The sequence below is a fragment of the Rhododendron vialii genome, chromosome 1a, assembly GCF_030253575.1.
Source record: "Rhododendron vialii isolate Sample 1 chromosome 1a, ASM3025357v1".
Taxonomy (NCBI): Eukaryota; Viridiplantae; Streptophyta; class Magnoliopsida; order Ericales; family Ericaceae; genus Rhododendron; species Rhododendron vialii.
The window spans coordinates 10567375-10639463 of record NC_080557.1 but is presented as its reverse complement, the minus strand read 5'-3'; the positions used below and the strand labels follow the sequence as shown (position 1 = coordinate 10639463).

Here is a 72089-nt window from a genome sequence, read left to right as displayed (position 1 = left end):
CGAAACGCTCGGGAAGGTCTTCCCCCTCGGCCAACCCACGAGTACCAATTGAAAAAGCTGACAGAATCACCCTTCTCGGCAAAGATCCAAGCCACCTTGCCGAAGCTAGGTCTACATCTTCCAAAATTCCAGAAGTTCGATCCCAGCACGACCGAGGCATACACCCATCTCATCAGCTACAGAAGCACCATCTCATGCGTCACCGACGATGATGCCATCATGTGCAAAGCATTCCCCTCAAGTCTTGGGCGCCTCGGCTTGCTTTGGTTCAACCAATTGGAGGCTGGATCGATCCATAGTTTCAAAGAGCTTGAAAGAGCTTTTAACTATCGGTTCATCACTAGCAACAAGCAAGCTAAGGAAGAAGATGCCTTAGCCCAGATGAGAAAGAGGCCCGGTTCATCACTAGCAACAAGCAAGCTAAGGAAGAAGATGCCTTAGCCCAGATGAGAAAGAGGCCCGGCGAGACGCTTCGGAAGTATGCCGAACGTTACTGGCAGCTATTTAACGAGATACCCGGTGTTGATCAATACTGGGCGGCAAGGAATTTTAAGAATGGTTTGGAAACTGGAAGCAAGATCTTGGATGAGCTGGCAATAAGGGCGCCTCATGGAATGAATGAGCTAATGAGGACGGTAGAGCAGTTCTGTTCCTACGAAGAGTTCCTTGCCGAGCGAGAACTTCAAGGAGGACAAAACTCAATTATACCTCAAAGCCTTCATGTCCCCACGCCCCAAATCGCACCACCGAAGCCTGTGGTCGCTGTCCAGCCGAAGAAGCAGGTCAACACAGTCAATGTGGCAGACAAAAAGGGGCCGAAAGCTCATGACTATGTGGCTGAAACCACAGTTTTCAAAGAGCCAATTTATTTCCTCCTCCGTACGATAGAGAGGGAACCGTTCTTTGTCTGGCCGAACCCTCCCAAATTGAACACCGAAGAAGGAAACAATAACAATCGGAAGAGATGCTCGTACCATAATGAGCTCGGGCATTACACCACTGCTTGCGCTCCCTATAAGGCACTTTTGGAAAATCTGGCGGCACAAGGACTTCTTGATGATCATATCGATTGGACAAAGACGCCGAGAAGACAGCCGAACGCTGTCGGACAAAACCTTATTCCGCGTCCAGTCGGAGTAATCAATGTTATTCATGGGTCAACAACAAAGGAGGCAGCAAGACAGCTTCGGCAAGAGCTTGTCAAAGCTGAGAAAGTTACCCAAATTTTTTCCATCAATCGTGCTCCAAAAAGAGTCAAAATGCTTGAGCGTCCTTGGTCAATCACCTTCACCGAGCAAGATTTACAACGTGTCCAAACACCCCATAGCGACGCTCTGGTGGTCACAATCCAAATCTCAACTCACTCTGTCAAAAGGGTGTTGATTGATCAAGGAAGCTCGGCAGAAGTAATGTACCTGTCTCTCTTTAAGGAACTCAAAATTCCTGAATCGTGCCTTCTCCCCGCTGAAGTCCCTCTGATCGGATTCAGTGACACTCCCGTTTGGCCTCTTGGACGGATTATCCTCCCTGTTGTTACAGGCTCGGTTGCTTCTAATTTGGAGTTTGTCGTTGTGGACGCCCCGAGCCCATACAACGCGATCCTCGGCCGAAATTGGCTTCATTCAATAAAAGCCGTCGCCTCAACCTACCACCAGCTGGTCAGGTACATCGGCGCCAACGGCAGACAAGAAGACCTATTTGGAGATCAGTTACAAGCCAGACAGTGTTACGTCTCGGCCATTGGAAAGTCATCATGCTCCAGAAGAGTACATTGGGTTGAAGTCCCTGACAAACCAGTTCTTGAAGACGTCGGATCTCTTCCTGAAGAGAAATCAGTTGAGGATCTTATCAAATTCCCTTTTAACGAAGATGCATCACGTTATTTCATGCTCGGCGCTGGTCTATCCCAAGCCGAGAGTGAAGAAACCTTGCAGTTCCTAAAAAGTAACATCGAAGTTTTTGCATGGACACCGTACGAAATGCCAGGCATTGACCCAAAGCTTATCCAGCACTCCCTCAAAGTTTCAAAATCAGCAAAGCCTGTAATTCAGAAGCCTCGGCGGTCAGCCAGCATTCACGCCGACGCAGTTAATGAGGAAGTCGGCAAACTCCTCGAGGCTGGCGCCATCAAAGAAGTACAATACCCCACTTGGCTCGCAAACCCTGTGGTGGTGAAAAAGAAGAATGGAAAATGGAGAGTTTGCGTGGACTACACCAACTTGAATGATGCTTGTCCGAAAGACTGCCTTCCCCTTCCAAAAATTGATCAACTGGTAGATGCAACGGCGGGTCATGCTCGGCTGAGTTTCTTGGATGCTTACCGAGGCTACCACCAGATAGCCATGGATCCCGACGACATGGAAAAGACGGCATTCATCACACCCAGGGGCCTCTTCTGCTACCTAGTTATGCCGTTCGGCCTTAAGAATGCTGGTGCCACATTCCAAAGAATGGTATACTTGTTGTTCGGAATTCTCATCGGAGAAATCATGGAAGCTTATATCGACGATATGGTGGTGAAAAGTCTCAAGGCTGAGAATCACCTCTCTCATCTTGCCGAAGTCTTTGCAATCTTGAAAAAGCACAAGCTACGGCTTAACGCCGACAAATGCGCCTTCGGAGTTAGCTCAGGGAAGTTCCTCGGCTACTTGGTTACTCGGCGCGGTATCGAGGCAGATCCGAACCAGATCTTAGCTATTCAGCAATTAAAACCACCATCCACTCCTCGGGAAATTCAGAAGCTCACTGGGATGGCAGCGGCTCTCAACAGGTTTATCAGCCGCTCGTCGGATAAATGCCATGTCTTCTTTCAAACGCTTAAGAAGCAAAGCCGACGAAGTTTCAAGTGGACGGAAGATTGTGATGCAGCCCTTGCCGAGCTGAAATCTTATCTCAGTTCGGCCCCTCTTCTTGTCAAACCAGTAGCCTTCGAAACTCTTCATCTCTATCTAGCTGTCTCTCCACACGCTGTGAGCTCGGCACTTGTTCGAAGGGAAGGCCTTGAGGACCAACCAATCTACTTTTCTAGCCGAACCTTGCTCCCGGCACAGACTAGATATCTGCCACTGGAGAAGCTTCTTCTAGCATTGGTCACAGCAGCTCGGAAATTGCTCCCTTATTTTCAAGAGCACCCCATCATAGTTCTCACGGAGTTTCCACTTAAGAACCTCTTGAGGAAGGCTGATCTATCTAGCAGAGTATCTCAATGGGCGGTCGAATTAGCAAATTTTGATATCCACTTTGAGCCTCGAACTGCAATCAAGGCACAAGTATTGGCAGACTTTATTGCTGAATTCACCCCTGGAAGCCCGGACGAGGAAACACTGGTAAAGCCTCATTACGGGATGCTGGAACAACAAGAGGCTCGGAAAGTTTGGAACTTATTTAGCGGAGACGTTTGGAAGTTGCACGTCGACGGGGCATCAAACAGCAACGGCTCGGGCGCAGGGGTCGTTCTTGTAAACCCTTGTGGCGTCCTTCATGAAAGTGCTATCACAATCAACTTCCAAGCCACAAACAACGAAGCCGAATATGAAGCTCTGCTTGCTGGTCTCCGAGCCGCGGCAAGTTTACAAGTTGAAAATCTACAAGTGTTCTGCGACTCTCAGCTAATCGTCAACCAAATAACAGGTGATTATGAAGCTCGGGACCCAAGGATGATTAAGTATCAAGCTACCGCTCTAGAGCTTGTTGTGAGAGAAAGAAAGGAAAGGTGTATAGGGTGTTAACTAACCCTAACACATGTGAGCTTTATTTATATTATGTGGTGACTAGTTACATAACATAAGCAACCAATGTGGGACTAAGTCCAACTCTATTCTAACACTCCCCCTCAAGCTGGAGAATAAATATCACAAAATCCCAGCTTGTTACGTAACAACTCTAAACGTGGTTTAACTAGAGACTTGGTGAAGATATCTGCCAACTGAGCTCCTGTAGACACGAAAGGGGTAGCCAACAGGCCACTATCTATCTTCTCCCGAACAATATGACAATCTACCTCGATGTGTTTGGTTCTCTCATGAAATACCGGATTCGAAGCGATATGTATTGCTGCCTGATTATCACAATACATAGGAATAGGTAACTGTACACCAAGCCCCAACTCCTCGAGCAAAGCTCTCAACCATACAATCTCGCATGTAGTATGAGCCATGGCACGATACTCTGCTTCAGCACTGGAACGAGCAACCACAGTTTGTTTCTTGCTCTTCCAGGTAACTAAATTTCCACCAACAAAAGTACAGTACCCAGTTGTGGACCGTCTATCAGATGGTGATCCTGCCCAATCAGCGTCGGTAAAGGCTTCGACACGCAAATGACCATTTGAACGATAAAACAAGCCACGTCCAGGATGAGCCTTGAGATACTTCACAATACGAAGACAAGCTTCCCAATGTGGAAAACGAGGAGCTGACATGAACTGACTTACCATACTGACAGCAAATGAGATATCAGGCCGTGTATTGGTGAGATAATTCAGCTTGCCTACCAAGCGACGATAACGGTCTGGATGAGGAAATATCTCCCCCTGATCAACACACAATTTGACGTTTGGATCCATAGGAGTCTCCGCAGGCTTTGCTCCTAATAAACCAGTCTCCTCTAGAATATCTAGCGTATACTTTCTTTGAGATAAACTGATCCCTTCCTTGGATCTTGCTACCTTAATACCCAAGAAATATCGTAGCTTACCCAAATCTTTGGTGTGAAACTGACGCTGTAAGAACTGTTTCAGCTCATCAATACCTTTCTGATCATCCCCAGTAATAATGATATCATCCACATACACAATCAACACTACTCTTCCCCGATCTGACTGAATAGAGAAGACAGAATGATCAGAATGAGAGCGACGCATACCAAACTGCAACACAGCATCACTAAACCTGCCAAACCAAGCTCGAGGGGACTGCTTAAGACCATAGAGGGCTTTGCGAAGGCGACACACCTGAGAACGCTCCCCCTGAGCAACAAACCCAGGAGGTTGCTCCATATAAACCTCCTCGAGCAGGTCACCATGTAGAAATGCATTCTTAACGTCCAACTGAAACAAGGGCCAACCAAGATTGGCAGCCATAGAAATAAGAATGCGAACAGAGTTAATCTTGGCCACCGGAGAGAAAGTCTCAGCATAATCAACGCCATACGTCTGGGTATAGCCTTTGGCCACAAGACGGGCCTTGTACCGTTCTACTGTGCCATCTGGATTATACTTGACGGTAAATACCCATCGACATCCAACAGTAGACTTTCCTGGTGGAAGAGAAACCAACTCCCAAGTGCCATTGTCATGAAGAGCAGACATCTCAGCCTCCATAGCTGTCCGCCACTCAGAAACAGATAAGGCCTCCTGAACAGTGTTAGGAACAAAAATGGACGAAATAGAAGTAGTAAAAGCACGAAGGGACGGAGACAGATGATCATAGGAAACAAACTGAACAATAGGATGAGATGTGCAAGACCGAATACCTTTGCGAAGAGCTATAGGAAGACTAGGTGATGGCGGAGGTGGAGGTGGAGGTGGAGGTGAGGGTGGAGGTGGAGGTGAAGGTGCAACCGGATCTTGGGACGGAGGAGGCGTGGTGGCTGGTACTTGTGGGGCTGTTAATACTTGTTGCCGACGAACATACACCTGCAAGGGAGGACCAGATGGTACACAAATAGGAAACACAGACTCAGACTCAGGAAGGTCAACTGGAGTACTGTGACCCGAGTAAAAGGGCAATGACTCATTAAATGTGACATCAGCACAAACAAAATGACGACGAAGAGATGGTGAGTAACATTTATACCCTTTCTGAGTGCGTGAGTACCCCAGAAAAATACACCGAATTGACCGTGGATCAAGTTTGTCCCGGTCAGGATCCAGAGCATGAACATAACAGGTGCACCCAAACACTCGTAAGGGTAATGAGTGGAGAGGGCGACCAGGAAATAAAACGGTATGGGGTATCTGACCACCTAGAACGCTAGATGGCATACGATTGATCAAGTAACATGCTGTAAGAATAGCATAACTCCAGTAAGACTTAGGAACTTGCATTTGAAATAATAGAGCACGCATAACCTCTGATAAATGCCTAATCTTGCGTTCGGCAACTCCATTTTGTTGTGGAGTTCGAGCGCAAGAAGATTGGTGAATTATACCATGGTCATCAAAAAACTTAGAAAGAGAATTATGAAAATATTCACCTGCATTGTCAGAACGAAATATACGAATGCAAGTATCAAATTGAGTTTTGATTTCCATATAAAATGACTTAAAGATAGAAGACAACTCTGACCGCTCTTTCATGAGATAAAGATACGTAACACGAGAATAATCATCGACAAAAATAGCATAATACTGAAAGCCAAAAACATTAGGAACACGCATTGGACCCCAAATATCAGAATGAACTAAGTGAAAAGGACGGGTTACGCGACTCTCAACCCTAGGATAAAAAGACACTCTATGATGTTTACTAAACTCACAGACTTCACAAGGCAAAGCATCAACACGGCTACATGAAGGTACCAGCCGTTTAAGATTCTGAAGAGATGGATGACCAAGTCGACAATGATGTTGATAGGGTGACACAGAAGACTGAAAGGCAACAGAACTAGGGTGAACATTGTCAGTAAAGTAATATAAACCACCACGCTCAGTACCACCACCAATTTTTCGCCCCGTCTTGAGATCCTGAAACACACAACCATGAGGAAGAAATGTGACAGAGCAATTTAAAGATTTAGTAAGTTTACTAACAGACATAAGATTTAATGGAAAACGAGGAACGTGCAATACTGAATCCAAAGTCAAAGAAGAAGTAACAGAAACCGAACCCAAACCAGTAATATCAGTGGTAGAACCATCTGCTAAGGTAACACGAGATGGTTTATCAATAGACTGATGGCCAGAAAGAATAGTAGAATTACCAGTCATATGATCAGATGCACCAGAATCAATAACCCAAGGAACAGAAAAATGAGAAGTTGCAATACAAGCACTAGAAGAACCTGTCTGAGATAGCGTAGCAATGGAGGAACTTGTCTGAAGTGACACAAGGCGTTGGTACTCCTCCATAGAAATAGTCACCATAGCAGTGGAGCGTGCAGCTTGCCTAATATCCTTGGGAGAAGTAACCCGATGAGCCTGAGAAAAACCATGTAGGTCATAGCAGTGGTCCACCGTATGATTAGTTCCCCCACAATAAGTACAAAGTCTATAACCATGGCCTCGACTATGGCCACCTCTCCTTGACATGTGACCTGTACGACTAAATCCACAACGACCAAAACCATGACCACCAGAAACGCGGTCAAAACGACCACTGTACCCATAATCACGGCTAAATGAAGAACCAAAATCACCAGAATCAGCGGAAGTAAAATCAGAACCAGATTTCATTGCAAACATATCACCGTACAATGAGAGGCAACTAGTCAACTACCGATAGATCAACCAACCAAATACTCCACTAACAAACGGCCAATAAACAAGAAATAAGGAACTGATTGACCGGCTAACGACCAAGGGCACGACACCGCATGCATCCAACAAAACCAAAGTAGCCACCGAACAACATAATCCCAATATCAAGCAACAACCAAGAGCTCATATGCCAACATAGACCAAATAACTCAACACAATCTAACAATTGAAATCAGACTTCAACATACCCAAACTACCATCTATTGGAGAGGATAAACTGTAGATTGACCAAAAAATCCAAAATTACCAGAACAATCAGTGCATAAGAGTAACGGAATAATACCCAACAATGATGAACAGTGCGCGATGAACAGTACGACGGTGAACAGTAATCGGTGAACAGTGCCGACGATGAACAGTATCGGTGAACAGTGCCGACGATGAACAGTAATCGGTGAACAGTCCTGTGAACTAATGATTAGGGTTAAGGCAGAGGCTAAGATTAGGATTGTGATTTTATGTACAGAGACTAGGGTTTAGGCTAGGATTGTAGGGATTATGTACAAAGGCTACGGTGGTTTAGGATTGTAGTGGTGGTTTAGGATAAGATCCCGCTCTGATACCATGTTGTGAGAGAAAGAAAGGAAAGGTGTATAGGGTGTTAACTAACCCTAACACATGTGAGCTTTATTTATATTATGTGGTGACTAGTTACATAACATAAGCAACCAATGTGGGACTAAGTCCAACTCTATTCTAACAGAGCTAATCCGAGGGTTCAAAGGATTCCAAATCGAACAGATCAACAGAGAGAACAACGCTCATGCCGATGCTCTTGCAAGTTTAGCCTCAGCAAGCAAAGCATCTGAATACCGACATATCAGCCTCGGTGAGATCCACGAACCGAGCTTTGAAGTATCGGAAGAAGTATACAACATTTCCCTCGGCCCAAGTTGGATGGATGAAATCATCTCATTTCTCAAAGATGATACTCTTCCCTCTGACAAAAAGGAGGCCCACCGTGTACGCAGCAAAGCAGCCTACTACTGGATCTCTGAGCTCGGCCAACTTTACAGAAAAAGCTTCACTGGGCCATATCTTCGGGTTGTTCACCCAACCGAGGTCCCGATTATTTTAACCGAGCTCCACTCTGGCAGCTGCGGTTGTCACTCTTGCGGCCGTTCCCTATGTCAAAGAGCTCTCAGTCAGGGATACTTTTGGAAAGGAATGAAAAAGGATTGTGAAGAAGTGGTCAGAAAGTGTAAGCCTTGCCAACTTTTCTCCCCCATACCAAGGCAACCCGCTCAGTCTCTCAAACCTATCACTAGTCCGTGGCCCTTTGCTCAGTGGGGCTTGGATATAGTAGGCAAACTTCCAACTGCCCCTGGGGGCTTCAAGTTCTTGATCACTGCAACGGATTACTTCTCAAAATGGGTGGAAGCCGAACCGTTAGTCACAACAACTGAAACTGACGTTCGGCGATTCGTTTGGAGGAACATCGTCACAAGGTTCGGCGTGCCTTATGCTATTGTATCGGATAACGGCTCACAATTCGTCGGTAAGGAATTAACTGGACTCTGTGCTGAGTTCGGAATTAGATTCTTCAATTCAACCCCATCCTACCCCCAGGGCAACGGCCAGGCCGAAGCCACTAACAAGACTGTTTGCGCTGGCATCAAACGTCGGCTGGACTCTAAACGAGGAAAATGGGCCGAAGAACTTCCCAGGGTCCTTTGGGCCTACCGCTCCACTCCCAGACGATCTACCGGCCAAACTCCCTTTGCAATGGCCTTCGGCATGGAGGCTGTCATACCACTGGAATCAAAGTTCCCGACCCTGCGCACCGAAACTTTTGATCTAGAATCTAACAATGATGCAGTGGCAACCGAGCTAATCTTAGCCGAAGAAAAGCGAGACGATGCTCAGCTCAAGTTAGCCAACTATCAGCAAGAAGTAGCTCGGGGCTACAATCGAAGCGTAAGGCTTAAGAGGTTCAGAACCGATGACTGGGTCTGGAGGAAGGTTGTCCGAGCCAATCAAAAGACAAAATTCAAACCAAATTGGGAAGGACCCTACAGGGTGATTAAAGAGGTCGGCAATGGCTCGTACAAGTTAGAAGACAAAGAAGGAAGGGAAATTGAAAATCCCTGGAATGCTCTGAATCTCAGGAAGGCCTACCTTTGAACTCTCGTTGATCGCACTCTATCACACCACCTATCAAGTCTATTACTTTTCCCTTACCAAAGTGCTGTACTTGTCTTGGCAATCTTTTTAATGAAAAGTATCTCCTACTTCTCAAGCATCAGTGTTCTTCATATTTGATTACAATGATTCAAAATTTCAATCAGTATAAGCTCGGTATTCTAAACAGTTACAGCTACGTTCGGATTTCTTTACTACAAACACGATTATGGCTCGGACAATTTGATTTCCAGCCACAACTCGATTAAACAAATTGGTTCGGCAATGTCCACCCCTAGAACATTTACTTAACATATTGCCTTGGTACAAGGCTGGCATTTTGAGCCGAGCCTTATACCAGCATTGGGGCTGTTTCGAGTAAATCATAAACAACTCGGACAACTTAACGTCCAAACAGAAAGCAATAGATGAACTTGAAAGTTTATCCTCAGTACGGCTATGTTCATAATTTGACTTGAACTAAATGGCCACATCAAACAATTACTCTACCTATTACCTTGGCATAAGACTGGCATTTTAAGCCGAGCCTTAAACCAAAGTAGGGGCTATCATATGAGTAACTATCAAAACTTTCAAAACAAACCAAGGTTGTTTAACCCTCGGCAGCCAAAACCAGAAAATATTTCTAAGGCATGAAGAAATATTCAGTGCAATAACAAAGTTGGAATTTTTTCTAAGTCATTCAAACACAAACTTGAACTTGAAATTCAGAATCTCCTGCCAAGAGGGCTCGGCTTGGTAAAACGTTCGATGCTGACCCCCTTTTAAACTATTACATCTGGCATGGCAAAATCCCAAAATGTTCGGTGCCATCCAGTCCAAAAGCAAAGTTCAAAAATATTCAGAAACAAAACAAAATGAAACTTAAAGTGAATCCTAAACTTGGGCATCTTCCGCAACTTTATCTTGAGCCTCGGGACAGCTTTCGGCATCGGCAACCTTCTCCTGTTGATCGATGCCAGGCACATCGGTCATCTCTTCATCATCATCTTCAGGAGGAAGAGGCTGACACTCCTCCTCCGTGTACGGAAGGTCAAGGTCTGGCAATGCCGGCTCGGGAAGTTGCTTCAGAAAACCCGACTCAGGTTGAATCGCCATAACACCGGCCATGGCGTCGGCACCGGCAGAATACCCCAGCTTGAAGAAGTCAGGTAAACGAGCTTCGAGCTCGTCGTTTACCATCTTGTGAGCAATCTGGGTATACTCCAGCGCGGCTCGGTTAATTCCAGCCTCATAGCCTTTGGCGTCAGCAGCCTTGAGCTTCTCCTTCTCTTCCCTTCTCATCTTTTCGGCATCAGCCTCGGCAGAGGCCTTAACGTCGGCCAGCTCCTTCTTCAGCCGCTCCAGCTCTGCTTCCGCATCTTTTGCCTGCTGATCTGAGATCCTCCATTTGGTTCGGTAGGAATCTCGGTCAGACCTGTATCGTTCACGCTCGGCAGTAACTTTGGTGGCCTTGTCATATGCTTTCAGGGCAGCCTGTCCAGCCTGTCAGAACATGGGAGTAAAAGATTACCACAAAGCAAGTGCAAAGCAAAAATCACAAATACAAAAAAAAAGTAAGTAAGCACAAGTAATACCTGCACAAGATGCGAGCACATTTCCCCGAGCCCTGGGATCAGGTCGGTTGGCACTTGATCGTAGTCTCTCGGGAGAGCTAGACCCCTGAGGAGCGTCACTGCAAGATTTGGTTCTTCCTTAACGGAATCACTCAACTGCAAGACCCTTCCGTCAGACATTGTGTAGGAAGGGCTGAATTGCCGTCGGATTGCAGCCTCGGTTGCAGGATCGGTAAGATCGATGTGAGGCTCGGGAAGATTCCTTTACTCCTTGGGAGGAGAGGCTCGGGCAACGCTCGAGGGAGCTGACTGAGAAGGGTTCGACAGAAGAACATCCTCAGATGTCTTCTGTCTCTTCTCTTTCTGTTGGGGCTGCTGGTCCGAAGAGCCTCGGCTCCGAGCCGGGTTTGCCGACTTTGTCGGTATCACTGGCCTTGGAATGTTTCTTCTCGACATGTCTTCGGCAGCAGCGTCAGTTAAATCGTCGGATCTAAAGGGAGTAAGCCACTCCTCGGCGGTATATCCGATCTTCGGCAACCGAACACCTTGCTGTCGCTTCTCCCGAACGTTTTCAATGTAAGAAGCTCCCCCCTTTTTCGATGCTCCGGTTGTCTTCGAGGCACCCGCTTTCTTCTTCTTTGGTTCGGGTTCGGCTTCTTTACTCTTCTCCTTCCGTCTTAGCACGCCCTTGTATGAAGGCTTGTAGTCGAGAAGGGTTGGAGCGTGTCGGCAAGCTTGGGCGAGAAGCGTGTCGCAAGCTTTCTCTCGGGAATTTGTATTCAGTCCCTTCGATATAGGACCGAGCTCTGCAAAAACAAACAGCAATTCAAGAAATACTCTCATAAGAAGAGAAGGCAAAACTAAAGCGTAATTAACGACTTAAGCACGATTCGGTCTGATTACCTCTTGTATCAGCAACTTTCGGAACGGCGTACCGACGAAGACCGTCGCCGAACTCAAAGTTTCCATGCACTTCGAGGTAAAAATCGGCCCATTTATCCGTGTCGGATAGACCTTCGATCAAGGGGATCTTTTTAGGTCGGGTTGAAAGATACCGACGACCAGATTTGCCATGACGATACATGGTGTAGGTAAAGAAAAGGTCCGTCGGCTTGAAGTCCAGATTTTGGCTCTCCATCAGGGCAATTACCGACATGATGATTCGGTAACTGTTGATTGCCAATTGATGGGGAGCCAAGCTAAACTTCCATAGTATCTCCCTAAAGAATGGGTGAAGGGGGAACCGTAGCCCGGCCTCGCAGATGGCCATTAGGGGCACGGTTATGTGCTCGGGACGGTGATCCCTGTGGTCCTTTATATCGGTGCTTTTGACTCTGTGAATCAGAACGTCGTCGGGAATGTCGAACTTCCTACGGAATGCTGCATACTCTCCCGGATCGCCACTAAAGTAGTGGGCATAAGGGCATAACAGTCCCTTGTCAAAGAGGTCAGCATCGCTTGGCGCCGACGTTGAAGCCTCGGTTCCTGACATGAGCCTAGATTTGGCCTCTTGTCCCACGAGTGGCTCGGTCTCAGATTGGGTGTCTGAAGAGAAACTAATCTCCGGCTCTGTAATAAATCCATCTGCAGCATACTCGTAGTTGCGCTCAGCGTTAGAGTCGTCTGTCACTGGAGAAGTTGCCGACATCCTTGTTGAAGAAGATACAACCGCTCGGCTATTCCTCAACCTACGCCACTCGATAAGTTCGCTGAGGAACTGACGATCGGATTCGGTTTCCGAGCAATCCGAGTCTGATGACACGTCGATGACCTCGTGAGCCAGACCTAGGAAAAGAACAAAGGGGTATTAAGCTAGAGAAATCTGCGTCGGCAAAGAAGATCGTGTGGAAGTACGGTTCATCTTATCGGCTCACGAGTCATATTCTAACATATAGTGGGCTCGGTACTCCTACAAAGACCCTCCTACGTTCGGCAAAATAAGAGGGTTGGGGAACGTTCGGTAATTTATCCCCAATAAATAAATCGTTCGGCTGAGCCCCAGATGTCCTATGGGGGCTCGGAAGAACAGGATGAGTTCAGGGATGAACATCATCGTTCTCCCCAGAAATCCACTATTCATACAGTACAAAAAACTCAAAAATCATCCCAAAAACCCAGAAAATAAGCATAAAAAGCGAGAGCAAGACTGAAACGACAAGAATCAATGGCGTACCTGAAGATTTCAGTTGATTTGGGGCTTGAAGTTGAGGATTTGGATTCAAGCTGAGCTCTGGAACGGAAATGAAGAGAGAGAAGGTCCAAGCGCTAGAGAGAGAAAGTGCAGAAGAACTTTCTCTCTCCTCCTTCACCGGTATTTATAAGCAGAGCAGGCCTTTTCGAATTTCCCGCCCATCATTTCACCGCCGAACCCCTCGCCAACCTCTACGTGACACGTGGCAACTGAAGCCCTTGCCCATGCCAGCCGTCCCCTCGTCTGCCCAGATGTCCTTTCAACTGACGCACCCGTTCGAATACTCGACAGCTGTTACCCAATCTGGGGCTCGGATTTTTATGCCGAAGGTTCAAGCTCGGCCAAGTTTTTGAATCAACCCATACCGAGTGAAAAGATTCGGCATGGGTTGAGGGGCTATTGTAGCAGACCGAGCAGAATGGCTCGTTCCATTCCGAGCGTGATCTAGTAACCGTGGCCGAGGGTTCCTTTTGCCGAGGGTTCCTCTAATTACATCTTCTTTAATACTCCATTCCCTACACCTGCTCGGGAAGGAGGATACGATCGTTTCGATAGCCGCCGAAGGTCCCACAACATGCTCGGTGCCGAGCATGGCTTGGCCGACGGACCAGCTCATCCGCGTCAGAACAGCATTCATGGCTATGATGATGGTCGTGATGTCATCCGAACGGTTATGAGAACAATGATGGTGGCACGTGAAGGTGCCAGCTCATCATGAAAACGGTTGCAAAACCCTAAACGTGATGCAACAGTGGCATCAGCCGACGCGTGTCGAGCGTTGGTGCAATCTTGGAGACCAAGCGAAGGGTTTCCTATAAATATCCCATTATGCCTTCTTGGAAGAGGTACGTGAAAACAAAACCCTAGCTCCCAATCTCTAAATTCTTCCTTGCAAGAAAACTGACTCTCGCACCGGAGGGCCATCCCGGAGAGCCTCCGGTGTGGTCTCTTAGTCGTGCTTCGTTTTGCAGGACTGGGCAAAAGAGATAAAAGCTATCCCCAAACCACCATTCAGAGAGGACGGACCACCCAAAATGGAGCCCCACAAAGTCCCATCTACTCTCTCAAATCTCAAGCAACTCACTATGTTAGATCTTTCCGACAACAACTTCCAAGGTACAATTCCCGTTCTTGCTGAGCTCACAAACCTGGAGGTTTTATCTCTAGATGCTAACAATTTCACTGGTGGGTTTCCACTCTGGGTTGCAAACTTGAAACTACTTATTTCTCTAGAAATATCACATAATCAACTCGCAGGGCCCATCCCCTTCAATTTAAGTGGTCTTCAAAACCTACAATATTTCTACTTATGGAGTAACTCTCTCAGTGGGGTAATACCTCCATCATTGTTTTCTCTTCCGTCATTGATGTATTTAGACTTGAGTTTCAATAAATTAACTAGTCAGATTCCTGAATTCCAGCATCATTTACCATTTTACAGCATTGAATTGAGTGATAATAAACTTCATGGTCCCATTCCACATTCAATTTCAACTCTTGTAAATTTGGACACACTCTATCTTGCGTCAAATGATCTGAGTGGTGTTGTGGATCTGCAAGTACTCAACAATCTTGAGGATCTTTCTGTTTCCAACACTAATATTTCGGTGGTCGTTGGAAGCAATGTCAACAATACCCTTCCCAACCTTAGGTATTTCTATATGTCCTCTTGCAACATCGAGGTGTTCCCTTATTTCTTAAGAGCCTTAGAGAATCTTGAAGAGCTAGATCTTTCTCAAAACAAAATTCATGGACAAATTCCAAATTGGGTTGGGTTCGTCGGAAAGGCTTCATTGGGGAATTTGAATCTTTCACACAATTTTCTAACATGCATAAAGCAACTTCCTTGGGAGAAACTAGATACTCTTGATCTGCGTTCCAATTTGCTTCAAGGACCACTTCCCATTCCACCCCCACTCGTACGATACTTTTTCATCTCAAACAACAGTCTTAGTGGAGAGATTCCTTCATTGATTGCAATGCGAGTTCCCTTGAGATTCTTGATTTGTCTCACAACAAATTGAGCGGTCCGGTTCCACAATGCTTGGGAAATTTTAGTAGTGTTCTCTCGGTTTTGAATCTGCGCTCCAACGGATTTACGGGAAACCTTCCCTTGGCATTTGCGAAGCCCAACCAATTACAAAGTCTTGATTTGAGTGGAAACAAATTTGAAGGACCACTGCCAAGATCTTTGGCATATTGTACAAGTTTGGAAGTTCTAAACGTTGGAAACAACAAGATTAACGACACATTTCCATATTGGTTAGAGACTCTTACTGAGTTGCAGGTTCTTGTCATTCGATCCAACCGATTTCATGGTCCCATAAACACTGTGACAAGTAAATTTTCCTTTCCTAGGCTTCGAATTATTGACCTCTCCTACAATGGGTTCACCGGCTATTTGCCTAGGAGGTATTTCGAATATTTCCAAGCAATGAAGAGCAGTACCATGCCTAACATACAATACATGAGTGATAGGGGTGGTTATTATCACGATTCTGTGATAGTGACAATGAAGGGGAATGAGATTGAATTGGTGCGAATATTGACTATCTTCACAACAATCGACCTTTCATCCAACAACTTCAGTGGAGAAATTCCAAGTGCCATTGGAACGCTCAATGCCCTCACACTGCTTAATTTTTCTCATAACAGTCTTACGGGCCACATTCCAGAATCTTTGGGAGACTTGACAAGCCTTGAATCATTAGACATCTCTTCTAACCGCCTCACCGGGAGAATTCCAAGCCAATTAACAAGTTTGACATTTCTCGCGGTCTTGAACCTTTCGTGGAACTGTCTCCATGGACCCATACCCAACGGTCGACAATTTAATACATTTGAGAATGGTTCATATGCTGGGAACTTAGGATTATGTGGGTTTCCATTGTCGAAGGAATGTGAAGATAATCGAACAAAAGTACCGCCACCGGTGTTACAACATGAGGAAGATGATTCAGATTTTGATGGATTTACTTGGAAAATTGTGGTGATAGGGTACGGGTGTGGAATGACATTGGGACTCTTTCTAGGATCTCTCATGTTCTTAATTGGTAGACCTAGATTTTTTGTCAAACTTGCAGAAAGAAAATTGCCTAAGAAGGTGATAAGATTGAGGAGAACGGTTGCTGACACAGTGAATAGAAGAAACTAGCAAACATCTATCGCGTTGTCAGGTATGAGCTGTTAATGCTCTTGGATTTCATAACCTTTGAGTTTGGAAATAGCCTTATTGTTATGACTACCGTTTCTACATAATCTAGTCTGTAACTTCGTGGTACTTATAGTATTTTATCTAGTGTTGTAACATATACATTGTATAAACTCTGTTGTGAATCTTCAATAAACTCTATTGTGAATCTTCTGACAATCCTAAAACATTTACATATGTTTATCCTAATAGTTTTTAACTTGGTTTTGTGATTCAGCGATCCAGAAAACTAGGAGTTCTCTGAATTTTTTAAAAAATTGAACATAAGCAGTATCTCATAGTATTTATTGTGGTCTAGGACATTGAGAGCACATCATTGTCCCCTTATTGTGAGATACACTTAGGTCCCGTTTTGTTAAGGATCTTATATTTTAAGTACTTATTTTTTATTTTACGAGACAGTCATTCTATCACAATACATCACATTTAATTAGAAAAATTTATACTAAGTACTTGGGAGAAACAAAAAACGAACTCATGTCTATGGCTTTTATTCTTTCTTTAGCTTTTCCTATGTTATATAGAGAGGAGTAATGATATTCGGTGTCTCTCTTTGAACTTCAATACCTGATATTTGGGAGTTAGAATTCCGATGTCACGTTAACTTCAAAATTCCCTTTGGAAATCTGTTGCTATCCCATTCCAATATTATGGTGATTGTGCTTGTGAATTTTGTTTATCCATTTTGTCTTCATAATGATTCAATAAGACATTACATCATGTTTGATTGCTGCAATTGATACAGGATTAATCAAACCCAACCCCACAAAATTTGTGATTACAGATAACTAGGACAAGTGTTATTAGTAATTCCCTTATTATAGGCCGGCACAATCGAATGGGCTCGTCCTGTGTCAACAGGATTAATTGGCATTTGTACTCAAGTGTTTTTTTCACCCTCATAAATTCCCGTTGCAGGTACAAGCTAGGAAGGAAGCTCTGTCGCTATATGAGATATCTTTTGGAATATAGGATGGGAAGATGAGCAAGAAAGTGACGAGTATAGTGGGTATGGGTATTTGTTTAGGTAGCTAGTGGTTATTCGTGATTTTGCTTTGATTGTGGTATATGTACCCTTCTGGTCTGATGTTGCTCATGATTTGCTTTCTCTTGGTTTTTATCAAGTAAATCTATTAGAGCATCCCCATCAGACCCCTTGAGTAACAAATGTCAGAAACTTTTGGAAGAATAGGTATGATATATGTTTTCCGGTAAGTCCCTTGAATTTAATTTCTCTCTCTTTCTTAAATTTGGAGAATGCTTCTCAGCCATCGAATATCAACGTTTGTCCCCTAGAAGAGATAACTATAGTTTTGGATCAATTATAAATTTGTGAGATGTTCTCATTTCATGGGGAATAAGATGGGGCTTACACGCCTAACTGAATTTTTTTTTGGAAGTTTTGGATCAATTATGGAAGTGCTGTTGCTGCCAATGCTCTGCCGATATCCAATCTGGGCAGCGTATTGGGTCGAGTTCTTAAGTTCTTGCAATCTCAAGATGACTGGTGTCCATGGACTCTAGACTTGTTTTTGGATTTTTGTTTGGGCGTATGCTCCCCATCTGTGCAGGGTTGTGGTACAGGGTGTTGTGATCCTATTCCTTTTGCTCTCTAATTTGTTTTGGGTTGATTTCTTATCCGCTCTTGGCAGAGTAGCATATGATTGTCGTGGATGGGGTGCCAAACATTGTTGGGATGCTACCTTTGCGTTGTGATGCTTTCTTCACTCTTGCCTTCTATCTGTCAAACATCTTTTCATTTCAATAAAATTATTTTCTTTTGCTGTTCAAAAAAAAAAGAGAAAACTAGAGTTGATTCTCTTTTTGCTACCCCCATCATATGAAGGCATATTTCCGTAGTGCGATTCTAGGATTTTTATTCTTCCGTCTCCTAATACAAGCATACACGCAATATTTGCCCTTTTCACTCACAAGTCAAACAAACTAAGTATTCCAGTATCAAGGACTCCGAACTCTGAAGCTATTACTACAATTAAACTTTTATTCTAAAGAGATAGGTCTAGGATTTAGGCTCCGTTCTGCTAAAGTTTTGATTCTTTAAATACTTATTATATCTTATTTTACGAGATAGATCATTCTTTCAAAATACATCATATTTAATTTAAAAGTAAGTACGTACTTATTTTAGACCCCGTTTGTTTACACCATAATTTGGTATTTAGTCTAATATGATCGATTGGGTCAAAACGTTACACGTGTTAGACTGATTAAACAAAATGTAGTATGAAGCCTGTTAAGGAAAAATCAAGTGGACTGATCGACGGTTCATATTCGACTGAACACGTTTCAGAATATGCATCACACACGGATCGTGGGCATGACAATTAATGCAAGCAGGCAGTTGGAGTAATTACCACATTGGGAACATGTGAGATCGTGGAGAAGTAACCGCCTCGTGCAGATAGTGGAGCAAGAATAGGGAGCATGGAGCCACTTAATTCAAATCGGAGGAGGGAATTCCATATGATTTGAATTTCAAGTCGATGACAGCCTATAAATACAAGAATAGAAGACATTTAGAACCCCCAATCAATCGCCCAAAGGCTTCTACTTTTATCTGTACTTTACATTTCTTGCTCTAGGAGTAGCTTGTAATTTAACCGTCTGTTCGATTGTGTTCTCATAGTCGATTGACTTCTACGCCGAGGAATAATAAAGTCCATTTTGTTGTTCTTCTTTCATCTCCATTTCACTTCATTCAGTTTGCTTCCAGAGAAGTCCTGAAATACGGCAAGGAACCAAACTCCACCATCACAAACACCCACATTTCCAGCACACTCAACAACTCTTAATCGATTCGTCGACTGCAAGTAAAAATAGACAAACAATTTTGGCGCTAGAAGGAGGGCCCTTACTAATTTGGAAGTAATGGCACCGGCAACAAGAAAGCAAGGCGACCGACCAACAGAGCGTCAGAATGAAGGCTTGGAAACCCAAAACGATGTGATGCATCCTGAACAAAGGATGCCCGAGAATAGCCAAGGAAATGGCTTGAGTGCGCCAACGGATATACAGAGCCTTTCTAGGCAGTTGGCACAGGTTTTGTCTAACCCAGAAGACGAAGCGGCACAGGAATTGATTACCCTAATGAGAAGGATAGTTACACCTCCATCTATCATAGATGTTGATGCAAATGGTGTAGTTCATGAACAGTTGCAATCCGGTGATTTGCCTAGACAGGCCCCTCAACAGGTATATTCAAATCCAGTATTTGACTCAAATATGAATATGCATAGTCGACCATATGTAGCTCCAACTGCTTTACGGTCCGCAAGGCCAACCAGTTTTTATCAGAATGTTCCATCTATATATGAAGCTGGAAACAGTAGTGGGAATGGTCAAACTAATGGTATCAATCCTAGCCAGAATCCTCAAAATGGTTTCACAAGGGTCCATGTTATGAACAATGGTCAGCACATGTACAGTTCTGCACAAACCGTGCCAAATCATGGCAATTACACGTACCATACTATGCCAGCTGTGTCAAATAATGGAAATAATGGTCAGTACGTTCACAATTTGCCAAATAATGGCAATGGAAACGGTCAGAATGTCCCTTTCGTACAACCTCACATACCAAATGTTCTGTCACGACCCGCCTTTTATTACCAATAAACTTCAAAATACCCTATATATTACGCACTTCCAGGCCCCATTCTCTCAATATACAAATTACAATACCAAATAAAGTACCTTGCAATTCAAGTTCTTACAACCCAAAATAAAATTTTACAAGTCTAACAAGCCAAAAATATACAAATATTCCATTACGCTCTTAAATAAAAGACTAGAACATATCCCATGATTCTTAAGCCTCGAATCCACCTCCAAACCTGAAAAAGGTTAGATTATACAACGTGAGTCGACACTCAATAGGAAACGTGCTAAAGGCGAAGATAAGAGAACGCAAGCAAAATACACGATACACAAAATAATTTGTTCTAGTCTACTTCTTTTCAAATACATCAATTTGCGAGTATACACTATATCCTAAGAGAAAGCGCAATTTAATGATCCCAAAAAAAAATGCAATACTAACATTTCCTTCTCAAATATCAAACCGAAGTAAATAAATAAATAAAACAATCCGATACGGTACGATACGATGAAAATCCAATTCCCAAGTACCAAGTTATAATCGAACCACGTAAACTCATCTCATCTCATATAATAATCAAATCACGTAAACTCATCTCATCTCATATATCCAAAATCCTTCAAACACAAAACACGTTAAATTATTTAGTTAAGTAGGAGAAAATAAGAGCACATAAGACCGATGGTCCAAATTAACAAGTTGTGTACCAATCCTAGGCGACTGATCAGGTCCCTAATCATCCAAATTTATGGGCTACTAACCCAAAGGCCTATGGAACACCTTATCCCGCGCGGGTTTACGGACTATATACTGACGGATAAACTCATTATCCATATGCTTCCGGCTACACAACAAGTACAAAATGGTCAAGTCAACCTCCAATACGTGGCTCACTAGCCCAAATAACAAGTACCAATTCCAAATCATCCAAACTGCGAGAACGATCATACAATCTAGTCATAGTCTCAACAAAGTCATAATCTAGAATCCCGATTTACGATAGTAAAATTATCATCAAATAAATATACAAGTAGAGTCATTATCAACTGTAGTGTCTAATTACAAGAATTGGTTTAACTTTTCTCTCTGTCATTTTATCAAACACCTTATAGGAATGTATCAAATCATCACATATTAAATCAATCCTTTACTCAAACTGGTCCAACATGCTAAAATTTACATAATCTAGTAAATAATCATCAAGGTCTTTAATCAATCGTGAAAACTCGAAACTCATGAATAACACATGCTATGCATAGTCAACATATACCTTGAACAAGACATAATATGCATAAATCCGCTCTACTTGGAACATATTAAACTTAAAATTGAAAAGAACAACACTATAATCATAGATTTTTAGGTGTATCTCACTATACTTTCCCATATCTAAGCATTTAGCAAGAATCCTACCTCAAAAGGAGAAATCCCCAAATTGCCATGAAATCCCGAATTTGATCGATTGAGATTTTGTTCGGATAGATGCGTAGCTCTTTGTCCGTAGATCACGTTTTATTCTTGCCTTGTTGCGAGATTCACGAGCCTTGACCTTTGATTTTGCATTTGAACCATGAGGGTTTGTGTTGTTGATGAGAGAAAAAAGAAACACGAAGCAGACGCAGGAAAAAGAAAGAAAATGGGGGTCGGCACCCCCACTGATCCAATTCAGATTTTTATGTATAAAAATTACACTATGCACCCTTTATTTACTTAGGCACTCTCTAAAGTCCCACTATTTAATAAGTAGTCAGAACATGACCCCAAAGTACTAAATAAAATAATTAGCAACTAATCGAAAGGATTCTCAAAGTGGGTCCCCCAACACTCTCGCCCTAAGGCTCACAAACTCAGGCCGCACGACGAAACATAAGCATACATAAAGAAATCCATTACTCATAAAATTATTTAATTATAATCCCACGCACCAACATCAATAAAATAAATTTAAAATTAGACACGGGTCTCTACATGTTCTTAGAGCCCCAGATCCCATGAATATTAACAGGGCACAAATATTAGAAGTCAGTCAAGATGTATACGGACCAGGGCTACGCAGGGTAGAGAAACCTATGTTTAGGAAGCCTTACCCACATTGGGTTGACAGTGTGCCTTTACCAAGGGGATATAAAATACTTGAGTTATCACTTTTTAGTGGTATGGAAAACCAATCAACAATCGAACATGTGGGCCGGTTTTGCCTGCAGTTAGGCGAACTAGGTTTAGATGATGTTTTTAAATTGAAGTTGTTCCCGCATTCTTTAACTAAAACAACATTCACGTGGTTCATAAGTTTACCTGCAAATTCCATTCATACGTGGCAAGATATGGAAGAACAATTTCATGCTGAATACTTTAGGCACGAACCAGAGGTTTCGATTGCTGATTTGGCTAAGTTAAAACAAAGGCCAAATGAAACAGCAGAACAGTTCTTAACTAGGTTTAAGAGATTGAGAAACCAGTGCCACTGTAATGTGCCAGAGACCGAGATAGTTCGAATAGCTCAGGATGGTCTCGAGTTTAACTTTTAAAAGCAGTTTAATGGTTCTAATTTCAAAGATCTATTTCAGCTTTCTATGAGAGCATCCCAATTTGAAGCTATCCTACAGGAAGAAGAGCAATTAAAAAATACATCTCTAGGAACGTATTACCAAGATGTAGAAGGAGATATTGAAATCGATGTAGCACAAGTTGTGGGAAAGACTCCCATAATTTTTGACACTCTGGTTAAAGCAGAAAAACCAATGAATATGCCCTCATCCCAGCCCAATAGGCGTGGGGGGCAAGCAAATTATAGACAGCATTCATTGGATTTAGCACAAGCTGACCAAATATTTGATGAGCTGTTAAAACAAAAGTTTATCACCCTCAGTCCTGGGCATATTATTCCTTCTGACAAAGATAGAAAAGGAAAAGAATACTGCAAATGGCACAATTCATTTAGGCATAATACTAACAATTGTGTTACATTTCGAAATTGTGTACAGGATTTGATCCAGATGGGGTTACTGCAATATGCTAAAGGTGACAAGGACCAGATGGGTATTGAATCCAATCCGTTTCCAAAGATTGAAGTGAACATGGTAACGGCCAGCCTAGCTAAAAGGTTGGGTTCTAATATTGAGAAACAAAAGCAGAGGGATGACGATCAAATGCAGACTGAAGAAGAGTCAGCAAAGTCTCGTACTTCCAGATTCCCAAATGATTACCTCTGTATCAGGTGTGGACATGAGGTCCAGTTTGGAGAAGCAATCATAGCAGAAAAGTGCATTCTCCAAGTCCGGACTGAGGTTCAACACAATGGGGGGAAACGATCTTCAAATATATGTTAGAGCCAAATTGATTTATGAAGGCATAGATCCAGGGCTTTTTAACAGAATAGAGTCAGAGCATTACTATGGGCCAGATGATGGACCATTCTTATTCAGAGGACACCCAATGGTGCCTGCAAGGCCCGGGGTACCTTCTTGCCAAGACCTTGAAGCAGTAGGGTATCAATTTCCCAATCGAGGGAGATACCCTAATCAAAGGGGTGTTGGTTCCAGAAGAGGTTTTGGGCCACGAGGAAGAGGACTTTATGGACGTGGGTTGCACCAGCCCAGGATGATAATGCCGCCTAATCATGATCATGAGGATTGGAGCACGCTTAACCACCCAAAATTCCCAGCAGAGGGTTGGTATACCAAAGTATCCAGTTCACAGAAGAGGAGGCTTCAAAGGAAATTTGCAGCCAGGGCTTATGGTGATCCATGGGACCATGTTTTCGAACCACGAGAAAGAGTGGAACCATCGAAGGTTTCGAACATGGTGTGGACCCGAGAGCAAGGAGAGGCCAGTGCGCAGAGAAAACCAACTCTCAAGCATGGGGGGCAAGAAAGTGATGCTGCGATTTCTCCCCAGTCGACTGCCCAACCGAAGGGTAGGAAAGAGTTGAAGCAGAGCTTAAAGAAGAAAATGGAGGAATTCCAGAAGCTCATGGTAGCAGATGATGATGATCTCTTTGACGAGGGTTCAGAACAAGAAGACCTGATCAAAGATGCTTCCCCATCTCCGCAGAGATCTGCAACCTTTGGTGAAAGTCTGGCCGCAATCCAATTCGGGTCAGTACCTATAAATTATCAATGTAATATGATTTTAGTTCTGCCAAAGCAGTTCAAGGCAAAACCAAATCAGCCTATGAACTTGGCAGGTGACGTCGAAGATACCACCCAATCGATTGTAAAAATAATGGATAAAGAGAAGCATTCTCAGTCACAGCCCATTGACGTTGAGACGAATGAACACGGGAACAGTATTGTGGTTCTTAGAACACCTGATGATGCCTCCATAAGGCATTTGAGACCATTATATATTAAACTGCATATGAATGGCCAGCCTATTTCAAAAGTGTTGGTCGATAATGGGGCAGTAGTCAATATATTACCCTCTAGGATGTTAAAAGTCTTGAACAAAACTGATGACGATTTGATCCCAACAGAAGTCACAGTGGGCAACTTCGCTGGAGGATGTTCTCCTGCTAAGGGGGTTATATCTTTACAACTGCAAATTGGAACTAGGAAGATGAATGCAACGTTTTTTGTAATCGATTCTTCATCTAATTACAATGCCTTACTAGGCAGGGATTGGATCCATATAAGTAGTTATGTACCATCTTCTTTGCACCAGGCTTTGATCTTTCTGAAGCAACAGGAAGCAACAGGAATGGAGGTCTTTTGGGCAGACCGACATCCATTCAAAGCAGAGACCAATAATATCAAAGCAGATCTCTACAATGAACATTTATGGCCAACAAGGATAGAAGACTCAGAAGTCAGATCTAACCAAGTTGGGGTAACTGAGAGTCAATTCCTCACATACATTAAAGAAGGATTCCAGGAGCTAAGCAAGGATTTCACTAGGCCTAACATTATATCAAGGCCTGTCAAAAGCGACCAAAAAGTTTTTAATGTTTAGAAATTTATTCAATACAGGAAATGAAGAGTTGGCTACTGTTAAAGCCACTTTTAGGAGGTTGTTTTCTTTTCTTGTTGACAGAAAGTTGCAAGCAGACGAGCCTATTTTTTGTAATTGGGCTGAATGTGTTTTTGATGATAGCCCATTAAACATGAAAGAATTAGGTCTAGCAAACTTGAAACCAGCACCAGCTAAGCTGGATGATGATGGGGCCCAAGTGAAAGATCCCACGGAAGAAGTAAATCTAGGAACTCTAGAAGATCCTAAGATCACGTATGTAAATGCCACTTTGCCTGATGAAATAAAGGAGAAGTTCAAGTATTTGTTGCGTAAATTTAAAGATTGCTTTGCTTGGAGTTATGATGAAATGCCAGGTTTAGATAGATCTTTAGTCGAGCACAAAATACCTATAAAAGAGAATTATGTACCTTTTAAACAAGCACCCAGGAGAATGAAAGATGACGTTCTTCCCCAAGTAAAAAAAGAAATGGAACGTTTATTCGAGGCAAAGTTCATTCGACCGGTCAAATATGCTGAATGGGTCTCAAATGTGGTCCCAGTTTTAAAGAAAAATGGGAAAGTTAGGGTTTGTGTTGATTTCAGAGACCTAAATACCGCATCACCAAAGGATGAGTATCCAATGCCTGTTGCTGATTTGCTAGTCGATGCAACGGTAGGTTACCAAATGCTGTCCTTTATGGATGGTAATGCTGGCTATAATCAAGTATATATAGCAGAAAAAGATACACATAAAATAACATTTAGATGTCCTGGATACATAGGGACGTTCGAGTGGGTGGTTATGGCCTTCGGATTAAAAAACGCAGGAGCAACCTATCAAAGAGTTATGAATTTGATTTTTCATGATTTTCTACATAAAATCTTGGAAGTTTATATAGATGATGTTGTCGTAAAGTCAAATTCAGTTGATGAGCACTTGCATCATCTTGAACAGACTCTGGAAAGGATGAGACTTTACAATTTAAAAATGAATCCTTTGAAATGTGCATTTGGTGTTACAGCAGGAAATTTTTTGGGATTCCTAGTGCATCAAAAAGGAATTGAGATTGATAAAACTAAGGCTGATGCTATCTTGAAAGCACAAGCCCCAACCAATAAAGAAGAGCTCCAACAGTTCTTGGGAAAGATTAATTTCCTTCGAAGATTTATTGCCAATTTATCTGGAAAAACAATGGCATTCTCCCCATTATTAAAATTGAAGTCAAAAAAGGATTTCAAATGGGAACAAGAGCATCAGAAAGCTTTCGATATTTTAAAACAATCATTGGTAGCGCCTCCCGTTCTGATGCCTCCAATAAATGGCAAACCATTGAAGCTATATATATCAACAACACACCGTTCGATTGCAAGTCTGTTAGCCCAAGATAATGAACAAGGCCGAGAGCAATCAATTTATTACCTAAGCAGAAGGTTAAATGATTGTGAAGGAAGGTATTCATGTGTTGAAAAGATTTGTTTGGCATTATATTTTTCAGCAATTAAGTTAAGGCATTACCTTTTGCCAGCTAGGGTAAAGATCATTTCCCAAACCGATATAATAAAGTATATCTTGTCTAGGCCTATTTTAAGGGGGAGACAAGGGAAATGGATATTAGCTCTAATCGAGTACGACTTTGAATACGTGCCTCAAAAGGCAGTAAAGGGACAAGCATTGGCAGATTTCCTATCTGAGCATCCAAATTTACCCCTGGAAGAGGATACCTTTGAGGTGCATTTTTTGGAACTCAGACCTTGGAAATTGTCTTTTGATGGTTCGAAAACAGACAATGGAGTTGGGGCAGGTGTTGTTTTGACATCTCCAAAAGGAGAAATGTTGCAATTCTCCTTCCAACTTGATGAGAGTAGAGTTTTGACGAATAATCAAGCAGAATATGAGGCCTTAATCATAGGCTTGGAAATAGCAAAAGATTTGAATATACGATATCTGAAAGTCTCTGGGGATTCACAATTGATCATTCGACAAGTTACGGGCATTATAAGTGCAATCACCCATTATTGAATTTGCAGCTTGAAAAAGTTCGACGTCTTACTCAAAACTTTGACGAGGTATGTTTTCAGCATATCTTGAGACTTCAAAATAGTGAAGCCAATCAAATGGCCCAAGCAGCTTCGGGAGTTAAAATTCCTGAAGGAGACATGGAAAGAGTGATCAGAATCCAAAAAAGGTTTTTACCCTTCTCAGAGGAAAGGGAAAAAGATCGATTGGATGTATTGGTAATCGACGTTTCTGATGATTGGATGGATCCAATAAAGAATTATCTTCTGAATCCTAATGAGAAGGTAGAAAGGATTGTCAAATGCAGATCCATCAATTATGTTCTGTTAGGACAGGATTTGTATAGAAGAACTTCTGATGGTCTACTACTGTTGTGTGTTAGCAAAGACCAATCGATGAGGATCATGGGAGAGGTTCATGAAGGAACCTGTGGTGCCCATCAAGCTGGTGATAAAATGAGATGGTTAATTAAGAGACACGGGTATTATTGGCCAAACATTTGAGCTGATTGTATTCAGTATGCTAAAGGTTGCCAACAGTGTCAAAAGCATGGACCTATCCAAAGGATACCTGCTTATCAGTTGCAATCGATTATCAAACCTTGGCCGTTCAGAGGTTGGGCAATCGATATGATAAGAGAAATCCACCCAGCGTCTTCATTACAGCACCAATTTGTGGTAGTAGCAACTGATTATTTTACAAAATGGACGGAGGCAATACCTTTAAAAGGTGTTTCACAAAAACAAGTGATTGATTTTATTGAGGAATATCTTTTGTGTAGATTTGGAATTCCTGAAACTATTACTGTTGATCAAGCATCTGTATTCAATGGTAGAGAAGTTATTGAGTATGCACAAAAATATGGAATACAGATTTTAAATTCTACTCCGTATTATGCCCAAGCCAATGGGCAAGTCGAATCGACAAACAAAATTATAAAGAACACCTTAGCAAAGGTAATCGATGATAACCCAAGAGAATGGCATGATCTGTTGCCCAGAGCATTGTGGGCATATAGAACGTCACAAAGAGATAGTACTAGGGTAACTCCGTTCGAATTAGTCTACGGGCACGCAGCGGTTTTGCCAGTCGAAATTAATGTTCAATCTCTAAGGGTGGCACGTCATTATGATCCATAGTTGCAATATGAGGAAGCAATGTTTTTGGACATCGACGGATTGGAAGAAAAAAGGTTACATGCTCTAAACCAAATTCAAGCCCAAAAGAAAAGAGTAAAAAAGGCTTACAACAAAAGAGTGAAACAAAAATCTTTCGCAGTTGGAGACTTAGTGTGGAAAACAATCCTCCCAATCGATTCAAAAAGGAAGAAGGGAAGATTTGGGAAATGGTCTCCAAATTGGGAAGGTCCTTTCCGTATTGCCCAAGTCTTACGGGGAGGTGCATATCATTTGGCATCAATCGAAGGGGTCCTCCATGAAAGGACCATTAATGGAAAATATTTGAAGCATTATTTTCCGTCTATATGGGAGAACATGAGTTAAAACAAAATCTTCCATTTCATAATCCAAAGCTGCCCATGAGTAGGGCAGCATTACAAGAGAGAGTCCAAACAAAAGCAAAAGATCCCAAGAAGGATCTAACAGAAAAGGAAAAGATCCCAGGAAGGATCTAACAAAAAAAAAACCCCTAACCAACCTACAAAAAGGAAAAGATCTCAAGTGAGATCTAACAAAGAAAACCACACCATGACTTCCCCACAAAAAGAAGGCCTATTCTTTAGGCCATTCTTTCCACTGACCAGAGGTACCAGCCATGGAGGACCTGATGTCAGCAGGATCAATCGAAGGAGGCTTGTAGTCGATGGTGTCCTAGTTGGCCACCACAAGCTTGATGGCAGACTCCATCTTTTCCAGTCGAAGCGCCATACCCTCCACTCGATCGTGGATAGCCTGAATCCTTCGTTTGCACTCGTTATGATCTTCCATGAGTGCCCACGAGAGTTCGGTGGCCAATTGCTTGATGTGAGCAGGGGTGATTTGTGTAGAAAGAGGAGTAGAGGAGACGTTGGCGGCCATAATGTAGAAGCACAAGTGTTTGAACTTGTCCTCAGTGTTAGTATTTATAGACCAGGAAGATCTGAAGACGTGGGTCATGGACGGTTACCCCGAGGGAAATTAAGAGACGTGATAGCTGATAGGGTTAGTGGGCTCTCAATTGTAGTTTCCCAAAGTAAGGCGGCTGAAATGCTGCAGCACGACATTATTTGTTGTACTTAACCGTCATTTATTACTGTGCGTGTTCCCTAAAAGTGAAGGGAAACGTCACCATAATCATAACGTGGTATTACCATGATTATAGGTGCCCACGATCCGGATATGTAGGGATCAAGGGTTCTGATTGTATGGTTTGCTCACATCACATTTGTAAGTAAAGGAATACGAACCAATTATGTAAGGTTATTCCTATTCATTCCTATTTATTCTTATGTGAACGTTTATGTGAGTTTAGTCCTTAATTCAAACATGTGAGTATTTCCTTGATCCAATCCAAACATTAGTGTAAGAAAAATCATCCCAAACAATAAGTACGAGAAGGGCCATGGAAGGCCTAACACCCGTTCCGAGTTGCCATTCATAAGTTCTGGCATGCCACCTGCTGATAGGTAGAAAATAAACAGCAAACAAAAGTACTTATAATTTTGTACTAACAAGACTAGTCGACTGACTGCAAAATTAAAGTCAATCATGCAGAAAAGAGGACTTAAAAGCCTCCCATTTAACTACAAGTTCATCACATTTAACTCTGTTTCTCTGCAAGTCCTCACGGGCAGCAGAGACATGTACTGAGACTCCTTTGCCTTCCTCTGCTAAGTGTTTGAAGTCTTTGTCAAGTTGGCTTACTGTTACCAGAAGATTTCCTTTCTCAATCTGCAGTTGACTCAATCGGTGTAACAATTCCTTTTCTTCCTGATCAATAGCCACGAGTCTCGACTTTAAAGTCGAAGCATCAGCATGCATATTCGATAACTTCACTGTCAAGTTGGAAAGGTTACCAATCAAGTCCTGCTTTTGACTTATTTCCTGCTGGTAATATCGAAAGAGGCTGATGTTGTCACCTAATGATGATGCATAATTTTCCAGGATGATTTGTTCCCTGAGGGGGAAAACATGCCTTTGTGACAGGGATTCAACACAGGCACTAAAATCTGTGGACTTTACTGTCATTAACTCCTCAAAAGGAAGCTTTAGGAAGTCAAAGAATACTTGGATTTCTTTCTAGGTCTCTGCACTGAATTGAAGGAAGAAGAAAGAGCTACTGGATTCTGAAACTTCAGTGAGGGATCGAAAGACTTGAGAAGTCGACTCTATCTCCTACATCAAATGGTCCAGTGAATCACTAGAAGATTTAACGTGAGCAGAATCCTCAACACCTACAGGATTTGTTGCCGTTTTGTTCACTGAGCGAGGAGATGTGTTTAGAACAAGGATCTTTGGAAAACTTGCAGGGATCATACCTGCTGGTGATAGGACTTGATTCCTAGAGGGATTGCCAGAAGGACTAGAGGCCACATCCTCTGCCCCTTGTCCACCTCCTTGGTTAGGACTAGTTTGGGCAATGGGGGCAATCTGAACAGGACCCTCAACTGGTCCTTTCTTTTCCAAATCCCTTTCGATTGGTGCTGATGGCACCTCCAAATTAGGTACATTTGCCACCCGTGGAGAAATCTTTTCCTCCTTACCGTCGCCCTGTTGGTTTAGATCAATCTTCTGAGTTTGTTGGGGATTGGGGTCAACAATGGTCTTCCGTCCTGGTACAGCATTGACCACATCTGTTGCAGGCTGAGTTGTTGTGACAATGGGTTGTCGAATGGATTGTACACCAAGCTCAGCAACATTTGGCATCAGAACCGGGCCCTCACCAACCTGCATAAAAGGACTGTCATCCTGCAGCAAGGGATTTTCTTGGTGTAGCAGTTGTTCTTGTAACTCTAGCAACCAATCAGCCTGACCCAAAGGGTCTGATACTGCTGTATCAAAAGATTCATATTGATCGATTGCCAATTCGGTGTCAATTGTCTCTCCTGCTGAAAAGGAGGATTTCTGAACTTGAGAGGATTTTGAAGAATGTTCTTCTTCTTCTTCCATTTCTTCAAAGGCATCAACAATTTTGGTTCCCTTGCCTTTCTGTAAAAGAAAGAAAATGAGAATAGAAAGGCTTTTGAAAAGACAATAAGGGAAAAGAGAAGATAAGAATGTACCCTTGGAGCCAACTCTTTGTCACTCGAGCTTTGTTTTTTGGTGGGTTTTCTTGTTGATTGCTTTGTGGGGGTAGATGCTTCACCAACTTGTCTTTTAGATCTACCAATAGTAGGACTTTTAGAAACCTTTTGGCTCACACCTAATGTGATTTTGAGAGTCCGCGTCCGTGGCCTGGTTTTGGAGTCCTTAATCGATTCAGCTTTCCTTTTCCTAGTATTCCCACTTGGCACAGATGATATGGGAACTGCTCCTGCATGAGGCACAATGGCCTTAGAAGGTTCATCAGGCAGTTGAGCTGTTATCTCTGTCAAGGAAACAATATCTCAATGATTAGTAGAAGCATGACTAATTGAATTGCAAATCAATGAATAGCTGTGCTTACCAGCCTTATCCTGGAGGTATTTGTATTCAGGATCAAGCCTGTATAGGCAATCTGAAAGTGGAGCACTGAAATAAAGGGCTCTCATAGTCGACCACCATTCATCAAAAGCAGGCAGGGTCACATTATTGGTCTTAAAGTCGATGAATTGAAAGGCTTTCACGCGATATTGAAAATTGCTGACCATCAAGGATATCATTTGCGAGTCCTTGGCCTTAATCGTTGGCCTGCTTGAAGCCATCTCAGCAATGTTGGGGTGAACAAAGGGCATTGGAATGCCTTGTGCGAGGCCAAATTGTCTGGCACATTGACAAGGAGAATAATTTTCAAAACCACAGTTCCCAAAAGGAGTGTTATTTAGGGCAAAGCCAACCGGGATAAGTCTTGGAAGAAGGATGCTGGCCCAGAATAACCGTTTAGATTGAGTCATTTTCTCTGCAAGCTGGGGAGAGGCTGGAGGAATATCCTCAAAACATGGCCTTAATTGTTCGGATGCGTATTCGAATTTATCGAAGGGATAGAAAATAGGCCAATTCTTTTTGTTATCTTCATAGAAGAAGGTGAAGTACCTTTGAAAGGATGACTCCTCTGTCTGAGTCAGAAAACCTAAGAAGTATTCAGCATAACTACGGCATGCTTGTAAGGCTTCATCCGATCGAAGAGGATTATTTAGCTTCAGTTTTAGTTGGGGAAAGTATGCATACAACCAAGCTTGGAAAATCCAAAAAGGGCCACCACAAGAATCTGCTATCTTCTTGTCAACAAAGGTGAATAAACCCTTATACAGGGATCCTAGAACAAATGGGGCAAGGGCCAATCTTTTTACTTGAGCCATACAGATGGCCAAGTTAAGGTATTCTTTGGTAACCTTAAGCCCAGGAACTGCCATAAGAAATCGGCAAATCCAAAACAGATAAAATGCAACCTTCTCATGAAAACAGGGTCCAGATGCTTTGGCTTTGAAATGAATCTTAAGCCATTTCGAATAACTAACCCCAGCTGATGGAACAATGAATGGGGGATCATATGGATCAAGAGAAAGTAGGGCATTTACCTCACGGCCTAAGGAAGGGAGGTCGGTCAAATGAGAGATATCCAAAATTGTCGGAGACAATAAGCCACAATGTAGAACTAGGGCATTGGATGATTTGGACCAGAAACAGGCGGCAGCAGCTACGAGTTCAGGATTCATGTCCAAAGGGAATTGTGAGAGCTCGATTGTCTCACGAATCCCCATTGTTTTCCAATCCTCAAAAAGAAACTTCATCATGCGCCTTACCCAGTCTACCCATCCCATTTCGACGGTATAAGGCCAAGAACGAAGGCAGGTGTTCTTATCCCAGCCTGACCATTCCAACGATGGAAGCTGTAGGAGGAGTGGGTCACGTTCTCCCACTGGATAAACTTCTGGAAAGCCATCCAAAAGAGCTGACGAGAAAACTGGACCCAATATACAGTGAGAACTGACGTTATCGTCAGGAATCAGGACTTGGGTGCTCTGATTAACCCCATTTCAGTACGACTCAGGGAATCAGAAGGAATCCTCCACCGCTGACTCGGTAGCCGGATCTTCAACTGGGTCACTGACAATCTGTAGTTTGGATTTCGGTGCCATTTGAGAGCTACTCTAGGGTTTGAAAGTTGTTTCAGAATTTTATGCGAGAAGAAGCTCGAAATCGTGCCCTAAAATTTGAAGCGTTCTGCCTTATATAGGTGGTAAGTTACTAAGAGAAATATTTACCAAAGTTAATATTTAACTCAGGTAAATAGGGGGGCATTGTTTACACCATAATTTGGTATTTAGTCTAATATGATCGATTGGGTCAAAACGTTACACGTGTTAGACTGATTAAACAAAATATAGTATGAAGCCTGTTAAGGAAAAATCAAGTGGACTGATCGACGGTTGATATTCGACTGAACACGTTTCAGAATATGCATCACACACAGATCGTGGGCATGACAATTAATGCAAGCAGGCAGTTGGAGTAATTACCACATTGGGAACATGTGAGATCGTGGAGAAGTAACCGCCTCGTGCAGATAGTGGAGCAAGAATAGGGAGCATGGAGCCACTTAATTCAAATCGGAGGAGGGAATTCCATATGATTTGAATTTCAAGTCGATGACAGCCTATAAATACAAGAATAGAAGACATTTAGAACCCCCAATCAATCGCCCAAAGGCTTCTACTTTTATCTGTACTTTACATTTCTTGCTCTAGGAGTAGCTTGTAATTTAACCGTCTGTTCGATTGTGTTCTCATAGTCGATTGACTTCTACACCGAGGAATAATAAAGTCCATTTTGTTGTTCTTCTTTCATCTCTATTTCACTTCATTCAGTTTGCTTCCAGAGAAGTCCTGAAATACGGCAAGGAACCAAACTCCACCATCACAAACACCCACATTTCCAGCACACTCAACAACTCTTAATCGATTCGTCGACTGCAAGTAAAAATAGACAAACAGTTCTGCCACGATTCTTATTTTTTAGGTACTTATTTTTCACTTTACAAAGTAAATCATTCTCTCATAATATATTACTTTTAACTCAAAAAATAAATACTTATTTTCGTTAGCACAACGGAACCTAGTAGTAGAACACACCCTTAATCCCTTGTTGATAATTGGATACCATAACCGGTCCAAAGAGTCCTTTGTTGAGAAACAAGAACCCAAAAATAAAAAAAGTAAATAGAAAAAGAGAGTACCAAGTTGATTATTGCTTGCAAGTTGCAAGAGGGAATTAATATTCAAGACTTCAGTATACTTCCTCCCCTCTTATAAGATATTGGGCTCACACACAATCCACATGTAGATCTCACATGTTATGTTAGTAGAGGAAAGTTAAATCACGGAGTAAATAATTAGCCGTTGCAAGAAGCCAATGCGGCAATGCTCGTTAGAAATGTAATTGCGAAGTAATAAATTCACATTCTAGTGATGCCAGAAATGTCAAGCGAATAAAGGAGAATATGCCTTTCCAATTCGGAATTGTCGACCCCTACAGCAGCCTTCCTGTTTAAAACCCTTTTTTGTTTGACGGTCTAAATTAGCTTCCAACACATGCAAACAAAACTGGCCAAATAAGGGTCGGCACCCACCGGAGATTCGATAACAACGCGTGCTGGCCATCTCTCTCTCTCTCTCTCTCTCTCTCTCTCAAGCATACTTCCAAAACCAGACATCTGTGTCATCTTGTTCTGAATGCATACAACGTGCAGTCAAATGGAAAATTTGAAACAAACGGAGCCGGCTTTCCTTGAAATAACGAACGTCGGTTTCTTCAGAATTCAAAATTGCAAACTAATTAAGATTTTAATTTTGAAGATATCATTAGTGTTAGTGTTGGAATTTGGGGCCGGTCCGGGACTAAATCGGGTCGCCCATGTGGTCTTGTTTTACTTTGGAGTTATATGAAAATTGTAGCAAATTTTTTTTTTTCCGTTAATTTTAATCTACACTATCCTAGAGGACTTAGAGGAAGGGAATGAGGCTTGCGGGGATCTAACTATATCCGCGTGCATGAAAATATGTAAAGGAGGTCAATTGCACTTCACGCCACTAGTGTAGCAATTTTAATTAAGAGATTTCTAATTTGTAGAACGGTAGAACCTTCTGCCTTTATACCATGATCTTATTCAATGATACAAACATTACATACGACACTGAAAATTTTCAAATGCACATTGTTTTAATTTAAAATTTGCAAAAAAATTCCTGCAGGTCAAACGGTGGAGAGAGTATATATTTAAGAAATGAACGGTAAAGACTGGGTCAAAGTCTGACCATTTAACTCTTTATCATTGCCAACTAGACTTTTTACTTGGACAACAAACATGGTACAATAAAGAAGGGAGGCTTGAAATTTCTATGCATTTAAGCAAGTTGGGGCAATTTAGAGTTTTTGTTCTACGTAAGGTCAAAATTGAAAATTTTGGTTTGTAAACTATCAAATATTCTTGTTAAAAATCAAAGTGAGTGGGGTCACTTGATCCCAATTGTTCTTAGTGCCTCTGCCCATGTCTGCATGAGTTCTGCACCACGCTTGTGTGTTTAACTCCAAACACGTTTTTATGGGCACCACAAAAATATGTGGTATAGCGGCCCTGTGGAGCAATGCTCTAGGAGAATAAAATAATTTCTCATCTCTCCAATCCCCATCGTTGCATATTTTTTAATATTCTTATTTTCCTTCTTTTGTCTCTCGTATTTTATGCCCACAATTGTGATCCATAGCGTTCATCTCGCAGAGCACATAAATAAAAACATATGTAGATACATGATTAAGAGTACAATAAAGGTATTGGTACATATTGAAATGTACATACGATGTACATATAAATTTTGTGGGGCCCATTTCAGGTCCCACAAAGATAATTTGAACCGCCCATTATTTTTAAAATATTTTTTATGGAACCTTATAAAAAATCAGCTCAACTCAATATTGATAATGATTTTTTTTGAAATTATGGGGGTTTTGCCCCTACAAATTCAGAAAAAAATTCTTACTGATATCGAGTCAAGATGATTTTTTACAAAGTTTCATAAAAAAAATGTTGTAAAAATAACAGGCGATTCGAATTATCTTTGTGGGATCCGAGATGGGCCCCACAAAACTCATATGTATATGGTATGAACATGACATATGTACACATAAGAGTATGTGTATATATATACTTGGTAGAAATCAATTTGATCATATATCTATAGATACGTGGTTAAATTTCTTTATGTTCAAGTCTAAAAGTTTAAAATATATTTGGTTTGTATTTTATAATATAATGCAACTGGTTAATGTGTTTATTGATTTCCAATGCAATCATTTTTATACGAGCGATATCTTCTTCACATGTAGTACAAGATGAATGATTTGGATGATGATTGTAATTATATGATGGGCTTTTAAAATAAGAGCATGGAAGGATATGAACTAATGGAGCAGAGGGGACAAGGGGTTTTCTCAATTGACTCCGCCTAGGTTTCATAATCGTGAGAAATCAAGATTGTTATATTGGTTGTCTCATTTCTCTTTTCAGTCAGTGGTGATCTAAATTCGAGTCTCATAGGGAGCACGTTTAGAGTTTAGGGCTATGAATAGCTTTTGAACCCTTGTTGACAAATAATACCCCACTAACCCCTACTGATATATACCATATGACAAAAAAAATCGTGATCGCATTCAAATTGTAAATTTTTTGCTCAACAGGATATTTATACCTAATAGATAAGTAATTGGATAACAACATAATCATGACAAATTTATCTTCAATGAAGCTTGCCATTTGCTAAATTAATTGGATAACAACGTAATCATGACAAATTTATCTTCATTGAAGCTTGCCATTTAATAAATTTGTCTTTTTTGAATTTTTAGATTTACTTTAAAATGTTTGAATTTGTCATTCATTTCAGCAGACAAAAGTACTCACTTTGTGAAAACCATAAAACTTTTTGTGAAAACCGTAAAACTTTCACTATACTTAAATAACTTGTAAGGAAAACCATAAAACTTTTTGTGATGTTTCAAAAATGTTAGTCTATTTTGAAAAGTCAAAGGTAAAAGTATTCAGATTTACAAAATCAATTCTCATAAATGTTTGAAAATGATTTTAAAGGTTAGAAAAATATGGAGTACAATAATGAAAATAAAACCAACTTTTTGAGAAAACGTGCATTACCATTCATTCTATAAACTAAAATTTAATTTTTTACATACTTACCGATATTTGATTAAGCTGGTTATTTGAGATAGTATATTAATTTCAATCTATAAGATAAATGACTCAGATTGGAGTGATAAACACACAATGGAGCCTTAAACAGTACTAGTGGAAACATAAGTTGGATAGAATTTAAACTCTTTTTTATCCCTCCTTCCGATTTTAAATAATCTTTCTACGGAAATTCGTGTATTTTCAGATTTCAAAAAATTATTTTTTTATTTTTTATTTTTTATTTTTTCTATACCAAATTAAAATACTCAATTTAAAAATTCACTAATTTTCGCAAAAATAAAAAACATTTAAAAAGCGAAGGAAAAAGTATATACTGTAATTTTTTAGCATCTCCGTAGTTCGTATAGCTGATCCCCACACAACGCGTCAAGATGTATACCACCACGTGTACAATCTTATCCGTTTCCCCCTCCTCTCCTCTTTTTAAACCCACTAAACGGCCGTGCTAATTACGCCTTCCCATCTATCTCTCTCTCTCTCTCTCTCTCTCTCTCTCTATACACTCTGCTTCTATTTCTATCTACCCTCGCAGATCACTATCTCACTACCTGCATATACGCAAAGAAATGGCCGTCAACCTTGTATCCATCCGACCGATCGGACTCCGCCCATGCGCCACCGGAGGCCACAGGAAAAGCCCGTCGTCGTCCAACTGGTGGACCCCGCTCTTCGGCTGGTCCTCCGAGCCCGAGTACGTTGACCCCGGCAACAGACTCAGGCTCGATGTGGACACGCAGTCGGGTTCGGATCAGGATCCGAAAGCGTTGTCGACCCGATCACGGTTCGCGTCGGGAACCTTCACCGACGAGAAGGCGAGACGGCTCCGGTTGATGACGACCGACACGGGGGCGTTCCACGACGCCATGTACCACTCCGCCATCGCCTCCCGCCTCGCATCGGAGTTCTCCCACCGGTCCGAATGCTCGATCCGGGATTGATTTTCCATCGCCGGTGCTGCTCTCTCTCCCCTTCAACAAAAAGTCTACGCACACAATATTAAAACACAATTACGGATATAATGATGCTCGAAATTGTTTAATGCATATGAATCCATATGTATAGAATGTCCCGTCCCCAATGAAATTGTAACTGGAGTTGTGTTTTAAATTTGTGAGAAAAGCATAGCGCTTTTTTTATATTGGTTTCGTGGTGGATACGGCCGGTAAAGAATAATGTGTGTATATATCTCTTGTACTATAATTAATTAATTGTATATTGATTGTTTTGTATGTTGCATTAGTGCTTCGTTACGTTTTCTAATGCTCTGATATATTGTGATCGATTGATTATTTTTATTAGTGATTGATTTGATATAAAGCCAAGAAATACTAATATAGATCGAAACACCCACTACTTGACGCCACTGAGCTAAAGTTCAGTTAGCGTTTCCCTCAACCTTCCTCTGTGGAGGCATAAGTTCGAGCTCCATGAGTGACGCGATGCGGATGTGATTTAAAACTATATAGACAGCTATTGAATTCTCTGTAAATTAATTTATCAACACCCCGCTCCTTGTTGATGTATAAATTGTGACAAAAAAAAAAAAAAAAACCCCCACTACTTGAGTTTGAAACTATGTCTTGTTCTCTTTGTTATTTGAAAAGAATTTTTCAAAATCTCTCTCTATCTCTTTTCACTTATTACTCTTACTATTTTTCAAAAAAAATTTCAAAACACAAACCAAACACAGCAATATCAAGTGAATAATCATGGTCCAGTTTTAGGTTGAGGACGGAATCTTTTACCGTAGATCTTATGGATTGGACGGTCCAATTTCGGCCTTTTTGGGGGGTCCTTTTTGAACTCACTTTAATAATCCGAATCATTTATTTTTTATACCTTCTCAAGAAAATTGATCACATCAAAAATCAAGTTTATTGAACGCCAGCTTTTGGAAGCATTTGTCTTGAGAAAAAGAGAGCATACGACACCAAATCAATTACTTCGGAGACCAAATCTGAAGTGTCCCAGACATAATTTGACTATCATCTATCTAGCTAGTCCCAGACATAATTTGACCACCGGCAACCTCGCGCACCACATTACAGATAATTAGTGGAGGAAGTTTTTCTATCGCAACATAGCACCCGACATCTCTGCTACTTTCATCAAACAGCAAAGTAGTTACTCAAAGATTGTTAACGAAAATGAGATACCTGGCTATGTTCAGAGTTCAGGACCATCTTACAAACTAGAAAGAATGAAAAGCTATATATCACGACAATGGGGTGCAAGGCTATATGAATAGTTGTTTGTTAGCTCATTTGAAGACAACCATCAAACAATTACCTATTTGAAATACACAATACAAACCCGAGATGCTATATCAATTATGAGAGTTCACGAAACAACCAAGTCTAATACAAGAAACAAAGAAAAAAAGAAAAAGCCCTCTAAGAAAAGAAACGTCAATATGCAGGTGGAGAAATTCAAACTCCTGACCTCATAGTGAGATGTAAGAATTCTTGTCAACTGAACTACCCTAATTTTTATAATTTAACTAATATTTGTTGAGTAATCTTTTTGTTGATTATAAAATGAATTTTATTTGTGTTGCCCAATAACCCGATCAATTTAATGTTTTCCTGGATGATACAAACTTTACGAACTGAACAATTTAGATCAATAAACAAATTGAGACGCACGCACCACATCCTTGATCCTTCCCTGCATTACAACTTGCCTAGTACAAGTTGATTATTACAACTTGCAAGAAGCCAATGCTCGTTAGAAAAGTGATTTGCGAAGAAAGTATTCACTTTCTAGACTCTAGTGATGATCGTTTTGTTCGTTTGAGGGTTTTGAAGAAAACTTTTGAAAATAATGAATGGAGAGAGATAGATAAAGAAAATTTATTGAAAATTGTGCGCAGAAATTTTGAGTCTCCAAACAAGGTCGGGGCTTGTTTGTTGGAAGTTTTAAGAAGGGGGATAAGAGAACGAGGGGGATAAGGGAGGGAGTGGGAATAGGAAGATGGTGTTCGGTAAGGGGATAAGGGAGAGGGGGAGAGCTTATGCCCTTGAAGGGGCCTTAGCTAATCCCACTCCACACCCTTGGATAAGCTTATTTGGGTGGGGAGACGGACCAAGTTGACCTTCAAACCTTCTTTGTGTTCCCAATGTAATTATTTAATGAGGGTAATTAAGTAAATTCATATATCATCCATTGTTATTCATCTACTCTTATCCACCCAGTTGGTCGTGTAGCTCCTTTTGAGAGTGAGAGGTCGCACGTTCGATTCCTATGGATAGGAGATCAACTTCTTGTGGTAATACTAACTTCTAACACTCTCACTAACCCTCAGCTGATTTATACAATGTTGACAAAAAAAAAAAACTACTACTCAAACCAAGTATAAGTTAAATCCCCTCGTAACATATTCACCTTTGTTCTTATCCACCTTTCTTCTTTATCCACCTAAAGTCTTATCTGTTCTTATCCACCCAAAGTTTTATCTGTCCGACAAACGAGCCCGACAAATAAGGAGAATATGCCTTTCCAATTCGGAATTGTCGACCTCTAATGGAAGCTTCCTAATCAAAACCCGTTTTTGTTTGACGGTGTAAATTCATTTCTAATACATGCAAACAAACTGGCCAAATAAGGGTCTGCACCCCCCGGAGATTCGATAACAACGTGTGCCCTCCCCCCCCTCCCTCTCTCTCTCTCTCTCATACTTCCAAAACCAGACATTTGTCTCTTCTTATTCTGAATGCATACAATTGAAAAAACGTGCAGACAATTGGAAATTTGGAACAACGAAGCCGGCTTTCCTTGAAACATCGATCCGTCGGTTTCTTCCGAATTCAAAAGTTCTAAACTTAAGATCTGAAGATATCATTAGGGTTGAGAATTTTTAATTTAATTGTAACCGAGTGTCCAGGCCAACTTTTATGCACATCGACTATAATTTTCTTCTTAAAATTAATGGCCAGACAAATTCTTCAGTGACTCTAAGATTTAGAATGTTTGGTCTCCGTGACATTCGGGCATGAGACTTCGTAGAATCAGTAGTATTAAGATTGAGACACGGTGTTGGTCTTGTGTTTACTTGGAGTATTTGACAATTGCAGCAATTTTATAATTGAGAGGCTTCTCATTTTCCCCACCTTTTTGTATGTTCAGTCTTTGTAATTTGTATAGTTAAAGATTCAAATATTAAATAAGTCACTGTGAGCATTTTTTAACATGCAAAATAATTTCAGAAACCCTATTAAATACAGTTTCTTTGAATTTAGAAATTGGAAACAATCCTTGGCTAAGGCAAAAATTTCTCGAGACGAAGATGAGATGAAGATGGTATACGTGACAAAATGAATGGTTAAAACTCGGTCAAAGTTTGACCTTAATTTTAATTACTTTGTGTCAAATATGATTCGACCAAGTCTTTATCATTGTGCGGTCCACTTGAGGAATCAACAAAAAAAAATAACCGGAAAGGACTTGATCCGAACAGTTTCGAACAATTTTTTATTGAACGGTTCAATTAAAAACTGCTCAAAACAAGCACTTTCCGATAATTTTTTTTGCCGATTCACGCAGGTATCCTTCAAATCATGTTCTGCACACGTTGAACAGCTCGGATCATTAAAATTTGATCGGAAACTATGAGATTGAGATTTGGAGTATTTTTTTAGATGTCCATGTAACCGCTCCGTGTGTGTATACATATATATATATATATATATATATATATATATAGAGAGAGAGAGAGAGAGAGAGAGAGAGAGAGAGAGAGAGAGAGAGAGAGAGAGAGAGAGAGAGAGAGAGAGAGAGAGAGAGAGAGAGAGAGAGAGTCCCCTTCTTATGAGGGATCCCCTACTTAGCTTAAGTGCGGACCTCATAAATTCCGATCTAATTTTGATGATTCGAGTCGCTCAATGTAATCAGAACGTGATTTTAAAGTTTCCCACTAGAAATCATTAAAAAAAATGGTCAGGAAAGGCTTCATCTTCATCCAAACAGTGTTTTATTAAACGGTTAAAAAAAACTGCTCAAATCAAACCATTTCCGGTCTTTTTTTTTTTGCCTATTTCTCGCGTATACCCTTAAAATTACGTGATCATATTGAGCGGCTCAGATCATCGAAATTCAATCAGAAAATAAGAGAAATAGGGAGGTCTACACTTATGGAGCCTATTTAAAGTCCGCTCTTAACTGCTCAAATCAAGCCATCTATTTTTTTTTTGTTATCTTTAATCAGCAATTTTCACGTTATGTAGATTCCGAAGGTGAAAACGATCACGAGGACTAATCATTCTACAGTTGCAGTTACATGCGTGTGATCTAATTTCCATGGAATATTCGAATGTCCCAAATGGGTTTGCACCTGCATCCTTTTATTTTTTTGCTAGGATCGAGTCAAAGTAATTTATCTTTGGTCATTCCTTTTGCATATCAATTTGAGATCAGGTGCAAAATCCTGGTATCGGAAAGTAGCAATTGGACTGAAGTTTCAGCGACTTGGAAATTTTGCTCACATTTACATCACCATCGTGTAGGCTTCCATTTGTACCAAGAGAGAATGTAAATTATAGTTGTTTCTCATTCTGTAAAATATTAAAGCATATATCTTAATACAAGAAGACATGAAGGAGAAAACCCACAAAGGACAAATACAGCCACATCCAAATAACCATAAAATTGTCATTCTCAAGAGAAATTACGAGAGGAGAGCATGATCATGGAACGGGCTGCCATAACAAAGGCCTCAGAAATCGTAACGCTAACACTCTTTTTCAAAGTGGCATTTGCACACAAACAGCTATAATAAGAAGCAGAAATTTCAGCCCAACATACCAAATATAAATAGCATGTCAAGTACTAGTGCTCCATCAGGAATTGACGACGATTCTTGTCATGCATGCTACTGGTTTGGTTAGTCTCATACAACTAGGTACACTACCAAAAACACTACCGGCCTTCACCAAATAAGAAGTGCCCTGGTTCCTGTGTTCTACTTGTCATGTTATAGATGACTACCATCAACTAGTCTCAGACATAATTTGACCACAGGCTGCAACCTGGCGCACCACTTTATAGATACCAGTTTCAGAAGTTGCAGAAGATTTCTATCGAAACAGGGCACCCGCCATCTCTGTTACTATAACTGGATTCACACTCAAAACCCACTGAACCAGTGGACGTGGGTGCAACAAAAGTTTGCCTTGGTTCATGAACAAAAATCCATAGGTTCACCAATAAGACACTGCTAACACCATTAACTCCAAGGAGCTTTCACTTAATCATAGAGGTGGAAAGACGGGAAGTGTCAAGTGGCAGACAGATTCTTCTTATCAATTTGACCTCAGACAAGTAGTTTACCAAGTATGAATAACCTATAATGGTCCGGAACCCATGTCTAAAGATGCAATAACAATTTGTGTCAAGCCTCCTAACCTCAGAAACACCATCCAGACACTTATCAAAAACAAAATTAAGCAGATTTTAAATATGTGGGTGGCTACTTCAGCCAGAAGCGCAAACAAAATAGAAGCTTTCCTAAATAAAGATTGACGACTTACCAAAAGCTTCGGAATCATTCGATAATTATTTCCTATGCATGTAATTAAACAAGTCACAGTTACCGGTGCACAAAATGGAAAGCGAATGAGAAATCTGTAAGTCCCAATACGTCTGTAAATTTTCAAGTTGTCACCAGAGTATCAATCTGCATATCATCTCTACACTGTTTCAGTGTAGCTGTATGGATATCCCAACCCCACCAAGATCATTTGCTCTCGATGTCATATAGATCTGTTCTGAACATTTACATCAAGGGAACTACTGAATATTGTGAGAACCATTTAATGCAGGTGCTTGTGAACAATTTATAAAGGCTTAGACGCCAAAAAGAGAGTATCTTCATTTTCACATATACATAATACTATCATTTAAAGAATTGGAGTACTTATAAAATTGGTATATCTCCTATGTAATGACTATTAGTCTGCCATGGAATTTGCAATAAAATCTCAGGCATGATTTCCCACGACACCTTAAGATCGTATATAAACTTGAGAAAACAAAATGAAGAAATGACACTCACTAGCCATACGCTGAGATAAACTCCAAAGAACTCTTAGTTGGAGCTCAAAAAAAGCATGAGATAAACATTTTAAAGAAGAAAGTCTAAGAAAGACAGAAAAGTCTTTTCAAGGTTTATATATAACATGGCCAGCAATATTTTTCGTTTTTTTTTTTTTTTTTCGAACTATGAGAACAAGGATCAATATGAACACGTATGCTAAGCTGGAACCCGGCCAGTCGGCACGAGTTACAAATTGACACTCACTAGCCATAAGCTGTGCAATGTGCATCATATACCTCCACAGGAAATATCAAATAGAAGAGACTATTCTACTTCACATTCTTTACCACAAGACACTTATGCAAACTTAAAACTCCTTTAATAACTACAGAGTTCCGTCCACACGAACAATTGACCTGTTCTGCTCTCTTAGAATCAGTACACCAAACAAACCTCTGCAGAACATTTTCACTCTCCCATTAAATTCACATCTCGAGCATTAAACCTAAATTCATAAAAATGTTCTAGTTTTATTCACTACAAAATGATCCTTCCTGCTAGGTGAAAAAATGTTCTCTGGCCAAATTCTTTATGATACCACCAGAAAAGATGCTTCATTGCCTTGAAGCAAAAAGATTCCAATACCTATAGCTTGAGAGGGGGCCAACATTTCAAACCATTCAATTCCTTCTCTTTTCTCCTTGTCCTCTTTCTTTTTAGTTGATTAAAGTATTTCTTCACTAATTTAATGTTCACTTCACTACTTGGCCTACATCAAACCCTTTGGCGTTGATTCAAAATTGACCATGGGGAGAAGTAGTCAACAAACCGAACATACTTGTTGAAATTCTTCTTAACGCTCATGTGAACTTCTTTATCTGCACAAGAGTTACATAACCATGCTTATGTTTTCAAGAGCAGCAGCACTATTCCACATTCGAGCTCCAAACAATTCCTCAAATTACGCTAACAAATACTGCTAGTTTACCGGATCTACGCTATGGAATTACTCCAAACACTCCAAAATATTGTTAAAACTCCTACCACTATACATCTGAACCCTTCAAGTAATGCTTTTGTTCGAGAACAATACTTTCTTTGTACATCATCGTTCACTCTAATTTAAAATGGCTTACTGCCCTTGTCCTTTGGAAACATCGATCAAAACCTTGAACTACTCAGCAATATATGTATCTGCTGATCCCTATCATAATCATAAATCAATAAGAAGTAGCAAAACAATCAAGTACTAGCGGAGAATGCTCTCTTTACCAACATGAGGTACTCGGTTCGATTCTCATCGTAGGATCCCATTCCCACCCCCCTAGATTAGGCTAGTGTAGGTTCCTTGCCTGCATGGTTAGCGGCACTAAGCTACACATGGGGTCACTTGACCTCACTCATTTTGATTTCTCATAAGAATATCTGATAGTTTGCAACCAAATTTTGTTATTTAGACCCCACAAAAAATCTCTAAATTTACCCAACTTGCTTCAAATGCAAATTAAGAATTCTGAATCATTGTCTTCCTTTTTAGAATTGATAGTGTTACATATATATAAAGCTGTCATGCATCGTTTTACACACCAATAAATCATTGGGACCAATTATAACGCAAAATTAGATTATCACCGTGCATCTACTTATATATAATTATTCTCTTAAGGGAAAATTTTATAAATGGTCCTTCTAGTTTGTACGAGTTCTGATTTTCGTCCCTCCAATATTAATTGTATCAATTTTAACCCTATAATTTTCATTCTATCTCAATTTCGTCTCTCTCCTTGACGAAGTCAATGAAGCAAACGGAATTGAAGGGTAAAATTGTCATTTTCTCTCATAGAGGGACTAAATTGAGATTTTATGTAAACCACATGGACTATTTTTGAAATTTTACATTTACTTTCGATTTTTGCCAATAAAATAAAAAAGACCATAAGTAATGTATTTGACATCTGAATTATTTTTTATTGGTTATCAAACTATATATATTGAAGAAAATTGTATTTCATTTCACATTACAAAAACATTAGAAAGTGCACAAATCAACCCCTTAGCTAATGTCTTTGTATCATGTTGTTATAATCTCCTTATTTTTTCATCCGACAAAAAAAAATGTTCAAAATCTGTGTTTATTTGTTATATGAGTGATCTTATGAGTAAGTCCCAAAATAAACACTTATACCCATATTTTAATGTATTTGATCTCTTAATATTCAATAGTATTTCATTGCTTAATTAAACACAATTACAAGATTTCTAAATAACACTGAACAACTTTTTCTTTTTAATCATGTGACAAAGAAAATTACGAGAGTGAAAATTCAATTGAAAAAAAAAATACAATACCAAGACATTTAATATAGGGGTTGCTTTTCGAAATTTCTCATATTTTTTGTGACATATATAATAAAAACTTTAAAAATTTTCAACATATTTTGATTATTCAATATAAAATGAGATGAGAAATATATTACATACGATGTATTTTAAATTTATTTACAAAAATAAAAGTAAAAAATAAAATTGTTGAAATAGTCCTTCTAATTTGCATGAAATCTCAATTTAGTCCCTCTGTGAGGAGAAATGACAATTTTGTCTTCCAATTCCGTTTGTTTCATTAACGCCGTAAGTGAGAGGGATGAAATTGAGATAGGATGCAAATTATAGGGGTAAAAGTAACACAATTGATACTAGAGGGACGAAAATGAGAATTCATGCAAACTAGAAGGACCATTTGTAAAATTTACCATTCTCTTAATTTAATTACTTTTTGGACATAGCATGTGACTCTAAGTTTTGAACCTACTGACCAAAATTTATGGCTCTGCCCATGTAACTCAAAAACAAAAAATTTCTAATTCGAAGAAATAGTATGAAAAATGAAGAAAAGGATACACCAGGTAAATACCATGAGCCAATGCCCAGCCAACACAGCAGTGAAGAAACGGTCCCTCAGAACCGGGTTACGTCGCAATTGAATCCGAACTGAAAATTGAAAACTTACAATTAGCTAAAATTACAAGAAACCCGCGTAATGAAATTAGGAAAAAGATGTGAAAAAGACTGCTTACTGAGAGGAAGAACAGGAGCGTAAATTAGGGGAATGAGAAATTTGAACTAGATTCCTCTGTTCTGTCTTCTCATTGCAGCTTGCCTATGGAAAACAAATTATAAGAACCAATAAAATAAAATAAAATAAAAACTTTCCCTATAAGTAACAACAGAGAGAAAGGGCAGAGGGATCTTATTAAAGCCCATCTATACTACTTTCTTTTAAATGTACGAAGATGTTTCCTCCTTTTTTTATGCCAAAAATACCCCTGCTAAAAGTAACAATTAGAACCAGTCTACTAGCACAGCAAATCTGTGCATAGATTTCTATGTGGGGCCTATTACGGGTCCCACACAAGTGATTCGAGCAGTTCGTTATGTTTAAAACATTTTTTCAAGTGCCTCTGCAAAAAATCAGCTCAATCCGATACCTATAAATGCTTGATTAAATCATCTAACCTTTCATTCAAGTTTTTAGAGAATGAAAAGTTAGACGATTAGATCAAATACTTATAGGTATCGGATTGCGCTGATTTTTTGCGAGGGCCCTTGAAAAAATGTTTTAAACATAATGAACGGTTCGGATCACTTGTATGGGACTTTTAGTGGGCCCCACATAGAAATATGTGCACAATCTGTGCACAAATTTGCTGTGCCAGTAGACTTTACTCCACTACAATCCTACCGTAATACCGAAGGTCGTGTTATAACGGAAGACCGCGCGTCAGTTGAATGACATACGCCTCTTCGAGAATCACCACAGCCTTCGAACATAAAGGTTGCATAGGCTACTCTTAGATTAGCAACCTTGAGGGAAACAAGAGAGCATTTCAACGGTAACACCGTCTGATGCCATACGCAATTCACACGCCACAAATAGTTGTTTGTGATTAGGTAATTTGATGTGGTTCTTCATCTTGTTATTGCTCTTCCATCTCATCCTAAAAACATTGACAGTAGGATAACAGTGGCCTCCATCACTCTGTTTCTCATGAACTCGAGTTCACATTTGTCATAGCAAATGGGTACAGGCAAGTGCAACGAAGATGTCTCCGTGCGACTCCATTTCTCTTCGTTCGGGTTGGGCGTCATTCTTCATTTTTTTTTCCAGAGACACTACAAGAAAAATGAAAATTAGTGACGAAAAAGTGGCGATGAAATTTAATTTTGTCACTAAATGAGTATATTTGGCGACGAAAAAATAAATTCGTCACTATTTTGATAACTTTCGTGACGAAATAATTTCGTCACCAATTATGCCTGTTTAGCGACGAAAAAAATATTTTCGTCACTAAAGGTACCCATTTGGCGATAAAATACATTTTTCGTCGTCGAAAGCTTAAAAAAGGTGACAAAATTATTTTTTGTCACCAAAGATAATCATTTGGTGACAAAAAATATATTTCGTCGCCAAATGTGAGCAATTTAGTAACGAAATATTTTTTTCGTCACCAAATGCTTAACTTTGGTGACGAAAAATAATTTCGTCACCATTTTAACGCTTTCAGCGACAAAAAATATATTTCGTTGTCAAATGGGTACATTTCGTGACGAAATTTATGAATTGCGCTTTGTCACTAAATGTATTTCGGACATAACTCTTTACTAAAATCTCCGATTGAGATAATTCAAATTGAGTTTGAACAATAACTCAATTGCCTACAACTTTCATGTTTATCAAAATTGATAATTTTAATGTTTAAAGGTCCAAAATTACATTCGAAATATATATTCATGTTAAACATATGTGTTATATATTAGATATTTCAAATATTTACTGAAAAGTGTGTGTAGTGCAGTTGGTTGGAGCTTGCGCGAAAAACTCAAGGGACTCGGGTTCGAAACCCAGTAGGAGCAAGAAAGATGGATTTCTTTTCCCATATGAAAACATCTTTCGCAACGAAAAATTTCGTTACCGATTTCTTATATTAGTGACAAAAAATTTCGTCACCAATGTGACCCATCGGTGACGAATTTTTTCGTCGTCAAAAAGCACAATAAGTGAGGAAAAAAATTTCGTCACCAATTATTCACTTTTTGGTGACAAAATATTTCGTCATCAAAAGGCACTATAGGTGACGAAAAATAGATTTCGTCACCAGGTAGGAATCCTCGACAACCTTTAGTCGACAAATTTTTTTTCGTCACATATATTATTTGTGACGAAAAACATGCAATTTGTGACGATTTTCAATCGTCACCTAATTGAATTTTTCTTGTAGTGAGAGAAGGAAAATTAGTTTATTATACTTCTTTTGAATTTGAGAATTCAGGCACTTTTTAGAGATTGCACGAAACCTACCAATTATCTGGACGTAATTTTTCAGAAAATATGTGCAAAGTGTTCGACAAATGCCTGTTAGAGGTGTGAGATTTTTACCATCTCTGAAGAAAATATAATCTGAAGTGATTTTCCCCCCCTGTATGTATGTATATGTTTCTTCCTCCACTTTAGGATTTTTGTTCTTCAGATTAAGTTTCATGAACTTACCAATGACCTGGACGTAATTTTTCAGAAAGTATGTGCAAGGTGTTCGACAAAATGCCTGTTAGAGGTGTGAGATTTTTACTATCTCCGAAGGAAATATAATCTGAAGTGACTTTTCCCCCCTGTATGTATGTATATGTTTCTTTGACTGCTCTTTAGGATTTGTTCTTTAGATTACGTTTCATGTCACGCTCAAATGGTTTCGTTAACATTGTAAACAAATCATTCTAAGATTATTCTAATTGTGAGGGGTGGCTAAACCAGTTTTCTTGAAACTCCTACGCCAACCGTCAATCTATGCATAAACTGGTTAAGGAACTTTAATATATTAGTTATTGCATAGTTTTAATGTCTTGTTCTTTTTCCGCACTTGGTCCCCCAAGCATGATGCATAAGCACCGAAACTGAGATCACTGAGGGGTGGATTTTTCCTTATTAATGAATTATTGTTGTCTTCTTCAAAAGTTGAATTAATTAATTCCAAAACTTCATAATCTTTTTAGCTTTGTCACGATTTTTCCTGTAATGATCATGTCAAGGTTTGAATGGAAGGATGACTGCACACAAAATTACTCATCGAAGGGCATCGAAAACCAGCCACATCTACCAGTTCATAGATTTTCAACACAACGACGTCGTTTGGAAAAAAAAAAACCGAATGGAGAGACGACGTCTGCCAGGTACTGTTTCTTCCTCCATTTCGTTTTCCCCAGACTTTGTTTGGAATTTTGGATTCCCCTAAATTACAAATCAAATGCTATGGACTCTGCATCTCCAACAAATGCGAAGCCATAGCTCAGGCCAATCCTCACTTCCCAACCATTTGGAAGGGATACACTAAAACGGTCATGGTACCAAGAGCAAAAAAAAAAAACCCTCTGTTTACTCCCAAATAACAAACCGAATATGAAACCACTGTCCATAGAGACAGAGGACAGGGGGAGGTTCCCTTGGCGACGTATTAGTCATTTATATTGAGACGGGAACATTCATTTTCTTTAGCCTCCCTTCCTTGTGACCTCATAAAATATTTCTGAGATTAATATGGTTTTGGTTCAATTTTACATTGGACTTGATATGCTATGTCAATGATCCGTTCAAACAAACATCACCATTCTGATTGATTTTGCTATAAATTGGGCTATAGAAGCAAATGAATTTTTTATTTTTTTTGGAGAGATGGGTTTGTTGGAAGAGAAATGAAGTTTGCCGATAAAAAGGAGAGAAATGGAGTTTGACGAGAGAGGGAGAAAAGGTGGGAACTGGGTCTGTAGTCAGAGAAAGAGATATAGGAATGATTAATTGGGAAAAAAAAGAAAAGGGACGTGGTCTATGTGGGGTTGCCGTTTAGTTGGTTTTGTTCAAACGACACTGTTGGATTTAAAGTTTATAGGCTACAAGACGTGCCTGGTTTTCTGCCCTTGGATGAGTTAGTTTGTGTGCCGTCGCCCTTCATCCAAACCTTGACATGATCATTACAGGCAAAATCATGACAGAGGATCCGCAACTAAGGGCCTAAGCTGTCCTACCCTTCTGATTATCAGATGCAACACTTCACCTTCAAAATGGAAACCTATTCTGCCTGGTTTGTTTAGATTTAATGTCATTGGATCTTCTCCCGGCTAGGTCTTGCTGGTGTAGCTGGAATTTTCTGAATTATGAGGTTACACAAGTTCCTTTAGTCTCATCATTCTTTGATTCTTTGGTTCTTTAAGAAAAAATAATGTGGTTGAACTATCTCTGAATTGCTATTTGGAGTCTTTATTACTTTATTCGCTTAGGCATAGAATTTTCCAATGCCATGAAGAGATCACTAAAGCGCAAGACCTTCTGGAGGATAGTCAGCATTTGCTGCATTTAAGTTCTGCAAAGCGACGTTTTTGGCTTACAAGTGAGATTAACATTGCAACTGATGAGTTAGCTAAGATGGAACAAGAACAATATAAGCCGTAAATGGTAACTTTCTATTTTTTGGTCCATTTTTTGAATGTTACAACTGTTGGTTACAGATATCAAGGGGGCTATGTCTCTTTTGGCACTTTGTTACTATCAAACTTTTGAAACTTCCCTTTCGCTTAATATAAGCCACGTTTTGTTCGTCGACTGTATGGATTTGTATAAATGGTAAAATCCTCACTTGGCTTCAGCATACCTTTAGAAATATATGTTAGGACAGCGAGTTTTCTAGATGCCAGATGCATGTAGAGGATATGCACCATTTATTCATTGGTTGGTGCTTTGATTTGAGACTTTTGGACTAACTTCACAGTTTCAGCTTCGGGGGACACTAAACAATTACAGGAAGCCAGAACCCATGATCAGAGGGAAGCCTTGGAATGTTTTTTATGTGTTGTTCTTCTATGATAGTTATGGTTGAGTAGAAACAAAAGAAAAGTGTTTGACAATCTGGACAGTGCTAAGCACAAAATTGAGACTTAACCAACAAAAACCGAACAAAATCCTCGCATATTTACATGTTGGTTGCAAATCTCTCTCCTTTCGTCGTGCTTGTGCTGCTACTTTTCATTTCTACAGGTAAGTATATATCTATTCTCATTTATTTCATACAATTTCTTTAGCATATTCGCTTTATAGATATACTGAACCAACATATCCTTATACCATCAGGAATTTAAAACACTGTAGTTGGTGCGTGTGTGTTTGTGGACGCATACTGCCGGCACTGAGATGAGGATGGGGCAGGCAGATGCATGCGAGTTGCAAATTTACTTTGACGATCCTCCCTATTGCAATGGAACTAATTGCCATCAACTGTGCCAGCAGAAAAAGGGACGCTATGCTAAAGGACGTTGCAAGACAATTGACACCTGTTTCTGCTAATATCCTTGCTAAATGCTTATACTGATTAAAATCCTGCAACAAATGCATGTAGGCTCCTTCGCTTGTCAACATGATGATCAGTACTTTCCGTCCCCCTACATCTTGTGCTATATTCACAAGAGCAACTTAATAAAGTAATAAAAGGAGTATTATACATATGGCTGATCAAGAGGATCGTGTTGAGTTTCTTTTCCTTCTTATATGCCTTTTATTCCATGTGTTTATGAGTTTCCAAATGGGCTTAACAAGGAGACTTAAAATTCCGGCAACTTGAAAGAAAGGGTGCATGCAGAGTGTAATTAAGTGTGCAACACATGCATGTGTGCGCGTCATGTGGAGAGAGAGAGTAAAATTTTATTTTAATTACGACTTGTTTGGAACTCGGGAAATGAAAGGAAAGAGAAATAAAAGTTTGTAAAAGTGTGGAGAGAAAAACTTATTTTGCTTAATCTTTAATTTGTTACGAGTAGTATTTTCTTTCCTACATCTCAAACCAAACAAGAAAAAATAATTTTACTTTTTTATTCTTTTTTCAAGATTCCAAACAAACCCTTAATTTTTTTGGGTGGGCCTTGGTATGTATATTGGAATTAGTTTTGACGAATCTCTCGGGCACATGTAGTCCTTCCGTCCCTGGTACTTGAAACCATACTTTCGATTCTACACTAAAGTCAAACCCCTCCGACCTTTTCCTTAAGGATGTGTGGACCTTTCTTGACTACTCTAAATTCATGTAATATCTTGTCACATATGTACCGCATTATTATCCGGCATGCACTCCCAAGATAATTAAGGATGGAGTAGGGTAAGAGGGTAAGGTAGGTCGTCCCGAATCAAATTTTTTATAAGTTATAGTTCACCTATTCCTACTAAATAACGAGCTAATGAACCCTCCGAGCCTGTGCGCTCCATTTGCAACTACGCCCTTTTTTCACACAGCAAGTTTCACCATTCAATCTCTCAAGTATCCAAGGACCCGGCATTTGTAACCTGTGGGCTTTATGCTCTCAAGAGTCCTTTCGATAAACAACGAAGAATTTTACTATATCAAACGAAGAAACCAAAAAAACCTAAAGCTGAAAAACAAACGAGACATAGATCAACACAAATGAAAAAAAATACACCTGGGCCAAAAAAGAGGTAAAGAATTACAAGTTACTACAATTAAATTAGCAACCAAAATAAGAAAAATACATATTCGCCGTGGCATCAAGGCTCCAAGAATACAAGCACATTAGGAGAACACGCTTAAGCAATGGCATAAGTGACAATCTCTCTCTCCATGGGGCGCCACATTGTCTTCTGAACGCCCAGTAATCCTTCCTTGTCCTTTGAGTACGTTAAGTGGATCTCCCAGTGCATGGGCTTTAGTAAGCTCTCCAGCTGGTTGATGGTTTCAACGTTGTCACGAACTATAAGCTTTCCTTCCGGTCTTAGAATACGGTCGGCCTCTGCAACCACAGCCACTATATTGCACCCGCGGAACCAGTAAACTGAGTCGTTAGTATCCAAACAAATGACTGGGGATTCATAACCGAGTAATCATGGAGTTGACAAAACCCACCTTTTTAATCTTGGAGAAGAGATGATCTGCATGGAGGAGATCATAAGATCTAGGATAGGTGCTAAATGATTCAAACCAATCGTGATAGATTCCAAATAAACCTCGTTCATAAATTACGGGTAGTGTATCAGGACAGTCTATCGGGACCACATTCATGACCCACACATTCAACTCCTTCAGGGCAGCGGCAAATCAGCAACCAGTGTCATTTAATCAGATCAAGAGAGAATGAAGAAGGAAAAAAAAATAAAAAATAAAGGCATTCTGTAGTGGAAGTAGAAGTAAAACAAATTCATAATGCAAGTTATGGTATCTCAATACTGCCAATAGCGATATCCCCAAAAATCACTTCGAAAACCACAACCACAAATATTTCAGAACATCGGTTGCATTTCACCCCATAAAACTGGAATTCTAGGATACCGAGGTCTAGCTCCCGAACCGCACAAAGAGAGAGAGAGAGAGAGATTAAATAAGGGCAGTCAGAAACTCAGAGCAATTGGCGTATGGAAACCCAGAAATCTGCATTGGTTTCTCCAAAAGTTCACGCATGTTCTGCTTAAAAACATATTTTGTGTTCACTGAAAGGTATCGAACAACTCTAAACCATAAGAAACATAAGTACAAGGAAATAAGTAAAACATGAATATATTTTAATTGTGCAATTTTACCTTCCACCAATAGAAGGTTTTCTTGGAAACCCATATCGCTAAGAAACCGGATAAGTAAATTACATATTTACGGAAGCAAAAAATGTACCAGGCAGCATTTGGATCATCAGACACTTGGCAGAAAGGAGGCTCATTTTGAGATCTTTTCTCATGGCATTCATTTGATGTTGGCTTCTGAAGTAGAGCTATTCCCACTTGATTCACTCTATCTAGGCCTGTCAATGGACCGGATCCGACAGATCCGGATCTGAATCCGGATCCGATAAGACCCAATCCGATCCGGATCCGATAAGACTCAAATCTGATAGTGATAATCCGGATCCGATCCGGAAACTTTTTTTACTTCAAAAATTTTAGCAAAAACAAAAAAACAAAAAATTCAAAAAAAATACAAAAAAAAAATTTTAAAAAAAAAAAATTTCCGAAAAAAAAAATTAAAAAAAAAAATACAACTTCTTAAACATTTTTTTTCAAAAAAAAAAATTACTATTTTTTAAAAAAAATTTTAAAAAATTGAAAAAATAAAGTTCGGATTCGGATTGATAACGGATTTAATCCGATCCGGATCCGTATTGAATTACCGGATTCGGATTATCGGATCGACGTTATCGGATCCGGATCGGATTTTTCAGATCGGATCCGGATTGGATCCGGTCCATTGACAGACCTAACTCTATCCTTAGTTATTTAGACAATCTCCCAGCATATTGACTTTGTTAGTTGCTTCATGGCTGAAAATAATTCCCACAAGAACTACAAGAAATTACACAATTGCTGACTAAAATTCCAGACTAAACTAATTTTAGTCGCCAATTATTGAACAATTGCCGACTAAAATTATTTAGTCAGGAAATAATTATGTTTGCCGACTAAAATTAGCTTTAGTCTGGAAATAATAATGTTTGCCGACTAGTAAATAAATTTGGTCTGTGAATATCAATTTTTCCTCCTAATTTAAAAACCAATAAATGAAAAACATTTCCCGAATAAACCATTTACTAGGGAATAGTAATATTTGCCGACTAAAGTTATGTTTAGTCGGAGAATATCAATTTTTTTCTTAAATTTAAAAAATTAATGAATAAAAACATTTCCCCACTAAATAATTTAGTAGGGAATATTAATATTTTCCGACTAAAATTATATTTATTCGGCAAATATCTATTTTTTCGCAAATTTAAAAAATTAATAAATGAAAAACATTTCCCAACTAAATAACTTAAATAATTTAGTAGGGAATAGTAATATTTGCCGACTAAAATTACATTTGGTTGGGGAATATCAATTTTTCCTCTCTTTTAAACAAAATTTCAAGAAAATATCAATATTTGTTCTGACAACATCGATCACACGATGAAACCTTCCCGATCAACAACGTTCAATTTGTTTTTCCTTCTTAATCATAAGAATTTCGTAAATGTTTTGCTCGATTGGGTTAAGGAAAGCCGTTTATCGGCACGTAAATTGTTAATTAAAAAGAATTTTGTTGTCCGATCAAGTGTCTATCGAAATAGGGTTAAGTTCATTCTCAGTACGAATGATCTAATTTATATTACATCAAAGATAGATGATTTGGATTGCCAAATAAGGCCTCAGGTAGGGCTCGGTTAGTGCACTATAACATTTAAACGTCTTCGAACGCATTAAATATGTTTTTGATTATGTGGCCACTGTTATCGAATGGTCTTCGATTTTGGTGACAATGCTATAATTGGTAAGACGTGAAATCCTAACGGTTGATATCGAGTATTACAAAAAATTACTCGGCAGTTATGTTTACAATCTATGCTATTTTTTATTTACTTGATGATTGTCAACTAAGTCTTATGTTGCAATCATTGTTACAAAAGCCACACGACCACAAGAAAAATATTACGATCAAGACTGTTCATTTTGCTACACTTGGTGAATAATTCATTCTCGTAAATTTGCGGCTCGATTAGGTTTAGAAAATCCCTTTATAGTAAAAAAAAAACCCCTTTATCGAGACATGAACTCATTAGAATAAATAGTATTTTCATGCAATCAATTGTCTAATAAAAAGCAATCAATTATAATCTCGGTAAAGAATTATTTTTTAAACCATATTTAATAAAAACAAAGATAAGATGGTTCTAACCGAGGAAAAAAGACCTCAAAGTGAGGCTTGGGTGATAATGTTCTAATTTGTGCATTGGAGAAATAGGTTCTGTTTGTGAATGTGTGATTGAAATATTCTCTTTTAGTGTGTAAGTTCTACAAAAAGATTATGAACTGCAGTAACGAGTTTTTTTTTTTTTTAAGAAAGTAAATTTAAAGAAAAGATTAAAAAAAAGTAAATTTAAAAGCTTATCAAAGAAAAAAATAAAGGTAAAACAGACGAAACCAAATAGTATAAATATTTTTATTACTGAAAAGTAAACAAAGTACAGCAGTGGTAGAATTGTTTGTTGTGCGTGTGATGAAGGCTCTCAAGTTCGAGACTTGGAAGCGCCATTTTCCTCCAAATGAATTGGGTAAAGGCAAATACAGTTCAGAAATGGAAATGTAATTTTTCCACTTTGGTCCTCTGATTTTTTTGTAATGACATTTGACGCCACAATGCAATTATTATTGCCGACTAAAATAGAATCCCCGACCAAGTTTTTTTAGTCGCCCATTTAGTCACTAAAACCATACATTAGCCGACTAAACCTTATTTAGTCGGCAATTACATTTGTCGACTGTCATTCCCCGACTAATTTGCCGACCAAATTATTTAGTCGGAAAAACCCTTTGGCGACTAAAAAGTGGACATTCGGTGACTAAAACGTTAGTCGGGAATGGTATAATTTGTTATAGCGGAACATGAATATGTCACAATAAATTACTCACTCACTTCAGGAGTACAAGAATAGGTGGAGAATCATCTACCTTCCCATATCTCAACATCTTCAGAAAGTTTTTGGTAAATAGGAGTAGCAGACCAAACGAAGAAACCACCATGTCGCAGCACACGGTTTAGCGTCAATAGAAGTTTACCGCCTGCATTTGTTGCAAACTAATTTTTTACACAAAAAATAATACATCATGTTTATTCAAACGACATTGATTGCATAGGCCGACACTGTACTTTCACTGCACATGAAAAGTGTCATTCAAATCCACAAGTCCTATGGATTCTAGAACAAAAAGAGAAAATTAGAGAGTGAAACAATTACTCTTTCAGATGCAAAATGATGGGTAGGGCTGAAGCTTGGATAAGCTTCAGATTGTTTAAGCATCATTCTCGAAAAAAAAGCCATGGGAAGTGTAAATGAATGACATACCTTCAATATGCCAGGGGACTCTACACCATGCACGATGGACAACATCAAACACTCTTCCTGGGAACGGTAGCAGGGATTCCCCTTTCAAGTGCAAATTGGACCTGGGCTTCATGTTCATCTTTTGGGGCAAGTGACATGGTGAGCACATCTCTATCAAATAAGAAGCCTCCATAGCTAGCAACACCGCATCCAACATCCAAGACCAAACGGGTTTGTTTTCCCCAGGCAATATCAGGCAAAGCCTGTAGAAACAGACCATGAATCATCGCTTAATCAGAACATGTTTGATTTAGTAAGCAGGACCATAAGAGTTGCAATGAAAGCACTAAAAACCATCACTAGAACCATGAAAGAAGTCAGAATGAAATTCTAACTGAGAATGCTCCCAACTTCTTTAAGACTTCAAGAATACTACATCCAAAAAAACTAGGCAAAAAAGTATAGAATCTCCAAAAGAGCAATTTAGATGGTCGAAATAAGTCCACAATAATTAAGCTTCTCTTTCCTACAATCCGGTTTGTTTATCACTTGAAACTCATTCTTCTATCCTCCCTACTTGTCCAGATTCACCTGCCAGTTATATGGCTAAACTAATAAACTTAGATGTTTACGGACAAGGTTTCTTCACTTATGTAGCGTCTGAACATTTCCATCCAAGAATTTCCAGTTTTCCCATAATTGGGTTCACCATATTTTCTTTATGCGAAGCATTCCAATTCCTAGTGTTGCCAAGAGCAATGGAGATCAGTGAACAAACGGAAATAAACAAAACAGTATAGATAGAAAACCGCATAGCAAAAACATAATTATGATAAATATATGTAGTTTGATGACCCAATCATCCATAATCACATTTTTGTACAGGAGTTTCAATTATTAGCTTAGACCAGCAGTAAACAATCTGGCCTGGGCCAGAGTCAGTTACTAAAGTGTAACATTCTGCACATTGATTTCAGCTTCCTATCATAGAAGACCATCTATCCTCCAAAAAACCAAAACAAGAACAGAGGAGAAAGCAACGAAATACAAGCTGGCCATCGTACAAGTTCACAGTAGAGACTACAAACGTTTAGGGAACGCACCAAGACCAAAAACCACACAGTTCTTCACTTACTTCTTGTCAAGGTCAAATTCTTTTGTTCCACCCAATATCAAATAATGAAATTGAGGCAATGAGATAAACAGTAAGAAGTATTAACCTGCTGTATAACATCAACGCAATTATAAATCACGGAGTTGTTTCCTTTTATGAAGTAATTACACAGTTAAAAATTATAAGTTCTTTCCTTTTGCAAAACATAAATCACGGAAACGAAAATCACGAAAACCAAAAAATCATTAGATTGGTTTTGGAAGAAAAAATCATGGAAACAAAAAAATGCAAGCAATTTTAGAGAGTTTCAGAAAAAAAAATCATGGAAATGAAAAAATATAAGCAATTTTAGATAGTTTCAGGAAAAAAAAAAAAAAGAAAGAAGGATTTTTTAATATGATCTTCCATTAATTTTAGGAGATTAAGATTATTAATTGGTTGATGCATATTTCTTAGACTTATAATGCATCCAATAAAATATCGCCACTCGTCGCAATGTGAGGCTTTCTCAATAATAGGCACTTTTGTTAAATAGATAGTATAGAAAAAATAGAAAACTGACTCGCCTCCTTGTTTAGTAAGGGGTCGGGTCCAGTTTCACTTTTTGTAAGGTCTGAGGTCCACCTTTTATTTTAATGGTTAGTTGGTTCGGTGGTGTTTAGCAGCAAAATGAGTTGGTTGTTTGGTGAATGAGATTTTCTAGAAATCTCTCTTGTTAGCCGGCTGTACATGGATAGTCTCAAAAAGCAATTGTGGGATTGGGCTCTAGATTCTTCTTGGGCAGTTGAAGAGTTTTTTTGTTTGCCAATGTCATGTGTGTATAAAAGGGACTTGTGAGAAGTGCAGGAGCAGTGTGTGTGCCGTGTATGAAAAAGAAAAAGAAAAAGGCAGAGAGCATAGTGTGTGAGAAAGAGCAAAATTGCCTGAGAATAATGGTGAGTGTGGGAGTGACAAAAATTTGAGAGCTTGAGAGCTAGAGTAGGATATCTTGTAGCTCATTGTACTCATTCAATATTGGAAAATGCTAAGTGCAAAGAAAATGTACCCAGAAATTACCCCGAAAGGGCAAATCAATAGTACAGATTTACTTTGCAGTGCATCTGTACCATTGATTTGCCTTTTCGGCGTAATTTCCGGGTACATTTTCTTTGTACCTAGCACTCCCCTTCAATATTAATGGAAGTTGTTCTCTCTCCATGGACGTACCTGAGTTTGAAAAACCATGTAATCTTGTGTCTCTTTTGTGTGTGATTGTTTTTTGTTACGCTTCCGTTGTGCATGTGATCGGTTATTTTCCCAACAAAGTGGTATCAGAGCTACGGTATGGCGGGAAAAAGTACCGGGTTCACGGTTGAGCTTTTTAATGGGCACAATGATTTCACTCTTTGGCAACAAAGGGTGAGGAATATTTTGTTGAGAGAAAGTTTGGTGAAAGCACTCAAGCCGAAATCCGAAAAGCCGGAAGAAATGAAGGAAGATAAATGGGAAGAGATGAGAGAGCTTGCAAATAGCACCATCCAATTGTATCTCGGGAATAGTGAAATTATCTAATGCACTATAAAGTCCCAGGGGGGAGGTGAATGGGACAAGCAATTTAAAATTAACTCAACCACCAACTCAAACAACTATCCAATCTACAAGCCACACTATTCAATTCAACAATATAAGTAAAGAGCGATAAAACTAAAGAACACAAACACCGAGATATACGTGGAAACTACTTAGGGTCAAACACACCCTAAGCATAAAACCACAGCCTAATCTACTCAAATTTCCATAAATCAAAACGTTAGGGAAAAGTCAACAAGTTAAGAAGTACCCACTTTACGCCAAGTTACACCTAACTCCGCTTCTTACCTAGCACCCTGTGCCCCCTCTTGATTCCATGGACTCCTCGAGCAACACCATCTCGATCTACACTCTAAAACAGCTCTGGTATCATCCGACCATGTAGATTCATAGGCATGAAAGTATGAATATTGAAAATGAAGATTTTTTATGCAAAAGAATCAACGCAGAGAGAATACATGGATCATCAAAGTATTTCTCTAGATTGAACAAGGATGATTGAATACTAGATTCAATTCATCCAAAATGCAAATGACAGCACAAGAGCAAAAGAGATAATACTTTCTCTCTCTAAAGTGGGCTATATCACTCTTGTGCCCTAGAATAATGAAAAACAAGTTTATATATGACCAAGCAAGGAAAAATCCTAAAGTGCCCCACTAAGGCGCTCTTAGCACGCGCACAAGGGCCTTAGTCTACTAAGGCACTACTAAGGCGCTCTTAACACGCATGCAAGGGCCTTAGTCTGGTAAGGCACTGCTAAGGCGCAAGCACTTAAAAAGCCTTAGACAAAAATTTTCTTCAAATAAAACAAGGCCAATAATATAAGGTTAGTGCATCCATGATATTTCATAAAAGGTTAAGACATTGAAAACCTGTAATGATGCATGAAAAAATATTAAGCTAAATGCACATGAGATGCATATACCTTTCCAAGCAAAATGCACGGCACGGCCTTCGTGATCAACTCTTGAACCAATGGGCGGAGTATCTAATCTAGACAAAATAAAATCGCCTCCCAAACCCCAATGGAAAAAGAATAAATACAGACTCCAACGGTTTGTCACATCCGGAAATCGCCAATTACATTAACAATCTCCCCCTTTGGCATTTCCGGGTCAAAATCGTTCCAACAAAAACTCATTACAAGGAAACAAATTCTAGTTTGCTAGAGAACCTTCTAAAGACTCTAAAAACCTAGATACCAAAAGCTTCCATTCCAATCACAATGAATTAACCTGCAAAAGATAACTCAATCAAGAAACAACATGCATAGATATAATATGATAGCAATAAATAGTTAGCGCAACGGAAATCAAATGACAAGAGAAGCTATCATATTTGAAGCAATGCTAATAGAAGAGAAAGAACAAGACATGCATTTTAAGCATAGATAAAGCGACCCTAGCCACGAGCGCACATATTAGCATAAAGTATAAGTCCTAACCACGGGCTCCAATAAGCAACAAAACAAAGGCCCCACTAACTAACCACTCCCCCTTTTTGTCACGGGAAGGCAAAAGGGCACACAAACTCTGAGAAGAGCCAATAGAGCAATCAAACAACAACAGGAGAACACGAGTGACAAGAAAGAGTGTGTAGATAAAAGCAAGAGGATGTTTTCAAGCCTTCAATGAAGACTGAAGAAAACTATCCAACTACGATACACCCCTTTTCTAAAAACCGACGCACAAGAAAGGACCATGAAGGCACAACACTCCCCCTCACCAAATGCTATATTCTCATAAAAAGTTAACTGCCCCTCACGAAATGCCTACACAAAATGAACACACACGCATTCACAAGACATTAAAAACCGGCATGCACAAAATACAAATTCCCAAAATATCAAACCCAAGCATAAGGTGAGAAATTGCTCCATAAATGGGCAATTAAACTCGAAGTCACCAATGAGAACAAAGAGCAAAACATACTCATGACCGGAGCACAAATCATCCCAACCACAAGCAATAAACCAATTATAAATACCCATGGAAACAAGGTCCAACGGAAAAACATTTTGCTCACACAAATTTTCAGCTTTTTGAGAAAAGATCTCAATATAAGATGCACGAGCTACAGCATTAACTCGGAGGGTCGGGTCCTTGGTTTCGCGGGTGCACAAGAAGAGGAACCACCTGGCCATGGCAGAAAGAGAGGCTGAGATTTCTAAGATCGAGAATGAGAGGAGAACACTTGCCAAAAGGTGAAAATATCACCTGAGCCGAAATGAGAGCCCTGGATGAGGAGCCCTAAGTGGAAGAAGATGAAGAACGGCAGCTGCTATGCTCAGGTAGGAAAAACCATCTAAAAACTCTAGTGTGAGAAGTGGATAAGGTTCAAATTATAAGAAAGTAAAAAAAAAAACTTGGCTAGGAGTATATATGTGGGAGGCAAGTCAGCGCACCACTAAGGCGCTGTTACGACGCGAGCAAGGGTGCTAAGGAAGCTGGGATTTGCTACAAACGCAGGATAGAGGATCACAGACAGGTGTCGAGAAACCAATGGAGAACGGCTGACGCGAGATACACACGCGAAACAGGTGTCACGCGATGAAGGAAGCGATGAAGGGGGAGCAGCTACACCACTAGAGTGCTGCAAACACCCGAACTTTAAGAGCAACAAACGTGTGTGTACGGAGACGAACACGTGTTGCTGATCGAACGGCTCTCGCCCCAACTCTCTGAATAGAATTCACCTGTTAGAGTGGGCGGGTGCTCTACTAAGGCCCTACAAAGGCCCTTACTCTCTGAAGATTGAGAGTTCCAAATCGTGCTGGAAAGAGCAATTGTCCTATTAATGCCCTCTTAATGCCCCCACTCTCTGAATCTTCCGAAAATTGAAAAGAAGTTAAAACCTGCTTGAGAGGGCACCTGCTCTCCTAAGGCCCTAAGGAGGCCCTTACTCTCAGAATTGCAAACACAACAGGAGTAAATAAAATGAATGCCTAGACCAAAATTAAACCAAGGCATAAAGACTAAAAGAAAATAAAATAAAGGGACACAACGACGAATTAGTCCCCCTTGCTAAAAAGCCCAAACAAAATGAGATCATACAAGCATCCAAAGGCATTTGAAAAATCAAGGACACGTAACATAAAATTCTCAAATATCATGCTCAAGCATAAAATATGAAATTTCATTGAAATTGAGAGAGATGCAATAATGACACTAAAGTGTTAACATAAAGCTTAAACATAACATGAATATATTTTGAAGAGAATCATGTGGTTCAATAGAATTTCATGCTCTATGCTATCAAAGTGATCAAGTGAACTCGTGAGGGTGGTGCGAGGCCCTTAAAAATGCCAAGGAATACTCAATATAATTCCCAAGGAGAATTCACACAAGTTTGATGAAAGAAGTCAAACCATAAGTCGTTTGGACCTAAAGACTTCACGCACAAACCCCATATCGCATTCTTATGGACCCAAGTGACGCACACACCTAGGATGGTGCAGTGATTATGTAGCCATTCGCCCAAGGTGCGAGATCTCATAAAGAAAAGGAGGTGCACTAAAGCAACAACTCCAAGTCTAGAATTGCATAGATAAAGGAGATGCACTAGAGCAACAACCCCAGGACTAGAACTGTATCTTTTTCTTTTTCTTTTTCTATTGTTTTTGTATTTTTATATAGCATTTTTTTTAAGTAAAAAAGAAAGACAATAAACAAGGATCCCACTCTTTTATGCATCAAGGGAAGCTTTCACACTAATCCCTAGGCGGTCACTCGAGAAGAATCAATGGGGGAAAGCATCTAAAGGTAAACCTCAAACATTTGGTCAATCTAAGATCAAGACAAGGAGAATTCAACTAAGAATTAATTCGAGGACCCTTAGGCACCAAAAGGACCAAGCCCCAAGAGAGTGTGTACATACAAATAGTAGAGTTAGAGCATGAGATTCAAATGACACAATGATACTCTTCACAGTATAGACAATTATGCATAATTCAATGGACTCATGAAGTGACATCAAAGCTCAAAGCTCAATTTGCATGAAAAGCCAAACTCATCGATCCTTAAACATGATACTAGGAGAATAGTTAACACAGGCATGCAATCATGCAGACAAGCAAGCACACAGAAAGTCAAAATGGAAAATGATGCAATCTAAAAATTAATCCAAAAAAAAAACTTCAAAATGAAAAACACACATGTTCAGTACTCGAGACTCGATTACGAAATGATGAATGGGAGAGTAACATGCAACTCTGACCAAACTTAATCATGAGGAGTAGACCCCCTAAACTCCTTAGGAGTATCGAGAGTTTGAACAACACATGAAACACGATCAACTTTCTTCCACACTTGATTAAGTTTGTTATGAACAAGAGATGCATCATGCATGTCCTTAGCAAGCAAAGTCAACTTTTTGATCTCTTTTACATTGTAGGAGGATTGAGTAGCAAGACTATTCAATTGAGCAAGAAAGTCATTATTCGGAGCCTTGGGTTGCACGAGAGTGGTATTTCGAGGCCTTCCCACATTGGGTTAACCAAGGACTACGCTCGGAGGAATACAACGCTTTTGAGATCTTTGAGTTTGACCTTTCTTTTGAAGCTCTATCCTCAAACAATAACAATTAGGATGAATGTGACCCTCAACACCACAATGGTGACATGTAAGCACTCTCTTCTTAAAAAATTCATTTACTACAGGTTTTGAGTTGCTAGATGAAGGTGAATTTGCTACGGCCTTAGTACTCACAAGAGTCCTGTTCCCACTAGACTTAGCATTGCTAGAAGAGGAAGGATTCATTATAGTTTTAGCACTCACAAAAGTTCTTAGGTTCACTAGACTTCGTTTTAAGGGAAGGTGGATCTATGAAACCTCGACCACTCTTGTCTCTAAATGTGAGTGTCATTGTAGACACCCAATTCTGGACCATCCAGATAACGCTATTTTTTGGTCTTTTATTTCTCCAATGATGATTAAGGTCGAGAACACCCCGAGGTTGTCGATGTGCCTGAGCTTTGAGCATCCTAAACTCCTCTCAAATCGGACTCCATCCCAAACCCTTCAATCCAGAGCCAAATGACCTCAACAAAACCCTGCTTTCATACACCAGTACTGTGCTGGCGTGAGCTAGTAAGCTGCCATGTGTCGGTCATCGACCGTTGACTCAGTTATCACTGGCGCACGCCGGTCAACAAATGGCGCACGCCAGTCAAACCCGGTCAAATCAACTTTATTCAGCCACATGGACGAGACTTTTGTGCCACCCTGACGTGGGCTACAGTCCCCCTGATGATTACACTCGGCAGGGATGTTCCCCCTTTCTCCTACACCTTCCATCAAGCCAAGTCCCATGCATTTAATGCATGGGAGGCTCCCTTCTAACCTAACACAACCTCCTAACCCAACTGATCAGCCCCTTCCTCAATCTCTCTCTCCCCTATAAATACCCCTCTTGCATTCATTTGCAAGGGGTTAACCACATTAAAGAGTAAAGAGCCTTTTCTCCTCCCTTTCTCTTTCTTCTCCTCCATTGAAAGAGGAAGGAAGAGAGTTCTTTTCAGTCACACACTCCACTGACATCCCCCCCACATTGTCATCATCCAATCTCTACCTCTTCAAACCAAAGCTCAAGTCATCCATTCATCCCAACCAAAGGTATACCACCTTTGTGGTTCTTTCCGTTTTCGACCCCTGAGAGGAACCAGTAAGGTCTAGGCTAGTAGTCAATACTAGTCTTGGCCTTGAACTGGTAAAATATAACAATCGTATGAGATGAACAATGGCGCACGCCAGTACTATCATGCCGTACGCCGGTCATGGCAGTATGTGCACTACTGGCATGGGGATCATTGATCATCCATTTTTCTTGTTTATACTTCTGCCATCACCTTAGCATGCTAATAATCAGTTGTATAGCTTTCTGTATCCTAGAACTGTTTAGATGTAGCGTTCAATATTTGCTTTTATTTGCTTTGGGAGGCTCCTGGGATCTCTCTAGTCATGTCCCAGAACCCAGATGATGTAAAGCCAAGCACTGGGTAAGAAGGATAACTGGCGTACGGTCATACTTGACCGGCGTACGACAGTTATGCCAAGATCCAGTGGCTGACCCTTGCATTTTAGCTTGGTGTTGGCCTCTTTTATGTCCCCACACTATTTTTGGGGTACTATGTTGTCCTTCGTGGTTTGAAGCCATTCTTTCTATCTGAAACTGTATATATTCTGCTCTATTAATTGCGTGGTTTGTCCTGGGTGTACACTGGTCCCTTTCCAGAGCCCAAAGGGTTGCAAACAAAGACTGTGAGACTAGACAAGTGGAGTACGCCAGTTTCGTGGTGGCGTGCGCAAGTTGTATCAGCATGCAGTGGCTCGGCCAGTGCATGCTGGCGCGGGGCCTGCTCACCCCCCCTTTTGGAAGAGCGTACTCCAACTTATTCAGACTGCTCTCAGTGCTTGTTCTCAATCTATGTTTCATCATCGCAAGTAAAATTCATCATCCATAAGCATTTTGTCACATAACTGCAACTTGTCACAGTTTTAACTCCCATTAACCGTTCTCCCTCCCTAATTGGTCAAAGAAATGATCCATGAGAGAAAAATGCAAACATTTTACAGAAAAATGCCCGAGTAGAGACCGATATCCGGATTTGGCGAGAGGGGTGCCATAAAACCCTTCCCCTCTCATAACCTGGCTCCCGAGCCTCAGATATCAAAGGTAACGACAGACCAGTCTACGCCTTTTTCAAAATCAAACAAACGTGGCAAACAATTTCGAGTTCGGTTCCTTGGGTGTTTTCACCGCTAAAACCCGAGTGGCGACTCTGAATCGAAGCGTTTTGCCGCGCTTTTCCAAAGAGGCCCGCACCCGACCTTAAAACCAAAATTGAGGATTTTCGGGGCGCGTGCCCACAGTGGCGACTCCGCTGGGGACTCATTGCATTGATTGGTATTTGGCAATTAATACATAATTGAACAATTTTCAAAAGTCTGTCAAAACAGTACGCTTCGCACTGCTGAAGAACGGAATGGTAACGTAACAGGATCTCAGCATCCGACCAATCCGAACTGGGGCTTTTACTATCGTTCACTTGTGTAATTTTCTCCAAGTATTGATTAATAAAAGTGAGCCAAACTTCAAAAGGCATTTTGCCAAAATGTTGCATTTCTCTCTCGTCGAACCATTCTTCGGCATTCTCCGTTCGCATCGACGCTTGCTCAGCCCCGTTGAGGTGTTTTGGGTAACCGGCACAATTTATTGGAGCCCGGGGTCCTCGAACGCCCAACAACCTTGGACAATGATGAGTCATACTACCGTTCGACCATTGCTTTGCTCTACGCGTCGCAACGGGAGGTATATCGCGGCTCTAGTCATAGGAGCCCCTTTAGCCAAAACCGGCCTCTACAGCGCTTACAAAGCACTAGAACCTTTCAACCTAGAACAGGAACCCACAGGGTAGGATTATTTGCCCCCATATTCTGTCTATGTGTTACTGCTTTCCTTATCGCATGCCTATACATATATTCATGACCGTTTTGCGTAGGAGCATGCTAGGGCGGCTTTTAGGATGTCTTTTGTCGAGTCCGTCTTGCAACCGTTTGGCGTTGCCTTGGATCGATGACGAGTCGTGCATCTCGATGTTGCACGTTACCGAAAATTTTCAAGTCCTTAATCAATGATACTTCGGGATATCAACACCTTCTAAGTCCTTATCTATCACCCCATCGAGGTTTCGAATCGAAAAACTAGGAACAACGGAGAGAATGTCGTGATGCTTACACCACCCAAGTTAAAAGTGCTAATCACTTACACCGCTCAGGCTCCGGCACAGTGCTGCTTACGCCACCTCGGTTACGGTATGACGCCATCTACACCGAGTTGTTCCGAGATCAAATTTTGAAACTTCGAGAAGGGAAAAAGTCAAAGGCTTAGGCTGTTTTGGCATCTCTTAGTGACAGTCGATTCAATCAAGGACACACCGTCGAAAAGAAAATCTGAGGATTCTATGGCAAATGTCCGAGTGTCGCAAGGCAGGCTCTCTCTAGCTCTAGAGTCTAGGAGGACACCGACGACGTTGGCATGCTCATTTTCCATTCTTTTTGATTCCTTCAAATAAAATGATTGCAGGCTATCACTGAGTTCTTGTACTTTACTGTCTAGTCATGCCGATATCAAAGCAGGGATCCAAAATCAAGAGCCAAACCTACTTGGGATTGTCTGTCGGGTCCGTTTGAAGATTTGATTCGGGGTTTGTCTCTCAGTCGATCACAACGGAAGCTTAGGCCTGCACTTTGTCGCGGGAGGATTCACCACCGACTACTCTGCACGAGTCCCCTCCGTCTACTCCGTCTCCGCCTGCATTGCCAAAACTTGTTAAGACAGAGGTTCTAGCCATGGCAGATGTCCCACCCCCAAATCTCGCTACTGTATTGGCGGATCTCCAGCACAACCTAGCCATCATGCAGCAAAGGGCCGACCAGGCCGACGCCTCCATGGCCAATCTCCGCACCCTAATCAAAGAATGACTTCCTCTTGCAGTAGTAGGGGAAGGCGGTGAAAGGCGAGAGCGGGAAGTCACTGCCGAGGAGGACCCTCTGATCGAAAATCCTGCTCCAAGCCCGGAAATGGCGGATTTGATTGCCAAAATGGCAAAATTGGAAGAAGCAGTCGCCAAGTCCGAAAGGAAAGGGGTAGGAGTGCTAGACATGGATCGCCTTTGCCCATTCCCGAACGCCAGGTTGCCCAATCGGTTCAAAATGCTCGACTTTGCGAAGTTCGACAGGACCGGAGATCCGAAGACTCACCTATTGGCCTATCATGGTGCAATGAAGCTACATGGTATCGGGGAAGACGCAATGGCTCAGCTGTTTCCGCAAACCCTTGCCGGCCCCGCCTTCCAGTGGTTCTTATCCCTCGATATTTCCAAAAGACGGACATGGGAAGGCAGCGGCACTGCCTTCAACTCTTAGTACAGCTATAATGCCCAGCTCAAGATGACCACCCGGGAGTTGGAATCAACTAAAATGAATGCAAAAGGAGTCTTTCGCGGACTTTATCCAGAGGTGGAGGGCCAAGGTCGCTCTCATGCCCGATCGCCCGAGCGAGAAGGACCAAATCCGCATCATTTCCCACAATCTACAGTCGGACTTCGCTAAAAACCTCGTATTGGTTCAAGGAGCAAACTTCGAAACTTTCTACGACTCTGGGCTAGCCATCGAAGAAGCCTTCCAAACCGGTGTTCTACCCAGAAGTGACGTTTCCTCTTCTACCTCAGCATCAAAGTCAAAGCCCCGTGCATACACTGGAAATAGCACTGCTCTGTTTGGTGGCAACAGCTATGCCAACACAACTTCTGCTAACAATGCCTCTACCCTGAGCTCCAATCACATCGCCGATGTCAACCAAGTTCAAACCCCTTAGAGACCCCAAAACCGCAACCAACCCCGTAACTTTGCCAATTTCGAGGCACCACTTTCCTCGGTGTTCGAGAAGTTAGTCAAAATCGGACACCTTAGGCCTTTAGCCCCAACTCCACTTCCTCAAAATCCACCCCCAGTCATAACCCAAATGCTTTCTGTGCATACCACAAGATGTTCGGCCATTACACCGACTCTTGCTATTGCCTTCGTCATGCGATACAAGATTTGGTGGACAATGGTACCCTCCCAACTCCACCTACCAAACCCAATGTCATTACCGATTCCTTGCTTAAACACGACCCCAACCCTCAAGTAAACCAGATAACTCTCAGCTCCACCATATTCAACCCCACTGACCATATTACCTCAGCTAACAACCCTAGACCAATCGTACCCTTTCCTTCTGAGCCAAGTGTTAACATGATGGCAGCCGGATGGGCCATGGAAGACAAAGCTAAGGAATGGGAGGAGCTTTGCACCGATTGGATCGAGCAGTACAACATTGGGTTTCCCGCACACCCTCAAGTCAATCAGATATGGCTAAACCAGTGGGAGGGAGAATGGAATGCGGCATAGGCTGACCCTCTGGACGGTCTCTATTTGTTCGCACTCTTCTACCAGCCTGAGCTAAACCCAGTTGAGGTAGAAGCCGAAGAATACATATGGGATCCACAACCCGATGGATGGCAAATAGGCCAAGGTCTCAAGGCTGATTTGGACCAAAATGATATCAGTGAGGAATACTGGGATTACTATCAAAAAGGGGAGATTGTGTCTGATGTCCGTCGCCCGCTCGGCGCCATGTTACCTTTGGTGAATTCGATTGCCGGCATGATCGACCGCCGCATCCACGAGTTTGACCCTACTCTCGACATCGTCTCTGTGGAACAGCCTCGCCCTATTATTTTGGCTCCCGGAGATGACTGCTCGATCATGGTCCTGGATGCACCCCCTGCCGACCTTTGGGATGCGGAGGAAACCATCAAGACTCCACCTCCTGCCGATATTTGGGATGTGGACAATATTGTCGATCTGAACATGGGAACGAAGTGTGGACTGTCAACACCGCCCCTGTCGACGGAGGATTCTGGGACGTTCCGTTTGTCACCAACCCGGGAGCACCCTTTGAGGAAGATGCTACGTAGGATCCTACTTTTTGGGAGGGATTAGAGATGGAAAACTTGGAATGGGACTCAGCTCTGGGGCCAGACTCGACCGCAACAGTTGCAGCAACAGACAAAGGAAAGCGCAAGCTGGAAGAGGTGCCAGCCGATCTATGGGATTTTGTGGACTCGTCTTCCTGGTGGGATGTTGCCAATGTCACAAGGAGCGGCCGAGTATTCCAGCCATCTAACCTCCAGGCTGGAAGCTCGTCCAATCTGCCTGCTCAGAAGACCACTGCTCCCACCGCTCAGAGGAATGATTCGATCTTTCCAAGTGGGGTTCCCGAAGAAGATGCTATTCTAAAACAGCTCAAACGAATTTTGGCCGCCGTGTCTATCTGGGGTTTGATATCATCATCAAAGGAGCATCGTGAGAAGCTGTCCTTCGCATTGGCCCGGCTCACGGTACCAATTGACATTACCCCCGAGGCCAAGATTGCCCTTGTACTAC

At 40.6% G+C, this 72089-nt stretch overlaps 4 protein-coding genes, 1 long non-coding RNA gene and 1 pseudogene across 5 annotated transcripts; 4 read left to right on the top strand and 2 right to left on the bottom strand.

Moving 5' to 3' along the window:
- The first annotated feature begins 14400 nt into the window (after positions 1-14400).
- Positions 14401-15390, top strand: LOC131327939 (receptor-like protein 33). The gene has a single exon (XM_058361062.1). It carries the CDS (start codon positions 14401-14403, stop codon positions 15388-15390), a length of 990 nt encoding a protein of 329 aa, XP_058217045.1.
- On the top strand, positions 14420-17930 carry LOC131301076 (receptor-like protein 9DC3). Its single transcript, XM_058327209.1, has 2 exons — positions 14420-16542; positions 17496-17930. Exon 1 carries the CDS (start codon positions 15801-15803, stop codon positions 16518-16520), a length of 720 nt encoding a protein of 239 aa, XP_058183192.1. The 5' UTR covers positions 14420-15800; the 3' UTR covers positions 16521-16542; positions 17496-17930.
- A 9331-nt stretch (positions 17931-27261) lies between these two features.
- LOC131327929 (uncharacterized) lies at positions 27262-28302 on the top strand. Its single transcript, XM_058361051.1, has 3 exons — positions 27262-27610; positions 27703-27778; positions 27945-28302. The coding sequence occupies exons 1-3, from the start codon at positions 27262-27264 to the stop codon at positions 28300-28302; spliced, it is 783 nt and encodes a 260-aa protein (XP_058217034.1).
- Positions 28303-30495: 2193 nt separating this feature from the next.
- On the bottom strand, positions 30496-33377 carry LOC131327920 (uncharacterized). Its single transcript, XM_058361042.1, has 4 exons — positions 33312-33377; positions 31766-33260; positions 31383-31687; positions 30496-31308 (listed from the first exon to the last, which is right to left on the bottom strand). Exons 1-4 carry the CDS (start codon positions 33375-33377, stop codon positions 30496-30498), a joined length of 2679 nt encoding a protein of 892 aa, XP_058217025.1.
- Positions 33378-48311: 14934 nt separating this feature from the next.
- LOC131301065 (uncharacterized) lies at positions 48312-51777 on the top strand. Its single transcript, XR_009191160.1, has 3 exons — positions 48312-48479; positions 50613-50753; positions 51555-51777. It is a non-coding gene; the product is annotated as an uncharacterized LOC131301065 (long non-coding RNA).
- A 2135-nt stretch (positions 51778-53912) lies between these two features.
- Positions 53913-59002, bottom strand: LOC131327913 (probable methyltransferase PMT26; annotated as a pseudogene).
- Between the last annotated feature and the right edge of the window lie 13087 nt (positions 59003-72089).

Bases quoted from the DNA above. Each gene is read 5' to 3' on its own strand.
- LOC131327920 (XM_058361042.1), bottom strand. From the start codon at position 33,377: ATGGCACCGAAATCCAAACTACAGATTGTCAGTGACCCAGTTGAAGAT. The intron at 33,261-33,311 runs GTGGAGGATTCC...GGGGTTAATCAG, and splicing joins ATCCGGCTACCGAGTCAGCG to AGCACCCAAGTCCTGATTCC. The intron at 31,309-31,382 runs GTACATTCTTAT...TTTCTTTTACAG, and splicing joins ACAAAGAGTTGGCTCCAAGG to AAAGGCAAGGGAACCAAAAT.
- LOC131327929 (XM_058361051.1), top strand. From the start codon at position 27,262: ATGGCCCAAGCAGCTTCGGGAGTTAAAATTCCTGAAGGAGACATGGAA. The intron at 27,611-27,702 runs GTGATAAAATGA...GGTTGCCAACAG, and splicing joins CTGTGGTGCCCATCAAGCTG to TGTCAAAAGCATGGACCTAT. The intron at 27,779-27,944 runs GTTGGGCAATCG...TCTTTTGTGTAG, and splicing joins CAAACCTTGGCCGTTCAGAG to ATTTGGAATTCCTGAAACTA.
- LOC131301076 (XM_058327209.1), top strand. From the start codon at position 15,801: ATGAAGAGCAGTACCATGCCTAACATACAATACATGAGTGATAGGGGT.
- LOC131327939 (XM_058361062.1), top strand. From the start codon at position 14,401: ATGGAGCCCCACAAAGTCCCATCTACTCTCTCAAATCTCAAGCAACTC.